At 51.3% G+C, this 70,719-nt stretch overlaps 1 protein-coding gene across 2 annotated transcripts; it reads right to left on the bottom strand.

The window, feature by feature from the left end:
- Positions 1–12,381: 12,381 nt before the first annotated feature.
- Positions 12,382–65,828, bottom strand: SRL (sarcalumenin). 2 transcript variants are annotated; one of them, XM_030925575.1, is made up of 7 exons: positions 65,740–65,828; positions 30,169–31,452; positions 26,671–26,772; positions 25,329–25,424; positions 20,043–20,159; positions 18,582–18,815; positions 12,382–15,976 (listed from the first exon to the last, which is right to left on the bottom strand). In XM_030925575.1, exons 1-7 carry the CDS (start codon positions 65,798–65,800, stop codon positions 15,165–15,167), a joined length of 2,706 nt encoding a protein of 901 aa, XP_030781435.1. In that variant the 5' UTR covers positions 65,801–65,828; the 3' UTR covers positions 12,382–15,164. The 2 variants fall into 2 exon arrangements, with proteins under 2 accessions (XP_030781435.1, XP_030781436.1); XM_030925576.1 differs by lacking the exon at positions 30,169–31,452 and having other exon boundaries at positions 65,740–65,807.
- Between the last annotated feature and the right edge of the window lie 4,891 nt (positions 65,829–70,719).

Below are 70,719 nucleotides of genomic sequence, written 5' to 3'. Positions count from 1 at the left end.
TTACTTAAAGGATGAATGCTCTTAGACCAGGCGTGGTGGCTCACGCCTGTAATCCCAGCACTTTGGGAGGTCAAGGCAGGTGGATCACCTGAGGTTAGGAGTTCGAGACCAGCCTGGCCAACATGGTGAAACCCTGTCTACTAAAAACACAAAAATAAGCCAGGTGTGGTGGCATGCACCTATAATCCCAGCTACTCAGGACTCTGAGGCAGGAGAATCGCTTGGACCCAGAGGGTGCAGGTTGCAGTGAGTCAAGATCGCACGATTGCACTCCAGCCTGGGCAACAAGAGCAAAACTCCATCTCAAAAAAAGAAAAAAAAAATCGAATGATCTTCTTTTATAAACACACAGTGAGCTCCTGAAAGAGCCCAGGTTGAGACCTGGGTCATCTGATAACCAGATCAGGGCACTGCTTTCTGAGGCTGCTGATTCTGCCTGTTCTCCATGGCCATCCAGCTGGATGGCTCCTCACTGACCTGGACTTTGAAACATCAGTACGGTGACAGGTATTTGCAGAAGCAGGAACCCAAACTGCTGTCTCTAAGGAGAGCCTCTGTGCCTGTCCTAGGGAAGTGTTTTGATTCCCAAGGGCTTTGAGCTGCACTGGAGGCAGCCACAGAGCAGGTGAGTCATCCCAGCCCACACCAGTTCTCTGCCGAAGGGCGCTAGCATCTGTCTGTCTTGGGTGTTATGGGAAATAGGTGCTCTGAACTGACTGGGGTCCCAGGGAGGGAGGACTGCCATTATGGCCAAGGTCTCCCTCATCCCCAATGGTGAACACAGGAGGAGCGATGGCCTTTGTTGATCAGAACAAACATAAAGGGACTTGGGAGCACAAGTGGTGGCCTCAGAAAAGCTGCAGCATGTGATAAAAGTCAAAGGACACAGCTCAACATTCTGCTGGGCCCCATCTGGAGAGTCGAATACGTGGGGTCTTGGGGGCCTTTTACCTAAGCAGCCTGTTCTCCACTGCCTGCCCTCAATGGTGTCTCTTCACTTCCCCACATTCGAAGCTCTCTTGCCAGACGCAGTGGCTTATGCCTCTAACCCCAGCACTTTGAGAGGACAAGATGGGTGGATTATCTGAGGTCAGGAGTTCGAGAGCACCCTGGTCAACATGGTGAAACCCTGTTTCCACTAAAAATACAAAAATTAGCTAGGCATGGTGGCGCATGCCTGTGGTCCCAGCTACTCGGGAGGCTGAGGCAGGAGAATCGCTTGAGCCTGGGAGGTGGAGGTTGCGGTGGGCCAAGATCACACCACTGCACTCCAGCCTGGGTGATAGAGTGAGACCCTGTCTCAAAAAAAAAAAAACCCAAAAAACAAATTCGAAGCTCTCAAGGAAAACACAAGGAATTTCTCCCTAGGAGTGCCCTACTATCACCCTAGACTCAACCAGGACATTTATCATACAGCTGAATATTGTTTTTAAGCAAAGTTAACATGTAAAGTAGAGGAAGACATCTTCACTTTACAAACCCTTTTCCCCATAAAGGGCTCCCCTGATGTGTGTATTCGCTGGCGGCTTGCTAGTTTAAGGTCCTGGAGAGATTCAAGTACTAATGCAGAATAATCCCTGCCTCCCACAACAAGGAAAATTAATTACACGCCCAGATTACTGTAACACAGGGAGTAACGTAAGAAATCCTTCAGGGAAGGGTAACAAAGGTAAGTTTGGGAATCCAGAGGCAAATGAGATCCAAGGGAGACAATGGCGGAGGTGGCACTTGAACTGGGCTTCGATGTTGCCATTCAGAAACAGATGAAATGGCCTCCCAGATGGAGGAGCCATCAGCAGCAAAGGAATAGATGGATGGAATGACAGACGATGGATGGAATGAAATGGTGGGCACTCCACATGGAAACCCACAAGAGTGAGCTGAAACAGCACCTTCCACACACCCGAGCCCCAGGGATACAGGTAACGGCACAAGGAAAAGGCTCTGACTCACAAAGGTACAAGATAAACCCAAATACTGCAGCAGCAGGGCTTATTCTTTCTTTTTTTTTCAAGACAGGGTCTCGCTCTGTCACCCAGGCTGGAGTGCAGTGGCGCAGTCTCGGCTCACTGCAAGCTCCGCCTCCCGGGTTCACACCATTCTCCTGCCTCAGCCTCCCGTGTAGCTGGGACTACAGGCGCCCGCCACCGCGCCCAGCTAATTTTTTGTATTTTTAGTAGAGATGGGGTTTCACCGTGTTAGCCAGGATGGTCTCGATCTCCTGACCTCGTGATGCACCCGTCTCAGCCTCCCAAAGTGCTGGGATTATAGGTGTGAGCCACCGTGCCCGGCCAAATTTTTTATTTTTTTATTTTTTTGAGGTGGAGTCTTGCTTTGTCACCCAGGGTGGAATGCAGTGGGGCGATCTCTGCTTACTGCAAGCTCCCCTTCCCGGGTTCAGGCCATTCTCCTGCCTCAGCCTCCCGAGTAGCTGGGACCACAGGCGCCCCCACCACGCCCAGCTAATTTTTTTGTATTTTTAGTAGAGATGGGGTTTCACCGTGTTAGCCAGGAGGGTCTCATCTCCTGACCTCGTGATCCACCCGCCTGAGCCTCCCAAAGTGCGTGAGCCACGGTGCCTGGCTATGCCCAGCTAATTTTGTTTTTAATTTTTTGTAGAGATGGGGATCTCACTGTTGCCCAGGTATAGGGTTTATTCTGAGTATGAAGTGTGTCAGAATGGACTTTGGGATTAGAACAGAGTTCTAATGCCAGCTCCCCTCTTAACAGCTGTGTAATCTTCCACACGTTCCCTAACCAGTCTTAGTTTTCTCAACTGTGAGCTCTCTGCCTTTTTTACCTAATAAATTGCTATGAAATTAAATGAGATCTAGATATGAAGCATCTGGCACAGTGTGTCAGGCACATAGCATGTGATCAATATATATCAGGTTCCTTTTCTATGCTTGAGGGGCTTAGATTATGAACAACAACTGAAAGACTTCATGGGACCCTCTGGGAAAGAAGAGGCCAGTAACAAGGGGAAAAGGCAGTAAAGCAAGAGGAAGGCATGGAAGAAATGGCTCGGCGCTTTACAGTAGAGGTTTCTGCTCCACAGCAGGCCACTTGCAGGGTGCTGGTGAAACACCCACCAAACTGGTTGTTGGTTCATCCCTGAACGCTGTGTTCCAGCAGCAGCACCAGTAATGCAATTAGCAGAACTGAGCTCGTGGGTGGAGCCATGGGGATGAGTTGAGCAGGGAGAGAGGTAGCACCTTGGGCTCCTGCCCAGACTGTGGGGGTATTAGGAATCAAGGCGTGGGTAAAGATGGCTTCAGAGAGACTTTTTTTGTTTGTTTGTTTTGAGACCGAGTCTCACTCTGTTGTCCAGGTGGGAGTGCAGTGGTGCAATCTTGGCTCACTGCAAACTCCATCTCCCAGGCTCAAGCAATTCTCCTGCCTCAGCCTCCCAAGTAGCTGGAATTACAGGTGCCCGCTACCACGCCCGGCTAATTTTTGTATTTTTAGTAGAGACAGGGTTTCGCCATGTTGGCCAGGCTGGTCTCAAACTCCCGACCTCAGGTGATCCGCACACCTCGGGATTACAGGTGTGAGCCACCATGCCCAGCCCAGACTTTTTTAATTCCAAAAGCTAACCTCCACTAGGAAAGTCAAGCACGAGTCCAAGGGTTTTTTTCAGACTTTCATGCCTGCCCTTTTAACCTGAAGAAGCTGGCCTATTACAAGCCGACAGGAGACATAGCAAAAGGCACAGGGCTCATCTCTGCAAAGACCCTCCGAGTCCCATGGAGAAGAGGCCCCACTAAGGCCCCTCAGGGAGGTTTGCCATCTAACCCTATATACGTCTGCTCCTCATTCATTCATTCATTCCACAAACATTCACAGGGGAACTACTATTCACCAGATACGACTCTGGATGGGAAGATGTCAGCTTAGCTGTCCATACCTCCGTCCCTCAAGCTGTTTCACTAGTCAGTTTCTTTATCTGTCCAATGGAGGAAACCGGGTTTATGGGAAGACGCAATGAGATAATGGACATGGCTGACACAGACTAAGTGCTCAAGAAATGTAAACTATTTTTACGGTAGTAGAAGCAAGATTGCCTGTGATGCTGGATATCTTTCATTTGCCTCTTCAGGTACATTCCTCTTTTTCCATCGTGCACTGCACCCTGGAATTGGTCTGTATGCCGTGCATCAAGATGCTCTTGCCCTCTGACTGCCAGCTGGGTTTGGTCCATGTGGAGCCTGGAACCAAAACCAGAGGGAGGGAGAAGGTGGGGACAGGGTTTGGTTTTTATTCCTCCATGTCCCTTTTTGAGTTCCTTGACTTAAAGTCCCAGCTCTAATAAGCCTGCCCTCCACACAGCCTGCCTCCAGGTGCAGAGGTGGTAAGATCCCACTGTCACCAGCCCCAGAATATTCCACGTTCCATAGCAGTTTCCCTATATCCTACCTCGAAGCCCCCACTTTAAATGTCCCCAATTTAATCCGTTTTCTGCTGGATCCTGACTAATACACAGGGTGTAGAACAAGGGGAGGCCTGGGAATCGGGAGACGTGAATTTAAGTCTCATCTTTGCCACCAGCTCCCTCTGTGACCCTGGGTCACATTTTTCCATTTCCAGGCCTCAAGTTTCCTCACCTTTAAAATGAGTGGGTTGGAGCCGGGCACAGTGGCTCATGCTTGTAATCCCAGCCCTTTGGGAGGCTGAGGTAGGAGTATTGCTTGAGGCCAGGAGTTTAAGCCTGGACAACACAGTGAGACCCTGTCTCTAAAAAAAATATATATATATATACACACACACATACATATAAATAGATAGACAGACACAGTTACACACACACACAAATGAGTGGGTTGGACTACATGGCTCTTTCATGATCCAATTCCCTGCCACTTCTGGGTGTTAAGTTACAGGAGGAGGACACAGATGAGAATAAAAGCTCCCTAGTGAAGAGGGCAATGATGGTCAGGTTGGCCACTAAGCAGCTCTCCCCACCCTCCACCCTTGTATCAGCTCATTCTTACCCAGAAGTCACCTAACTCCTTTCCAAGGACTTTCCTTCTCCTCTCAGGTCATCAGGGTACCAGATGCCTAAATGATCTCCACTCCAAAGCAACAGCCAAAAAAACCCAGGAAATTAAAAATAAATTCCTTTTTCTTTCAGTAACTCACTGCCCAGCCCTGGGTTAGCTGCAGAGGTCCCTTCCCAGGTTCCAGTATACCCAGGAGGGCAAACAGGGAAGCCGTTCCACGCTGACACCAAAATACTCTCACAGGGAGTGATCTGTCTCTGCCCTGGGAAACGCTGGGGACACAGCTGGCTTGCAGGGCAGAGGGAGTAACCTAAACCAGCATCCTGTCAGAAGACATGCAATGCCCTGCATTGAGATCCCTGTCACTGGGCAGGTTTCAAAGAGAGGCCAGGCGGGTCCAGTGGCTCATACCTGTAATCCCAGCACAGAGGCTGTGGTGGGAGAATTGCTTGAGATAAGAAGTTTGAGACCAGCCTGGCGACAGAGCGAGAAGCCCAATTTATTGTATTTTTGAGATGGAGTTTCACTCTTGCTGCCCAGGCTGGAGTACAGGGGCATGATCTCGGCTCACTGCAGCCTCCACCTCCTGTTTTTAAGCGATCTTCCTGTCTAATCCTCCTGAGTAGCTGGGACCACAGGTTTGTGCCTCCATACCTGGCTAATTTTGTATTTTAGTAGAGACGGGTTTTACCATGTTGGTCAGGCTGGTCTCGAACTCCCAATCTGAAGTGATCCACCTGCCTTAGCCTCCCAAAGTACTGGGATTACAGGCATGAGCCACCGCACCCAGTCAAGTTTTTTGTTGTTGTTGTTTTTGTGTTTGAGACGGAGTCTCGCCTTGTCGGGCAGGCTGAAATGCAGTGGCTCGATCTCGGCTCACTGCAGCCTCTGCCTCCCGGCTTCAAGCAATTCCCCTGCCTCAGCCTCCCTGAGTAGCTGCGACTACAGGCGCCTGCCACCACGTCCGGCTAATTTTTGTATTTTTAGTAGAGACAGGGTTTCACTATATTGGCCAGGCTGGTCTCGAACTCCCGACTTTGTGATCCGCCCGCCTCGGCGTCTCATAAGAGCTGGGATTACAGGCATGAGCCACCATGCGCGGCGTTAGCAAAAATTCTTTTAAATAAAAAATTAGCCAGGCGTAATGATGCACACCTGTTGTCCCAGTTGCTGGGAAGGCTGGGGCAGGAGGATCCCTCCAGCCTGGGAGTTTGAGGCTGCAGTGAGCTGAGATAGGGCTACTACTGCCTTCCAGCCTGGGCGACAGAGCAAGACTCCGTCTCAAAAAAGATTAAAAAAGTAAAATTAGCCAGGCATGGTGGCGCGCGCCTGTAATTCCAAGTACTCGGGAGGCTGAGGCAGGAGGATTACCTGAGCCCAGGGAGTTCGAGTCTCAAAAAATAAAAGAAAAAAAAAAAGGAAGGAAGGAAGGGAGGGAGGGAGGGGGCGGGCAGGCGGGCGGGCGGGCAGGCAGGCAGGCAGGAAAAGAGAGGCTAATGACTACTTGATCCTCGAGGGTAAGGCCTTTTCGGTTCCTAAAATGACTGATTCAGGGAGGGAGGGAGGGAGGGAGAGGCTAATGACTACTTGATCCTGGAGGGTAAGGCCTTTTCAGTTCCTAAAATGACTGATTCAGGGAACCCCAGGAGCCACAAGAGTCATTCTGTTCAGATGATGACCCTCCTTGACCCTCCTGGTTTGGGGAGTTTTCATTCGCCCTAAGGGCTGCCCTTCGGTTTTCTTTTTTTTTTTTCTTTTTTTTTTTTTTGGAGACGGAGTCTCGCTCTGTCGCCCAGGCTGGAGTGCAGTGGCCGGATCTCAGCTCACTGCAAGCTCCGCTTCCCGGGCTCACGCCGTTCTCCTGCCTCAGCCTCCCGAGTAGCTGGGACTACAGGCGCCTGCCACCTCGCCCGGCTAGTTTTTTGTAGTTTTTAGTAGAGACAGGGTTTCACCGTGTTAGCCAGGATGGTCTTGATCTCCTGACCTTGTGATCCGCCCGTCTCGGCCTCCCAAAGTGCTGGGATTACAGGCTTGAGCCACCGCACCCGGCCAACCCTTCGGTTTTCAATTACAGGAGAAGAGGGCGGTTCGTTTCTGGCGGGGAAGGGAGGTGACATTCCGGTTGGAGAATCTCCTAAAACTCTCATTTCCTGTTTGCCCTGGGCGCTGGCCTCAGGTGGAAACCTCACCCCAATAACTGAGGGCAGCAGTCGGCCTTGGGTGTTCCTTCCGTCTCCCGTGTCTCCAGAACCTCGCGGACTCAATGGGAAGTCACTGCGCAAGTTCAGGGCTTTTTCGGTCCTGATCGAGGATCTGGAGATCTCGGGGCTTCCCGGTCGTCCGCCCCACCGCCCACGAGGCGGACCGACCTGCGGGGTGAGGCACCGGCAGCGCACGGTAGCCCAGGCCTCGGCCTCCTGGCGCGCTCCCAACCGCGCGGTGACGGCCTGAGAGGACAGAGGTTCGCTGCCCTCCCCACCCCACAGGCAGCGCCCGCAAGGCCCGGGAGCTGAGTCCGCGGCGTGAGGCAGAGGAGGCTGGGAACGGCTTCCTCAGCTGAGGGGGCAGGGCTGGCCCTGGCGGCCACGGAGCTTGCGCGCCGCTGGGCTCGGAACCCAGGGACGCGAGCCAGCGCTGGGAGAGGGCGGAGGGGCGGCTCTGCCATCCGGCTCAGGCAGTGGGCGCCTGCCCTGCCCGCCCCGCCCTGTCCCGCCCGGTCCCCAGCGCCGAGGCGCCGCCCGCCCCGAGGCTTTCCCTAGTGCAGCGCTCAGGAAGCGCCGCCGCTACTCGTCTGCGTCTGCGCCTGCGCTGACCTCAGCCCTGGACTCGGTCCGAAGAGCGCGGCCCGGAGGGGGCGGGGCCCAGCCCGGAGGGAAGGCGGTGCGCATGCGCGAAGCGAGCTGGCCGGTGGGCAATGTGTCACTGCTGAGTGGTCGCGGGATCGATCCCTGTCCGCAGCGTCGGGTAATGGCCCCCACGGGGACAGCGTGTGAGGATCTGGGCGCGAAGGACAAGGCCAGGTTCAGCCAGGTGCCCACTTTCCCCACCGTCACGACCCTGGTCCAGAACTGCCCTGCCCCGGGCCTCAGTTTCCCCACTAAGGAGAGGACGCGTGCCGGGGAAATCTGAGGCCCTCCCCAGGCGCGACGTTTTCCCTCAGACGAAGGAAGAGTGGCCGGACCCGGCCGTGGTCACCGAAGCCTCCAGCCCTGTCCCCGCACGGATGCCGGAAGCCCGTCCACGCCGCGCGGGGAGCGGCGGTCCGGGTCCTCCTACGGCCTGGGGGCCCTGTCACCGCGATCTTAATTGATGCCCGAAGGATCCAGAGAAAGGACACATTGGCGCCTGCCTACGGCGGGCGGGGTCCCCCGGCGAGGCCAGGCCGATGGGGTGGATGGGCTTCTGCTCGCGACCGCCTTGTGGGGCGCTGGCATCGGATTGGAGTGGGGCAGCATCGGGGGAGGACAGAGACCCCACGCAGCAGGCCCAGGGGCAGGCGCTCGGTTCCTGTGTGCCACGCTCCGGCCTCCCCAGATCGCCCCAGCACAGCTGCCCGCTGGATCTTCCCTTCTCAGAAACCTGCATTGGCCTCAGACCCAGACTCCCTGGACTTCCCCTTAAGGCCCACTATTCCCTAATTCATCTCGTCTCACCTTGACTGCTCTTCCATTCCCTTATCCCCGCCATACACAGCGATCTTCCCTTGCCTGCGTCTGGGCGCCCTCGATCTTCCCCTGTGCTCCATCCCCCTAATCTGTGACCCACCAAACGTGCCCATCCCTCAAAGTGTAGCTAAAACTCCACTCCTTCTCCAACCAAACTCCATAGCCTCTTAGTGTGTCTCAGTATTCTCAGAAGAGCCCTGAGGTTGTGTCAATTGATTCTTCTCAACAGAAATAATCCATTACATAATTTAACAATTTATATGCATTGATCAGGCTTTGCAAATAATTATATTTGCAAATGAGAAAGAAAGTTCTTTGCCAGACCCATGTATCCTCATTTACAATTGTGCGTTGTATCCTTTACTAGATGGCTGCATCCCCCAGGTGAGAGACTATGCCTTAATATGCAGAATATCTAAATTTTTTTGGAATCCTGGTGAGAAAAAAATTCAGAAGTTTGGAGAAAATGGAAATATAACAAATCTTTTTGCATCCTTCACAATACAAAATCTCATCTTTCAGTGTGTCTGAAAAATCTACAGTGCACAAATTGCTGTCAGCTCCAGATTACCACAAATCAATGCGATGGATAGAGTAGAAAGGATATTGGGATGGGTAGGAAATTGGCCTTTTGGTGTGGTTTATCTTACATTTAGCAGAGTGAATTCAGGCCGAACTCAGGCAAAACTGCACCTCTGTAGATGCAGTTTCCCCATGTTAGATTTGGGTTTAGGAATAGGAAATATCCCTGCCCCCATCTATTTTACAAGATCATGGTAAAGATCAAATATGAAATGGAGATGCAGTTAAGAGTTTTTTTTAAGTATTTTTTGTTCAGGAAAAATCCTCAATTTTCTAACAAAAATTACTATATATATATATATATATATATGTTTTGAGACAAGAGTTTCACTCTGTCACCCAGGCTGGCACTGCATCCTCCACCTCCCAGGCTTAAGCTATTCTCTTGCTTCAGCCTATGAGTAGCTGGGACCACCGGCATGCACCACCACGCCCAGCTAATTTTTGTATTTTTGGCGAGGGGGGGTTTCGCCATGTTGGCCAAGCTGGTCAGCATTCTACAGACAACCTCATGTCACATCATAATACTCTCAGTTTCTATTTGTTTTGTTTTTTAACTGAGACAGGTTCTTGCTCTGTTGCCCAGGCTGGAGTGCAGTGGTGGGATCATGGCTCACTGCAGCCTCTACCTCCCGGGCTCAAGCGATCCTTCAACCGCAGCCACCTGAGTAGCTGGGACTACAGGCGCATGCCACCACACCCAGCTAATTTTTTTGTTGTAGAGAGGTGGTCCCACTATGTTTCCCAGGCCAGTCTTGAACTGCTTCCTAAAGTGTTGGGATTACAGGTATGAACCACCTAGCCCAGCCAGTTTCTGCTATTATAATGCTTTTTTATTGCCTTTACTTTCTTGTAAAGAAAAATTACCTGAGGTGAGAGGATCACTTGAGCCCAGGGGTTTGAGACTAGCCTGGGAAAGATGACAAGACCCCATCTCTCTAAAAAACACTCAGCCTGGAATATAATGGCGCGATCTCAGCTCACTGCAACCTCTGCCTCCTGGGTTCAAGTGATTCTCCTGCCTTGGCCTCCCAAGTAGCTGGGATGACAGGCGCCCTCCAAGATGCCTGGCTAATTTTTATATTTTTAGTAGAGACTGGGTTTCACCATGTTGACCAGGCTGGTCTTGAACTCCTGACCTAAAGTGATCTGCCAGCCTCGGCCTCCCAAAGTGCTAGGACTGCAGACATGAGCCACCGCACCCAGCCAAAAAAAAATTTTTTTAAATTAACTGAGTGTGCTGATGTGCACCTGTAGTCCCAGCTACTTGGGAAGCTGAGCTGAGGCAGGAGGATCATTGGAGGCTGCAGTGAGCTGTGATTGCATCACGTCACCCAGCCTGGGTGACAGAGCGAGACCCTGTCTCAAAAACCCTCACAGACACCTTTACTCCCCCAAACCCCACTTATTCACTCTGATGGCACACAGGTGATGAGCTCCTGCATGTCAGGCACTGTGCTAAGTACCTGGGCACCTGTTTCCCAACATGCATGGGCTTTACATATGTATTTGCACACACCTTACGCATATAACCATGTGTAACCCCCATGGATTCAGATGATACATCCACTTACCCTTAAAAACACTCCATTCGTGCCCCTCACTTCATGTTTATCCTGGTCCCTGATTATCCTTTCTCCATTTTCTGTTTCTGTTTCCCTATCATCTTAATGGCAGGCAACGTGAAGATGGTGAGGCTTGTGAAACAGCACAATTTTGAGGCAGATTCTCGCATATTACTTCACATTTATCTTTAAAACAGACCCCTCTTCCAGGCAAGAGCTCTGGATTTCTCCCGGGAAGGGGTGGAAGAGGGACACAGGGTTGGGTGGGTGATCAGGAGTGGCCTTAGTTGGGTCAGGTTGCTCAGTTGCTCAAAGACCGTGGACTGCAGACTCTCCCTTTCTCCCCAGGGCCCAGTTTTTTCCCTTTCAAAACCTGCTCTCTACCTGCGAGATGGCTCAAATCCCTAATCCCAACACTTTGGGAGGCTGAGGCAGGAGGTTGGAATGACGCCAGGAGTTTGAGACCAGCCTGGGCAACATAATGAAACCTCATCCCTACAAAAAAAATTTTTTTCAATTAGTCAGACATGGTGGCATGTGCTTGTAGTTCCAGCTACTCAAAAGGCTGAGGCGGGAGGATGGCTTGAGCCCAGAAGGCTGCAATGAACTATGATCACGCTACTGCACTTCAGCCTGGGTGCCAGAGTGTCTCAAAAAAAAAAAAAAAAAAAAAAAAAAATTGGGTAGATGTGGTGGCTCACGCCTGTAATCCCAGCACTTTGGGAGGCTGAGGCAGGCAGATCACTTGAGGTGAGGAGTACAAGATCAGCCTGGCCAATATGGTAAAACTCTGTCTCTACCAAAAATACAAAAATGAGCCAAGCATGGTGGTGTGTGCCTGTAGTCCCAGGTACTCAGGAGACTGAGGCAGGAGAATTGCTTGAACCCGAGAGGCAGAGGTTGCAGTGAGCCGAGATGGCACCACTGCACTCCAGCCTGGGCGACAGAGCGAAACTCCATCTCAGAAAAAAAAAAAAAGATCGAAAACAACAAAAAAACCTGTTCTCAAGCAAGATGTGAAACTCCTTCGAAGACCCCAGAAGTAAAACATAAAAATTAAAGGACCTCTGCTCTGAAGAGGACACTAGAAACAGCAAAATGTGGTAGAAAGGGCTCAGGGAGTCGAGGACACGTTCAGGTTTCTCTAAAGACAGGTCCAAGCGGGAGGCTCAAGTCCACACTTCGTGGAGGAGGAAATCACTTTCTAGTGAAGCCAAGAGGAGGTGGCAGCCTTATCATTCAGGAAACCTTTGTGCCCGCCTCCACTGGAGCCCTCAGGTATCTGAGGCAGCCGCGTGGATGCCCAGGGGAAGGAGGCATTGAGGTGCTGAGGAGAGAGCAGTTCTTTAAGTTTCAGAGGACACCACGCTGGCCTGGGCTTCCTGGGTGGCTGAGAGCAACTCAGCCTCAGCCCCAAAGAAGGTCCTGGGGCATCCAGCTAACACACGGGTGGGCAGTTTCTTAATTTCCAGTCTCTCCCCAAGAAACTTACACGAGTTCACTCTACCAGATAAAAGGAGGACGAAGAGACTAACCTAGCTGGAGACCATGAGAAAGCACGCGGTGTTAAAGAGAGATCGGAACTTTATTGAGACTGATGAAATCAGAAACGAAAGAACCCTGGAAAGGTTCAGCCACCGTCCAGGCACAGATCCTTCTAGACACTCCTCTTGGGGAAATCTCTGAATCTTTAAGTTTCCCCCAGTTGCTAATCCCCCACCCCAAAGAGTCAGAATTCTGCTTAAAGCCCCCTCCATGGAGCTGGCCAGACACCAGACACTGAATATCTGTGCGGGACTGATGGGCAGGCCTGTGAGCAGCAGAGACAAGAGAAGTCGGAGAAGGAACACGAAAAGGAAAACAGATACCTGACAAAAGAAAAGCCCGAGGCAGGGAGAGCACGCTGATAACGTAGCCCCCTGAAAATATAAATATTGCATGAATGTATTAGCCTCGTCCCAGCCATTTCCCCCAAAGCAGTGGTGACATCAACAGCTATGACAATGCCCACACAGTTGTGCGTGTTTTTTTTTGTTTTTCCCCTCACTACACAGAAAAACAGATCTGCCAAAGCAGCTCACAGCATGGAGGAACAGGCAGGGGAAAGTGGGAGGGCCCATCCCCCAAGAGGGCAGACGGTACAGAGATGAGGTGAGGGGTTCTGGGGTTTGCAGAGGGTGGTTAATGAGACGCGGGACAGATTCCATCTCATCAGCCCCCATCACAGGCTCCATGGATGCCCCTTGCAGAACTCACTTTTCTTTCCTGGTCGACTTGTTCCTTGGAAACACTGTCCTGAGTGCCCTGGAACCTTGGGTGTTCTTGTGGAAGGTTCCAGGCCCTTCACAAAGCCAAACGCAATGGCCCCTGTGACAGCATGCACCAGACTGATAACGATTCTGAGAACCAGGAATTCCTAACTCAAGGTTCTCTGCGTAGACCTAATCTGACTGCGAACTGCCTTACCCTGCCTGACCTCGGAGTGCCTCTCCCTCTGCCTGCCTTTCCACTGTCCTTCTGGTCCAGGATGACTTCCTGGTGCTGAGCTGGTGCATCCTGACTCCTGCCTTATGGGTAAGGCCCCCAGGACAGCTTGTTCCCAAGAGAAGCGGCTGGCTGTGCACAAAGAAGTCCCTCGAGGCAGCCCGGGCTGGGTCTCCTGGGCGTGCACAGACCGTGCACCATGCACATTTCACCATCCAAAGGCTGCTTCTTCCCTGCAGGGCCTGCTCCTCTGCTCCCCACCACCTGCTGCAGAGCCGTGCATGCTATAGCCTTGCAAGACTGTTACAAGCTCTCTACTCCCTCAAGTCTATGTGATCTCCCTAATCTCTCTTGGCCAACATACACACATATTCACACTCATCGGTATTGAAGGCCCTGGTTTTCCTGCGGTGTGTTCAGTGGACATCTGCGTCAAGGTCAGGCGGGAAGGTCAGTGTTAAGCCTTGGTGGCCGCCGACACTGAGTGGCTGGTGCTGGTTCTGACTCTTAGGAAATTGCTCCGAGTTTTAAGTGTTGATGCATCAGGGAATGGAGAAGAAAGGAAAGGAAAAGCCATGATGTGGAAACTGCGAAGGAGCAACTCCGCTGCTGAGTGTTTCCACAGGGGAGTTGTGGAAACAGCCTGCTCTGAAATTTGAGAGAGACTGGCGGCCTAAGGAAAAGGAGCAAGGTCTCCACTGTCCTCTCTGAAACCCAGCGCCTTTGGGATCTGAGTTTTCCAAGACATGCAATAGACAAAGACACACTGCAAACCAATTAACCCTCTGAGCCCTTCCACGACCTTCACTAAAGTGACTTCCAAGAGTAAATTGCCTGGACACACCAAACAGTCCCCTCCTCCTGGGTCCGATAAAGGGATCGTGCCCCTGAGCCGAGCTGGCTTTGAGGAACACATCAGAGAAGTGGCAGTGGGGGAGGCAGATCCTCGTCCTTCCTGGGAACTCCTGTTCTTACTTGTCTAGTGTCCTAAACCACTGCCCCACCCCTTGAGGAAACCAGGAGCAAGTCCTGGGGATTGGCTCAAAACCCAGTTGGAGGCCCAGTGCGGCAGCTCATGCCTGTAATCCCAGCACTTTGGAAGGCCGAGGCATGTGGATCACTTGAGGTCAGGAGTTTGAGGCCAGCCTGGGCAACATGGTGAAGCCCCATTTCTACTAAAAGTACAAAAATTAGCTGGGCGTGGTGGTAGGCCTATAATCTCAGCTACTCGGGAGCCCGAGGCAGGAGAATCGCTTGAACCCAGGAGGCGGAGGTTGCAGTGAGCTGAGATTGCACCACTACGCTCCAGCTTGGACGACAGAGTGAGACTCTGTCTCAAAAAAAATAAAAACAAACCCAGGTATATTCAGACCCAAGAGATGTTCACTGTTGAAAGTCAGCCCAAAGTTAAGAGGCAGCCAAGGGAACAAACGTGAGACTGTGGGTGTGGAAAGAAGCCAAAAGGGACCTGACAATCTCTACGACTCAGGCCTTCGCTGTTTTCCCAGCTCCCAGGGGACAAGGAATTTCAGCTGCTTTTAGCTTTTTTGACCCTCACTGAAGATACACTACAATGTAGCTGCTCTCTGTCCTTCCAAGACAGGACCCAGGAAAAGCAGGTGGAGGCTGACTTGCCTCAGCCAGGCCTCCTCATTGAAACGATAAGACAAGCACGTTAGAATTCACAGTTTCCACTCTCCTCCCTAGACCCACGCACCTGCCCCGACCCCTGGCCTCAATGAACTCCCAAATCTCCACTACGTAATAATTCCTGCCACTGTGGCTCAAAGGGTTAATAGACCGGGACTTCTCAGACAGTTAGGACACAAGCTCATTCACCAACAGGAACCCAAGAACCGCTATACCACCTAGTGCTTCCTGTAGCGATTTTTTGGGGTTTCGCTACACCCTGTTTTGTCACAGTTGAGAGCACCTGGATTCTTCCCTAGCCCAAGGCTACCCAGGAGGCCCGGAAGCTCCTGAGTGATGGCCCGCTCGATCTTCTCCAGAAAGCAACCTCCCATGTAGGAGCACTGCTGGGAGAGCAGTTTGAAACTGGAAATGGGATTGATGCCAAAGAAGTCCTTATAGGCCTCACGGTTGGGAAGGTCAAATTTGCTGACATTGGTCTTTGCCAGGATGGTCTTGAAGATGTAGAATTTATCAGGATCTTCCACAATGTCCTTAAAGACCAGTTCTCCATCACTGAAGAAGGTCATTTTGTCCTTGTAAGTCTGCAGGTAGCGGTCAACCAGGAGGGCGTGGATGCGGACCCGGATGGCGTGCTGGCGGATGAAGGCAATCTTGTTCTCCAATCTGTTCTCGATCACCTGATTCAGGTCTTCCAGGAGGGAGATCTCTTCTTGGAGGAACAGTTCCTGATGGGTGTCTGGCTTATACTCTTGTGGCCAGAAGGAGCTGACGTAAACCCTTGGGGGCTCTGTGACATTGATGAGAGGGGCCAAGCTCCAGAAGAGGGCCCCGTAAACCCGCATGAGCATTTGGGTGGCCAGATTGTCAGCCTTGTTCAGGATGATCCTTATCTGGGATTCACGCCCCTTCAACTGGCGGAAGAGCATCTCCAGCTCCAGACCCACATCCAGCTTGGTTGGGTCAAAGACGACAAAGATGAGATCAGCTCTGTCGATGAACCACTGGCACACATCGTTGAAGGGATACCCTTTGGGAGACAGAAGCGAGAAGTCAAACTGAGTAGACCTCCCTCAAAGCCCGCACACCTCCTTTCAGGACTGAACCATTCTGGGGGTTGAAAGAAGGAACAGCACTATGGATTTTCTGCGTGTCTATAAGACTATTAAAAAATCAATGACATAACCTGTCCCTTGCCAACCTTCAACCAAGAACGGCCTGATCCTTGTTTTTCTTGTTGGTTTGTTTTTTTTGAGACAGGGTCTCACTCTGTCACCCAGGTTGGAGTGCAGTGGCATGATTACAGCTCACTGCAGCCTCAACCTCCCAGGTTTAAGAATCCTCCCACCTCAGCCTTCCAAAGTGCTGGGGTTATAGGCATGAGCCACCACACCCCACCTGATCATTGTTTTAATCTACTGTGAAATCCAAGTTTCCGGGAAAGCGAAATACCTGTTCAAAATGGAGATTGTCCTATTGTCTAAAAGGACCTGGGGCAATGGAAAAGATGCTGAGGGAGAGAAATGAGGAATTAGAAGAACATGAAAGAATGAATGCATTATTTAGGGGGAAGGAGTGTGGGCTTGGCATTGAGACCTGGACTAGAATTTGAGCTTTGCCCCTGGCCAGCTGTATATTAAATGCCTCTAAGCTCTACTTTTTTAGCTCCAAAATGACAAGAACAATATCAACATCTGAGTTGATATAAAGATTACCATGTTGCTGTAAATATAGGAGAGCACCTAAAATTCCAGTCATACAGCTGGTGCAGAATACATTTTAATTCCATTAGCTTCTTATTTCCTAGTTTTCTTTGCAAATAAGAAAACTGAGGAGATGAGGACTAACTGTCTTAAAAACACTGAAATCTTTTTTTTTTACAATAATGTATAAAATTATCCAATGTGTAGTAGGGTACAATTTACTATTATAATTATTAACATTATTAATATTACTAATACTACTACGAATGTTGTTATACCATAATAATATAATTAAATATACTATAATATTACTAATATTACTACTATTATTAATTGCTTCTAATATTACTGCTAATATCATTACTACAGGATCTATTTATAACCACAATGGGAGTTGTATCCATAAACTGAGATCCACCGTCTGGTCACATACTCCCACACTGCTCTGTTCAGGACTCTCTGCAGATAGCCTTGCCTCATGGCAGGACTCAGTGGTCTACTCCATAGCCGCATGTCTGGTAGCATCTGGCTTCTAGTCTTGTGGCCTGGTTGTCAGCCTTGTTCATTAAATACATTCACATTGTTGTACAACCATCACCGCCATCCCTCTTTGGAACTTATTCATCTTCCCAAATTGAAAATTCTGTACCCATTTAACAGTAATAGCCCATCTCCCCTTCCCCCGAGCCCCTGGTTAAAACCACTCTGGTTTCTGTCTTTCTGATTTTGCCTACTCTCATGTAAGTGAAGTCAGACAGGCCCAAAGTAGCGTTCCCCTGCTACCTGAGGGCAAGGAGGGCTTTGAAGAAGCCTCCTAAATGCTTATGGGGAAGCAAGCCTGGAAAAGCAGAAACCGGGAATGGGAAGAGTTGAAGGTCAGGTTCAACCTACATCAGGCCCAGGAGCACCAGACCCAATTTAGCCAGAAGTCAAATATACTGTTACTGCGATCCAATCAGTCCAGGCCCTTGGCTACACAGGACAGACGGGGCCTCCCAAAGACAACTGAACCCCAGCTTGAACCTCTCAGAGCTGCTTGCAGAGAGGACTAGGCCCCCACTTTGGAAAATATTGCCGTCTCCAAACCAAATCAGTCCTCGGGGAGGTAGGAGGACCAGGCACTCCAAAACCCAAGTGGCATCGCAGTGACGACAAGAAGGGGTGGAAGTTAAGAATGCCTCTCCTGGTTTTGGGCAACACTGGGCACACTTCCTCTCCCTGCCTGCCTACCCCCCTGTCAAAAGTCGTTTTCTTTTCTTTCTTTCTTTCTTCTTTTTTTTTTTTTTTTTTGAGATAGAGTCTTGCTGTGTTACCAAGGCTGAAGTGCAGTGGCATGACCACAGCTCACTGCAGCCTTGACCTCCTGGGCTCAAACAATCCTCCCAACTCAGCCTCCCAAGTAGCTGGCACTACAGACATGTGCCACCATGCCAATCTAATTTTTGTATTGTTTGTAGAGGCAGGGTTTTACCATGTTGTCCAAGCTGGTCTAGAACACCTGGGCTCAAGTGATCCACCAGCCTTGGCCTTCCGGAGTGCTGGGATTACAGATGTGAGCCACTGTGCCCAGCCCTATTTATTGATTTATTTATATGAGATAGGGTCTCACTCTTGCCCAGGCTGGAGTGCAGTGACACGATTACGGCTCACTGCAGCCTCAACCTCCTTGGCTCAAGCAATCTTCCCATCTCAGCCTCCCGGGTAGCTAGGATCATAGGCACATGCCACCATGCCTGACTGATCTTTTAAATTTTTTTATAGAGATGGGGGTCTCACTATGTTGCTCAGGCTGGTCTTGAACCCCTGGCCTCAAGGGATCCTCCTGTATTGGCCTCCCAAAGAGCCGAGATCACAGGCATGAGCCACCATGCCTGGCCAAAAATTATTTTTTGAAACAGAGCTTACACTGTTCAGAAATGAGGGCTAAATTACCTCTTTCTTGCTGCTTGCGGTTCTCGATGATGCCTGGTGTATCCACAAAAGTGACCCTCTCCAGAAGTTTGTGGGGAACCTCAATGCCAATCAGCTTCTCTAGGAAATTCTGGCCAAACTTCTCAAGGGGTGAGAAGGAGCGGGCGCTGTCAGCAGCCATGACGATGCCCTCGATGGTTTTCAGCTTGGGCCCGTGCATGAGGACCGTGAACTCAGAGGTGGTGGGTTCGGCGCCTGGCACACGGGGTGAGAGGTGAAGGAATAGGTGATCTCTGTGAAACAGACCTACTGAGGAGCATGTGTATATGCCGGGTGTCACAGGGAGCCTTTTGCAACAGAATTGGATATGTTTGCTAAGCTATTGGGGCCTTCTTTTAATTGTGGTAAAACATATATAACATAACAGTTACCTTTTTTTTTTGAGATGGAGTCTTGCTCTGTCACCCAGGCTGTAATCTCAGCTCACTGCAGCCTCTATCTCCTGGGTTCAAGCGATTCTCCCAGTGGTCTGGAACTTCTGACCTCAAATGATCTGCCCACCTTGGCCTCCCAAAGTACTGAGATTACAGGTGGGGACCACTACACCCAGCTAATTTTTTGTATTTTTAGTAGAGATAGGGTTTCACGATGTTGGCCAGGCTGGTCTCGAACTCCTGACCTCAGGTGATCCTCCTGCCTCGGCTTCCCAACATGCTGGGATTACAGGCATAGAGCCACCGTGCCCAGCCTTTTTCTTTTTCTTTTTCTTTTTTTTTTTTTTGTGAGACAGAGTCTCGCTGTGTCGCCCAGCCTGAAGTGCAATGGCGCGATCTCAGCTCACTGCAAGTTCCACCTCCCAGGTTCATGTCATTCTCCTGCCTCAGCTTCCCCAGTAGCTGGGACTACAGGCGCCCACCACCACGCCCAGCTAATTTTTTTGTATTTTTAGTACAGATGGGATTTCACTGTGTTCGCCAGGATGGTCTCCATCTGACCTCGTGATCCACCTGCCTTGGCCTCCCAAAGTGCTGGGATTACAGGCATGAACCACTGCACCCGACCCTCAAATTTTGTAGTGGCATAACTTTCCTTTTTTCTCTCTTTTTTTTTTTTTTTGAGATAGAGTCTTGCTCTGTCACCCAGGCTGGAGTGCAGTAGCGCAATCTCAGCTCACTACAATCTCTGCCTCCTAGGTTCAAGCAATTCTCATGTCTCAGCCTCCCGAGTAGCTGGGATTACAGGCATGTGTCACCACACTTGGCTAATTTTCGTATTTTTTTAGTAGAGGTGGGGTTTTTGCCATGTTGGCCAGGCTGGTCTCAAACTGATGGCCTCAAGTGATCCACTGCCTTGGCCTCCCAAAGTGCTGGGATCACAGGCATTAGTCTTCATGCCCGGCCAGTGATTTAACTTTTCATGGTGCTTTTACACCATGAAAATGTAGCATTCAAATCCCAACAATCACACAAGAAGATTGATTACCTGTATAGAGCTGATAGCGAGTATTTTCCAGCCCAAGGAGGTAGTTTATCATGGTAGATTTACCAACACTCCACGGTCCCAGGAACAGCACCATGGGCTTGGAGGTAATCTCTCCATCTGTGGGCAACAGGAGGTAGAAATGGAATAAATCTAACAGAAGTTCAGACATGGGGTATGGCACCGTACTCCAAAGCATCTCACCGTCCATCCAATTGAGTTGTGGAATTCTCCATGAATCAGATGTGTGTAGCCCCCAGTGGCACTTGTCTTGCTACATAAGTGCAATCACCCAGTAAAAAGACACAGAAGTCACTTTTGGGACTTGCTCAGATCCTTCGCACATCTGCCCCCACCAGAAGAAGTATCTCCGTGAATTCAACGAACCCTGACTTGGAACTCACTCAGGGTTAGGTCTCCTCATTAAATCTGAAGGAGAAAAGCTTATAGAAAAAGGAGGACAGAGCTTCCACATGGAGAGAATCTGGGTTGAGAATGGAGGATGGATGTGGAGCAGCTTGTATAATCTTGGGTGATCTGGACTCAGACCCTACCTGTCTCCAGCCTCTGCAGCTTTCCTCTCCTCCAACCTGGGGATCCCCAAACTCCCAATACAGCCTAATCCTGGGCTCTAGGGCCAGTCTCTCTTTCTCTCCTCTTTTGCTTATAATGAGGGTCTCCGTTGCCCAGGCTGAAATGCAGTGGTGCAATTGTACCCCACTATGATGACTGGGCTCAAGCAATCCTCCCATTTCAGCCTCCCAAGTAGTAGCTGGGACTACAGGCATGTGCCACTATGCCCAGCTACTTTTTACATTTTTTTGTAGAGATGGGGTCTTGCAGCATTGCTCAGGCTGGTCTCAAACTTCTGGGCTCAAGCAATCCTCCGACCTTGGCTTCTCAAAGTGCTGGGATTACAGGTGTGAGCCATTGCACTCACCCTCTTCTAGGGCCACGCTCAAACACTAGCCTCTAAAGTCCATGACAAATTTGCCAGTGCCCAAAACCAACCAATGAACTGGCAATTCTTGGGTCCTGCATCCAATGTCCTTCCGAAGGCCATGTTGGGGAGATGACCCAGCCAAGGGCCACTCCAGGTGGGTCCCTAAGAGGAAAAATAGAATGCTCTAGTGCTTTCAAATCCAGTGAACAGGGAGGGAAGGGGAGAGGCTTTCAGCGTGGGGTGTGGTCAATCTTATTGCAGATTTTCAGGCCTCAGCTCTTTCAGCTCTTCTCTGGACTACAGCCCAGAGGGTCAGCCCTGCATAATTCAGCACTGAAGTTCTCCAGACTTGTCTCCCTGAGGCCAGCAGGTCGCCCGAAAAACACTAGGCACTCCCCTTTTGTTTCATTTATTTGTTATGATTTTAATTTATTTAATCTCTTGGGTCAAAGATCAGGAATATAAAATGGTAAACAGTGAAAAGTTTCCCATCTCTGTCCCAGTCTGCCTCAGCTCAGCCCTAACACCCCCTGGAATAGGTAACCACTGCTGATTTTTTACATGTTATTTTAGACATTTCAATGCATATGTAAGCAATATTAGTAGCTATCACATTCCCCATCTTTTCTTTTTTTTTTTTGAGACAGGGTCTCACTCTGTTGCCCAGGCCAGAGTGCAGTGGTGTGATCATAGCTCATGTAGCCTCGACCTCCTAGGCTCAAGCGATCCCCCCACCTCAGCCTCCTGAGTAGCTGAGACTACAGGCATGTACCAACAAGCCCAGCTCATTTTTGTATTTAGAGTAGAGATGGGGTCTTGCCATGTTGCCTAGGCTGGTCTCCAACTCCTGGGCTCAAGAGATCCACCCACCTCGGCCTCCCAAAGTGCTACTGTTACAGGCATGAGCCCAGCACCCAGCACGTCCCCATTTTTTTTTTTTTTTTTTGAGACACAGTCTTGCTCTGTTACCCAGGCTAGAGTGCAGTGGCACAATCTCAGCTCACTGCAGCCTCCGCCTGCTGGGTTTAAGCCATTCTTCTGCCTCAGCCTCCCAAGCAGCTGCAACTACAGGTGCATGACACCATGCCTGGCTAATTTTTGTATTTTTAGTAGACAGGGGGTTTTACCATGTTGGCCAGGCTGGTCTCGAACTCTTGACCTCAAGTGATCCACCTGCCTTGGCCTCCCAAAGTGCTGGGATTACAGGGGCCCTACACCCGGCCCCTATCTTTTTACAGAGAGTGGTGCCATATGCTTCCTCTTCTGTATCTTGCTTTCGGATGCTCTGGTCTTCCTTCTCCGAGGCTAAAGCTCAGTCCTAACCAGGTGCTGTCTTATACAGGGCAGACACATGTACATTGCCTGAAAGCAACACCATGGCCCTGCCCCATCCCTTCCTGCCTGTGAATACACAGGAGACACTTACATCTCTGTGGAAGTCAAGCCCTGGCTGAGGGCCAGGAAGGGATAAGGAGGCTGAGAGGGTGGCAGGAGTCCCAAGTTACAGCCACAGAGATGTCACAGTCTCTTAACACGGGCCCAGGCAACGACAAGGAGAGCGCTAGATGTTCCCATTCTCTGAGACAAGCCACAAACAGGGCCCTTTCCTGGTGCTGTGGTTTCAGCTCCTCACAGCAGGGGGCACCGCTGGCCTACGCAGGAGGTGGGAGGTGAGCCTGGGAGAGGTTACAAGGAAGCTGGCCAGAGACTAGGAGTTAAGAGCCAAGCCCAGAAGGCGAGCGCAGGGGCCAGGAAGCAGGCCCTCCCTGCAAAGCGCCATGCCCTGGGGACACCGGAGCTCCTGGCCCCTGCTGCTGTCCACACAAGTTTCCTGGGAGGGCCAAGCCTCTGGGTCTTAGGGCCAAGAGAGAAAGAGAAAGTCTCTGGGAGGCCCTGTAAGCTCACACCAATGGCTGTGCGTCTGCTACAAAGGGGGCGATAACTGGCTCCTAGACTATGAAAAACGGTGTAGGTAGCTGTGGAACGGGGTATTCCCTGCTTCCAGCTGTGTGATCCTGGGTAACCCAGCACATCTCTGGGCCTCAGGTTCCCCTCTGTACACAGGAAGAACACAAACCCTATTATACCCTGGCCACTTACAGCCATCCGGAGCATCAAACAAGATCATATAGAAACAGCCAGATTAACACAGGGAAAGACTTGTAATCTCATTCACAAAACAATAAGATACGATTGCTAAATTTTTTAAAGATGAGTAACTTTTTTTTTTTTTGAGACGGAATCTTGCTCTGTCACCAGGCTGGAGTGCAGTGGTGCAGTCTTGGCTCACTGCAACCTCCACCTCCTGGGTTGAAGCGATTCTCCTGCCTCAGCCTCCCAAGTAGCTGGGATCATGCCTGGCTAATTTCTGTATTTTTAGTAGAGATGGGGTTTCACCACGTTGGCCAGGCTGGTCTTGAACTCCTGACCTCGTGATCTGCCTGCCTCGGCCTCCCAAAGTGCTGGGATTATAGGCATGAGCCACCGCGCCTGGACAAAAGATGAGTAACATTTTTAAATGGCATTGCTGTTGGGAAGCAAGGACTCTCATCTACTATTATTGTGATTACAAATTGTTATCATGGGAGACAATATGGTAACAACGAGCAAAATGTTTAATTGCAGTGTTCCAATTTTTTTTTTTTTTGGGGGGGGGACAGGGTCTCACTCTGTCGCCCAGGCTGGAGTGCACTGGTGCAATCTCAGCTTATTGCAATCTGCAATCTCTGCCTCCCAGGCTCAAACGATCCTCCTGCCTCAGCCTCCCAAGTAGCTGGGACCACAGGCACATGCCACGATGTCCAGCTATTTTTTATTTTTTTGAGACAGAGTCTCGCTCTGTCACCCAGGCTGGAGTGCAGTGGCACAATCTCAGCTCACTGCAACCTCTGCCTCCCCAGTTCAAGTGATTCTTGTGCCTCAGTCTCCCCAGTAGCTGGGATTATAGGCACCCACCACCAGATCCAGCCAATTTTTGTATTTTTAGTAGAGACAGGGTTTTGCCATGTTGGCCAGGCTGGTCTCAAACTCCTGGCCTCAAGTGATCTGCTTGCCTCAGCCTCCCAAAGTGCTGGGACTATAGATGTGAGCCACCGTGCCTGGCCATAGGATTGTTTTTAAAAGTCCTATGAGCCATCACGCTGTGCCCCAATTTGTGTGTGTGTGTTTTGTTTGTTTGTTTTGAGATGGAGTCTTGCTCTGCTGCCCAGGCTGGAGTGCAGTGGCACGGTCTTGGCTCACTGCAACCTCTGCCTCCTGGGTTCAAGCAATTCTCCTGCCTCACCCTCCTAAGTAGCTGGGATTATAGCCGCCCGCCACCATGCCCGGCTAATTTTTGTATTTTTGGTTTCATTGGTCAGGCTGTTCTTGAACTCCTGACCTCATGATCTGCCCACCTCAGCCTCCCAAAGTGCGGGGATTACAGGCGTGAGCCACCATGCCCGCCCCTAATTTTTGTATTTTTTGTAGAGACGGGGTCTCACTATGTTGCCCAGGTTGATCTCAAACTCCTGGGCCCAAGCCATCCTCCCATCTCTGCCTCCCAAAGCACTGGGATTACAGGCGTGAACCACCAGGAAGGTGCTGGTTTTCCAGAGGATGGCGTGGTCACGCAGTGGAAGAGCACACAGCCGTCAGAGGGAGGTCTCTACACACACAGCTCATGTAACAGGATCCCATGTTGGTAAAAACAAAAAATGACATCCATCTATGCGTTCACACATGAAGAGGAAATGCCTGGAAGTCTTCACTATAACAATGGGTTTCTCTGGGAGTCGAGTTAAAGAAGTTGGAGGTCAAGAATAGAATTTTTATTTTTTGACATACACTATTCTGCACTATTTGAATTTTTTGCAACAAGTGTGTCTTGTTTTTATTATTTTGAAAACCAATTTTGTAAAGAATCCAGGGCCAAAGGAAGCAGAGAGGAAGGAGGAGGGGAAGGAATGGAGTGATCAGAGGACTCAGGCACCACCTGTGAGTAGACAGGGGGCATCTGTGGGCTCTGGAGCACAGGAAGGATCGGAATTGGCATCACTGCCCTTGAAAACTCAAATGTGCATGACTGGAGCATAAAGGCTTAAAACCAAAATGCATCTGTAATACCCTGGGAAAGCATCGCACTCTGCTGGTGAAAGGGTAGTTCCATGACGGAGGTGTCGTCCTTTCCAACTCCCAGGGGGAGCCCAGACCCAGACCCAGACCCGTGAGTCCTCGCACACGTCATGAATGAGCTCCTGAACCTGTGTGGGCACCGGGGGAGTATGGGCTGGTCAGTGGTGCGACCCCGCCAACAGGCCTGTGCCCTACCTGTGATCTCGTGCCCTACCTACGAGCTCATGTCCTACCTGTGATCTCATGCTGCCGGAGCTCATTGTACTTGTAGGACTGCTCCAGGGGCTTGATGGATGAGTGGTAGATCTTCCGAAGCCGCTGAAGCACCGCTGGAGACAGAGAGGGCCGGGGGAAGAGCATCAGGTAGGTGCGATCCAGGCAGCTCCTCCATCGTGGAGGGGTCTCACCACCCAGGGCAGCTCCACCCCTGCCTGGTGGGGAGCAAGCGCTATTTGCAGCCCAGCCACTGTGCAATGTATTTGCATTTGGGGAGCTGGCCCACATCTCAACCCACAGAAATCTCCCACCCACCCCTAAAGCCTCCTGAGCTGTTTGATTATTTTATTTTATTTATTTATTTTTTTAGAGACAGGATCTTGCTCTGTCGCCCAGGCTGGAGTGCAGTGGTACAGTCATAGATGACTGCAGGCTTTAACTCCTGGGCTCAAGCGATCCACCCACCTCAGCCTCCCAAAGTGCTGGAATTACAGACATAAGCCACTATGCCGATGTTTTTTTTTAAAACCTCTCTCCTCCTTCCTCACCTCAATAGGTGTCTGAAACCTTGTCTCGGTCTGCAGCCTCACTGCAAGCCCTTTCTTTGGTGGATGAGAATTCCATCTCTGTCGCCCACCTCTGTGTGTGCTCCCTGAGGCTTAGAAGGCAAGGAGGCCCAGCACCCAGCAGTCCTGTAGAATGGCACCCTGGCCCAGGCCTTGGCCTGTCACTGTACTTCCAGACACTCCCGGGGGTGGGTCAGATAACCCAGGTGGCCTCTTTCTAAGAGGAAGCTCCCTGCTGGGAGCCCACAGTAGCGGGGAGGCACCAATAGGAAGGCCCATGGGGTGGCGAGTCAGGCTAGCGAGACTCTATCCCTCGATCCGCCACCCTCTAGCTGTGTGCCAGGAGCAAATCGCTGCTAGCCTGAGCTCCAGTTAGGTGGTTCATTGATTAAGAGGAGACAAGCCCTCCTGCAATCCTTGGGTTTCAAAGGTAAAAAGAAATACCACACCGAAACGGCTTTATAAACTAAAAATCACAGCGAAGGAGATGGGTGTGTGTGAAGCATCCTCCCCGCACAGCATGGGGCCACACTGGATTCGCCCACACTGGGCCGTCTGCTTGGACGGCCCTTCCTCCTCTGTGCCCACCTGGAACCCCAAGGCTTGGGCCCCGCTCACTGAGCCTCCTCCACGAAACCTCCCACCTTCAGGGCTCTCCTCTTCCCCAACGTCCCCTCCGGCCTCCAAGATACAGCCCCAGCGTGCCCTGGCTCTCAGGAGCCTCCAGGAGTCTGCCTGGGCCCTGGCGGGCTGGGCTCTCCCAGCCCTGGGCACATCTCCCTCCCCTGGTTACCAGAGTAGTCATCAGATGGCTTGTCCTCATTCAGCATGAGGGTCTTCTCGATGTGGGAGCGGTCTCTCAGTGGGGCTTCTTCATTTGCATCCTCCGTCTCTTCTGTGGAGAGAAGCAGGCAGCCAGGTGAGGGCAAAGCGAACAGCCAGCTGAACTCTGCACCCCAGCAAGGCAGACGAAGGCTGGACCTCGAGCAGGGGCTCAGCGGGGTCTTGCCAAGTTACACTGGACTGAGTTCTGCCTTTAGGAAGGAATTTGATCATCCAAACTCTATGAAGCTCCATGTGCAATGTATTCACATTCGGGGAGCTGGTCCACATCTCAACCTGCAGAAACCTTCTTATCTATTTCTTTCATACATTCAACAAATATGCATTGAACACCTTCGCCACGCCAGGCACTGAGCATCATGCTAGGAATACGGTGGTGCCCAAAACAGGCACAACTCCTGCCCTTAGGCAGTTGCTCTTAGTCCAGTGGAGTCAGAGATGATAGTCTTTAAAGTAATGTTGGGGCCGAGTGCAGTGGCTTACACCTGTAATCCCAGCACTTTAGGAGGCCGAGATGGAAGGATCACTTGAGCCCAAAAGTTTGAGACCAGCCTAGGCAACATAGCAAGACCCCATCTCTACTGAAAAAAATTTTCCAAGCAGTGGTGCACACCCATAGTCTCAGCTCAAGAAGCTGAGACAGGAGGATTCTCTCAACTCAGGAGGTCAAGGCTGCAGTGAGCCATGATCACCCCACGGCACTCCAGCCTAGGTCACAGAACAAGACCCTGTCTCAAAAAATTAAAACATCACACATCTCTGGAGGCTTTGGGGGTGTGTAGGAGAATGCCTTTTGGCTTGAACTCCAGCCTGGGCAAAAGAGGGAGACCCTGTCTCAAAAATAATTAAAAAATAATAATAAAATGTAATAATTACAGATGATGAGGTGGCCACAGAAGGAAACATTCTGAAAGCGAAGTGGGGCTCAGGAGTGTGCCTGCACCAGTGATCTCAGCAGCAGGGTCAGAGAAAGCCTCCCCAGGTCTCTGCTGAGGGAGGGAGTTAGGTGAAGGGTGGAGAGAAGCGTTCTGCGAAAGCCCCAGACGAGCCTTGTTTAGCAAGAAGCAGGAGAAGGGGAGTCCGGCTGCAGTCAGGGAGGCCAAAGTGCTGGGGAGCTGCTGAGGTCCTCAGGGCTGACCGGGCAGGACCTTCCACAGGGCTTTGGGTCTCATCCCAAGCGCAATGGGAGCCAGTGAGGGGCTCTAGGCAGGCAGCCGCCGCGGCCACATGAGCGTTTCATCAGGATCACACTGGCCGTGTGGGAAGGACGGCTGGGAGGGCCACTGCAGGGTGTGTGTGTGTCTGTGTGTGTGTTGTGTCTGTCTCGGTGTCTGTGTTTCTGTGTGTCTCTGTGTATATCTCTGTGTCTGTGTGTCTCTGTGTCTGTGTATGCCTGTGCATGTCTGTGTTGCATATGTGTGTCTGTTTCTGTGTGTATGTTTCTGTATCTCTGTATCTGTGTGAATCTCTGTGTGTATGTATGTGTGTGTGTCTCTCTGTGTTTCTGTGTGTCTGTATCTCTGTATCTGTGTGTATATTTGTGTCTGTGTGTCTCTCTGTTGTCTGTATCTGTGTATCTGTGTGTGTGTCTGTGTATCTGTGTCTGACTCTGTGTGAGTCTCTGTATCTATGTGTGTGCCTCTGTGTGTCTGTATCTCTGTATCTGTGTGTATATTTCTGTCTGTGTCTCTCTGTTGTCTGTATCTGTGTCTGTCTCTGTGTGAGTCTCTGCATCTATGTGTGTGCCTCTGTGTGTCTGTATCTCTGTATGTGTGTGTATTTCTGTCTGTGTCTCTCTGTTGTCTGTATCTGTGTATCTGTGTGTCCGTGTGTCTGTGGATCTGTGTCTGTCTGTGTGTGTGTGTGTGTTGAGGGGATCAACTGTTGCTTCTCACCCAGAGAGCAAGTGATGTGGGTGCCTGCTGCAGGCTCCCGGGGAGAGGGAGGCTGCCGTTCCTGAGCCTATGATATCACAGCCGCTTCTTTCCAGGCTGCCTGCACAGAGGATTTTAGGCGAGTAGAAGAAGGGTGGACTTGGGCCTTACGGGGCAGAAGGAGGCCAGCTTCACTAGGGGTGAGAACCAAAAAAGAGTCCATGTGCCTCTTGTAGCATCTCATGACAGTGACTCTTTAAACCAGTCCCAGGCAGCCCCAACCCCAGACCCAGAATAGGGAGCTGACTGACCACAGCACACACCCGCCCTTATGGAGTACAATTCCTGACAGGTAGTATATAAATAGTATGTAGATAGTATATAAATTGACTAGGAGTGGTGGCTCAAGCCTGTAATCCCAGCACTTTGGGAGGCCAAGGTGGGCGGATCATGAGGTCAGATCAAAACCATCCTGGCTAATACAGTGAAACCCCGTCTCTAATAAAAATACAAAAAAAAATTAGCTGGGCATGGTTAGCTACTCAGGAGGCTGAGGCAGGAGAATGGCGTGAACCTGGGAGGCAGAGCTTGCAGTGAGTTGAGATCGCGCCACTGCACTACAGCCTGGGTGACAGAGCGAGACTCTGTCTCAAAAAAAAAAAAAAAAAAAAAAAAAATAGCCAAGCGTGACAGTGCATGCCTGTAGTCCCAGCTACTCAGGAGGCTGAGGTGGGAGGATCGCTTGAGCACTTGAGCCCAGGAGTTAGAAGCTGCAGTGAGCTATGATTGCATGACTGCACCCCAGCCTGGGTGACAGAGCAAGACCCTGTCAAAAAAAAAAAAAAAGAAAAAAGGATGTAAATTAATTCTGCAACAAAGCCTGTGGGGAAGCCAACTTGGAGAGTGAAGACTTGACCTTGACCTCTACCCTGAAAGCCCCACTCCTGGTCTAAGTCCATGTACTAAGCAGATGCAGCCATGAAGGTGCCTGACCCACCCTCGTATCGGCTGCAATTCTCACACTGCCCGAGAGCTTCGGCCCTGCCCTTCCCCCTCTGCTCCTGGCCTCCAGCCCTTTGAGGGCAGCCAATGGTGGTCGCAGCCTGAGTTCTCATCTCATGATCCTGACCCCTCGGTCCTGGTTCTGCAATGCTTCCTACAGCCGAGTCTTCAAGGGGAGACCCCAGTCCTAGCCCACTAAGGGAATCATCAGGGAAGTTCCCGAACCACCCCCATCCACTCCCTGCACTTCCCTCCACCCGCCGATCACAGGGCACCGATCACGCCATTGGCTCCCTCCTCCTGTAGGATGAGGCAATGGCATGGGCTACGGCGCATCAGGGACCCTAAGGGGAGGTTCTGGGGGCCCCTCTGACCCCTCTCACTGCCCCTCTCAAACTGGAGGCCAGCAGCCAATGCAGAGCCTGAAGGCACCTCCCTGGGCCAGGACCCTGAAAAGGACCTGCCACCCTCTGCCACCTTCTTCAGTCCCTGCCTGTCCCCTACACACAAGACTTCCAGGGAGAATGCAGCTGCCCAAGGGATGGGGTTGCTGCTAGGGAATTAATTCCTACCCTGGGCAGCAATGATGGGACTCTCCCTCCCCTGATGTCCCTCCTCGGGCTCCTCTGCCTTCATGTCCAGGGTCTCACTGCCCATGGACTCCGCATTCAATTCCTCCGAGCCAGGCTGGGCCCCTCTGTCCCTGTGGCTTGTGGTTCCTGTGGCTTCCTGAAGCTCCCCGCCTTCCTGGGGCTCCCCGCTTTCCTGTGGTGCTCCACCTTCCTGGGGCTCCTTGGCTTCCTGGAGATCCCTGCCTTCCTGGGGTTCCCTGGCTTCCCGGGGCTCCTGGGCCTCCTGGTCCTGTGTGGCCTCTTCGAAGGTGCCCTCTGCTTCTTCTGAGCTAGCCCCATCGCCACTGTCCTCTTCGGACTCCTCTTCGGAGGGAACTCCTCCTTCTTCCTCGCTTTCACCTCCATCGCCACTTTCCTCTTCAGAGGAGGCCTCATCTGCGTCCTCCTCGGTCATCTCTGGGGCCTGGTTCTCCTCAGTGTCCCCTGCCTTGGTGCTCTGGGCGCCCCCAGGTTCTGCACTGGCCTCTGCAGCTGGGCCGGGCTCCCCCTGGTCCTTGGTGCCCTCACCGGCTTCTGTGTCAATATCTGGCTCCGACTCTCCCACAACAGACGCGATGTCAGGGGCTCCCTCTGGCACTGTAGGCTCCTGGCCAGGCCCAGGGCCGCCCTCGGCCTCTGTGTTCAGTGAGTGGAACCCATCACCCTCTGAGCGAGGAGAGGCCCCCTCTGCCTCCGGCTCTGCTGTCCCTGCCACTGCTCCCTGCACCGGGCTGTCCCCTGGGACCTCCTGGACTTCCTCAGGGAGTTCATGGCCCCCCGCCTGTTCTGCCTCTCCACTGGCAGCTCCCTCCGTCGGGAGCCCAAGCCCAGTCTCCTCCTCTCCTACTCCATGTCCAGAACTGGGCTCCGGCCACTCCTCTTCCACAGGCCCCTCGGCCCCTCCTGGAGGGAGGGCGCTTGCCACTGGTGGGCCATTCTTTTCCTCCCCAGGCCCCGCAGAGTCCCTGTTGTCCTTTTCCCCAGGTGGAGGTGACTCTGTAGCTGAGGCATTGGAAAGGCTGGCTTCAGGATCGGAGCCCGGGCCGGGGGCTGACACAGGGGTCTTCTCGGGGCTCTCGGCCTCCCTGCCATCTGGGCAGTGAAGGAGCAGTTTCTTCTCTTGAGGGGCTGTGTCTGCATAAAGCGCCCTTTCTTTCTCCTCTAGACTTGTGTCTCCAGCAGAGAAATGATTCTCCAACAAATTGCCAACATCTTCTGTGCCACCCGACGCGGAGACTTGCAGTTCTAAATGATTAGAACATGATTGGTCAGTTTCACAGGGTTGGCACTGGCTCTGTTTCTCACAAGAGTCTACATCAACCCAGCTCCCATCTTCCGGGATGTGGTGTTGGCCTGGTGTGCAGTGTTACGCCTATCAACCTAGGTCTTCAGGACTACCTCGTACGTAGAGAGCAGAATACGTGTTATCCTGTCTCCCTCCCAAGATGTGGAAACTGTGGATCAGGGAGTTAAAGGACTGACCCGCTGTCCATCACTAAGAAGTGAGCAGCTGTGCTAACCCGAGAACCCCCAAGACCCTGGCCCTGACCTTCAAGCTTCCCAGCTTGGTCCTGATGACTGTATAGGGAGGGAAACTTGGATGAGCCCTTCCAGTCCTTCCTCAACCTTGCTCACGGGCATGTTCAGCTGGGCTCAACCTTGGAAATGCTTCCAAGATGGGACAAATGCTTGTGCATCCCACCTCGTGGCAGTTCCTACCATCATTAACCAGCAGGCTTTTAATACTGCTCTCAGCAAAGGAGTGAAAACAGGTGTTTGCAGGCCAGATAATCTCAGGTTACACAGCGCAGTGCTTAGGGGATTACTTGTGGCTCTCAACCTTATTAAGTCACACATCTAACCCTGTCCCAGGAAGGGCAGGCATTTGCTAGCCTCCCTACCTTAGATTAGAGGGCACATGGCCTGAGGAGGAGATATCCAAAACAGGCCGGGCCTGGCTTCCCAAAGGCTCTGGCCAACCCCTTCCAAGGGGATCCCCTTGTACGGGACTGCAGCTTAACCCAGAGAGTGGAGGGCCCAGGAAGAGAGAAGAGTAAGGGTCTTGTCTGTGCCAGAGACCTCTGTCAAGGATCAAGTTTAATATGTTTGGAAAATGGGGTCAGAAAAGGCCAAGTGTGGTGGCTCATGCCTGTAATCCCAGCACTTTGGGAGATCAAGATAGGCAGATCACCTGAGATTGGGAGTTTGAGACCAGCCTGGCCAACATGGTGAAACCCCATCTCTACTAAAAATACAAAAAAAGTAACCAGGTGTGGTGACACACACCTGTTATCCCAACTGCTCGGGAGGCTGAGGCTGGAGAATCACTTGAACCCGGGAGGTGGAGGTTGCAGTGAGCCGAGATCATGCCACTACACTCCAGACTGGGCAACATAGCAAGACTCCATCTCAAAAAAAAAAAAAAAGAAAGAAAATGGGGCCCATTAGGCCCACCCCTCTGCCCCCTGTCCCCAGGCTAGGGTCTGTTTATGGGGGACATTGCAGGTTCATGGAGATGAGGGGACCACAGGCTCATGCCTTGGGGCAGCTGAGGTGGTCTCTGTTCTCCCTTGACTCTCAAGGCCCCTCTCTGAGGAAGAACACCCCACCTATCTGCTGTATGCAGACAACCCCCCCTCTCTCAGGCCACCACTTGCTACTCCCATCTCTCCTTCCCACAAAGGAAAGTCACTTCTTGGGGTACCCCTTCTACCTTAGGGTGCCCACCCTTGTTCCCCAAAATCTGGGGCGGTCTCCAGGGATCAGAAGCAAATATTTTCTCATTCGTTCCCATAGACAGCCAGCCTGCTGTCAAACTCAGAAAGATGTGAAGCTTGGTGCCTTTTATTACAGAGGAGCTCCGTGGATTGAAATATACAACTTTTCCCCCAGCACTTTCATATGCACGGCCATTTAACTTGCTTTATGACTGTCAGAAAGATTTTAAAGCTGAATTAGTAAAAGTCCAGAGATCTTTGCCCTGCCCCAGATACATCACTACTAGATAGCTAATGGGTGACCAGAACCCAGAACTGCCCAGTGCCTGTCCAGGCTTCCATGCCATGCTGTGCTTAGCGGGGCACAGGGGAACCCTTCCTGCCGGTACCTCTGCTCCTGCCTGCACGTGCCTTCTCTCCAGGCTCATGCTCCGTACTGGTCCTAGCTCCTGATTTGCAGGAATCCAATTTAATTCTGTGTTCCCAGGGCCTGGGACCCTGCCTGACCCACAGAAAGTGCTGGAAGAGGTCCGCAGTTAGATTTGGGTACTGATAAGAATTCCTGGTCTCTTTGTGGGGGACAGGACAGGGAGCTGAGTGTTGCTCATTTTAATCTTTCGTCACCACCTACATACCTATAAGTCCTGACTCCTTCACCTACATCTCTATCTCTCCGCCTTCCACCCCTGCAGAAAAATCTATGGTGGGAACTTGGTTTAATCAGAGGAGAATGACTATCCTCTGAGCAGCAAGATACATATAATGTATATGACATACATCTGTATGTACATATCTGAGATACAGCCTGCCAGGCAATGCTTAAGCACTTTATATATAAAACAGTATCTTCATCATACTGAATTTTCTTAATCTTACTTGTTTTGGTAAAATGAGTATTACTCATATTCCTTTTTTTTTTTTTTTTTTTTTGAGACAAGGTCTCACTCTGTCACCCAGGCTGGAGTGCAGTGACACGATCTCGGTTCACTGTAACCTCCACCTCCCAGGTTCAAGCGATTCTCCTGCCTCAGCCTCCCGAGTTGCTGGGATTACAGGCGCATGCCAGGTTAATTTTTATATTTTTAGTAGAGACGGGGTTTCACTATGTTGGCCAGGCTGGTCTTGAACTCCTGACCTCAAGGGATCCACCCACCTCAGCCTCTCAAAGTGCTGGGATTACAGGCGTGAGCCACCACACCCAGTCTCATATCCCTATTTTTACAGATGAGAAGACTGGAACCAGAGACACTGAGGCCCTTGTTGAATGTCACACAGCTAATAATTGGCTTGGGCCATATGACTTCAGAGCCACAGTATCCCCTGGGAGCCTGTTAGAGATGCAGACTTTTAAGCTCCAGCCCGGACCCATTGAATCAGAATCTGCATTTTAACAAAATGGCCAGGCGAGTCCTGTGCACATTATAGTCTGAGAAGTGCTGGGCTACACCACCTCACAAACTACCCCTCAGCCAGCGATTCTCAGCATTGGCTGCATGTTGAAATCACCTGCTTCTTTGTCCCATACTTCCCTTTCTTTGCAGTTTTGATTTAAATAATCCAGAGTATAGTACCAGCATCAAGATTAAATTTAAAAAAAAGTTCTTAGATAACACACAAAGTTGCAAACCACTGCAACTACCAAATCAAATAATCTTGACCGCCAGGCTTCAGTTTCCAGAACCTCCCCACTCGCAGGCCCACCCCACTGAGGATCCCCATTGTGGCCTCCCACGTTGGGGTGGGTCTCCTAGGGCCTGGCGTTTGCCTTTGGAACAGCAGTGGTTAAGGCTTCTCCTCTGGGAATCCAGCCCTTTCCATGGGCTCCTGTTGCCCTTCAATGATAGTGATGACTGTGCTGACGAAGAGGATCGTGATGATGATGGTGGTGATGATGATGATGGTAATGACCATGCTGATGTTGAAGGTTGTGACGATGATGGTGATGATGATGATAGTGATGATGATGATGATGATGACGATGGTGATGATCATGATGATGATGAGGAGGATGATAGTGGTGATAATGATACTGAGCTGAATGAACTCTAGGTCTGATGTCCTATAACATTTCTGACAGTCTCAAAAGCCCTTTTCCCTGGTAAAGGTGAGAGGGACACATAGTCCCAAGGGGGATGAAGACTCCAGACTTTGGGGGCTCACCGTGACCATGACCTTCACACTGCTGTGTGTTTCCACTCCTGGGCCCTGGGCAGGAAGCGAGGCATGTGCATGCGTGTATGCACATTTATATTCAAGCTCTTCCCTGGTTTTCACAACTTAGGGCCGAGCTTCCCCTGAACTTCAGCTAAACAATTTGGAGTAAAAAGGACTGAGGATAATGGCTGCTTACACTGTGACCTTTCTTCCCAGGCTAAAAATAACTGCTCCAACAGAAAGTCTCTCAATGAAACAAGCTGTCCCATTAGGCCCCAGAGCTCAGTCCCCAGGAAGGAGCTATGCCACTGGACCTGGTTCTCCTCTTGAAGGCGCACACAGAGGTGTGGGAGCCTCTGATTACACTCATTTCCATCCCAGGACATCTCACTTGAATCCTGGGAAATCAAGGCTGGTGTCTTTCCTGCCTCCCTTGCTTCTTGCCGAAGCACCCTATTGGCCCTGGAACAGGGAGGCCACAGAGGACCCAGGACACCCTGGAGAGGTGAATCCCCAGTAAGATGAGTCTTGGTCTATCCCGGGACGTGAAGTGCCGCACTGTATGTGCTGCTGCCAGGGTAGCCGCCCTGGCTCCGGCCAGGCCAGGCCCAGGACTGATGTCAGGGCACAGGAATAGCAGGCCCCAACTCTGCCCAGAGACCATGGGAAGGCCCCAGCCCCAGTCACACCCAGGCCAAGCACGACACACACCAATCCTGCTTCTCCCACCAGCCCCTCTGCCACCAGCCTTTCTCGGGGGGCCAGCTTTCCAGCAGCTCCCACCAGCCCTACAGCCTCATGGAGCCCCGGGCTCAGTCCCTCTCTCCTCTCTCCACCACCAACCAAACGCCCTGATTTTGTTTCTTCAGCCCTGTCTCATTCCAAAGCACTTTTACATGAACTCAGAGGACTGTGGAGTTGCCAAGAGCCCTCGTGAGTCCAACTGTAAAGGAGGAAGCTCTGGCCAGAGACCTTCAGAGACTCGCCCAAGATCGGGGCAGGGGTGGGACAGAGCCCAAGGCTGTGACCCTTAGTCTGGAGTTCTTTCTGCCCCCACGGAGTTCACCATGAGGTGAACTTCACCATGAAGTGCTAGGGTTCCATAAAAGTGACTCATGGGGTGAGGAAAGATCAAACAGCAGAGACAGCCACCCACTTTGTACTCCCTACTCTCGCTGAATTTGTGTGCCCAGTGCCTACAGGGAAATATTGGAGGGAGACTGGCAAGTCCTGCTCCTTTACTCTCCTTGCTTCTTCCCTCAAAATGTTAGTATCCGTCTCGAGCCTCCTATCCATTATTTTCTCCAACACCCCAAGACATCCGGCTTACAGCATCTTTTTTTTTTTTCCTTTTTTTTTGACAGGTCTTGCTGTCGCCCAGGCTGGAGTTCAGCGGCACAATGAGAGTTCACTGCAGCCTCCACCTCCTGGGCTCAAGGGATCGTCCCACCTCAGCCCCCCAAATAGCTGGAACTCCAGGTGTGTGCCACCACATCTAGCTGATTTTTTTCATTTTTGTAGAGATGAGGTCTCACTATGTTGCCCAGGCTGCTCTCGAACTCCTGGCCTCAAGCGATCCTCCCACCTCAGCCTTCCAAAGTGCTGGGATTACAGGTGTGAGCCACCCTTACAGCATATTTTCACTTTGCCAGTCCAAATCTGCCAGGCTCTGAGCTGGGTCATCTCCTTCCCTCACGTAGGACTCCATCTTACCAAGGTAGTTTCCTGTGCTTATTCTTCTCTGATGCTCCTAGCAGCCCTCTGAGGCAGAAAAAGCAAGCGTTGTTACCCTCTCTTGAAATGAGGAAACAGACACACGGAAGTCAGGTCGTTTGCCTCACAAGTCATTCCAGGGAAGGGCTGGAACTCAGGCCAAGAGACGGAGCACAGCTCCCTGGGAGTGACCATGACCTGCTGAGCTGTTCAAGCCCAGATACCCAGCTTCTGGGGCTGGGTCAACGTGTATCTGTGTTTCACAAGGGGATTCTACAGAACACCAGCATTTCAGACCCTCTGCACTAGATATCCTTAGTATCAAGGGCCAGGAAGCTCTGTCTTGAAGTTGAAACTAGATATGGAGAGAATAGAGGTCAGGACCTTGTTTTGAGCCCACCTCTGGGTGTTGAATGTATTCAGTGCCTTCGTGGAATCGAATGTTGATTCTATTCCAGCCCATCCAAGTCTCCTTAGCACATGTTTCTAACAAGTACCTGCCAAAGTTATTCTTCCGCATGACTTCTCATCCATTTGAACTAGAGCTAGCAAGTTCAAAGTCACGCGTAAGTAAAATACCTCTGGCCATTACTCATACACAGTTATGCAAATGAGTCATTAGTAATAAAATCCCCACGGAGGCGGGGCGGGGGGTGGGGGGGCAGGAATCACTCTCCAAATCTCTGCCTGGTCCATCTGTCCCAGAGAGGGAGGAGCACCAGCTATGGCATATACATGAGCCCCATGTCTTGCCCCCATCCGCCCCCTGCCCCACGCTTTGGCTCCCATTGGCTGTATCTCATTGTAGCAGGGAGCGATTCAGAAAACAAAATTCACACCGTAGAGCAGGCAGCCTGCCCCCTTCCTTGTTCTAGATCTTGTCTCTGAACACTCGTGGACCAGGCAGACGTGGGCCAGCAGCCTCTTCTGGTGTCCTGTCTTTCCTTGACTTTATCCTACTGGGTAAACATTCACTACTCAGGACCTCTTGCTCTTCCACCTTTTGTTTTTTGTTTTTTTTTTTTGAGACAAAGTCTCACTCTGTCGCTCAGGGTGGTGTGCAGTGGTGTGATCTTGGCTCACTGCAACCTCTGCCTCCTGGGTTCAAGCGATTCTCCTGCCTCAGCCTCCCGAGTAGCTGGGATTACAGATGCCCGCCATCACTCCCAACTAATTCTTGTATTTTTAGCAGAGACGCGGTTTCACCATGTTGGCCAGGCTGGTCTCGAACTCTTGACCTCAGGTGATCCACCCACCTCGGCCTCCCAAAGTGCTGGGATTATAGGCATTAGCCACCGCACCCGGCCTCTTCCACTTCTTAGATGAAGTCTTAGGACAACTTTGCTGAAGGCCATCACCCATAAGGACCCGAGAAGAGAAATTCTGGCTGGAGGAAGGCTTGTCTGCATCCTCCCAGGACCCCTGAGGTCCTCTTCTGCCATTCTCTCAGCCTTTCCCTCTTCTCCCAACATGGGTGACCAGAGTACAGGGTCTGAGGCAGCCATTCTTGGAAGGTTTCTTTGGCTTCCTGGCCATGCTCCTAAAGTCAAGGCTAATCCCACTGGGACAGCTTGTCCCTGGCTGGACTCTAGCCCTTAAAATGAGTCATCCAGGGAATAGGATACAACGACAAAAGTATGACAGGGCACAATGACCAAGGCAGCAATCGGAAAGAACCTTGGGATTTGGGAGTCCAGAGAGATCTTCTCGTAGACTAACTGGTTTGATTTCACTCATGAACAAAACCCTAAAACCCTGATAAGTGCTTGTCCCAAGGCCACGGGGCTAGTTAAGGTAGTTGGCAGCAGTCTACTTCTAGAACTCAGCTCTCTATGGACGCACTCCCAGCAGTGGGCCAACCAATGTCTAAGTCTACCCTAGGGCAGTGATTTCTTAGCCCACCCTCTTCCACTCTTTAAAAAGAATTGTTTTAGGCTGGGCGCAGTGGCTCGGAGAGCCGTGGCTCACGCCTGTAATCCCAGCACTTTGGGAGACCGAGGTGAGAGGATCCCTAGAGCCCAGGAGTTTGAAATCAGTCTGGGTAACAAAGCAAGACCTCATCTTTACAAAAAATTTTAAAATTAGCTCGGCACGGTGGCATGTGCCTGTGGTCCCAGCTACTGGCAAGGCTGTGGTTGATGGAGCCCTTGAGCCTAGGAGTTTGAAGTTGCAATGAGCTTTGACCAAACCACTACACTCCAGCCTAGGCAACAGAGGGAGACCCTGTCTCAACAAAAAAAAAAGGATTAAGACTTCAACACAATTGTTTTTAGTCCATAGAGTCCTGAGAAATTGACAGAATAACTTCACTCCCCACTCCACCTCCAATGCCTGGAAATTCTTGGTTTGGGAGGTAGGAAGAAATTACCAGAAATTCCACAACCATCATATATATACATACTTGTCACTGATGCCTGGAGGAGACATGAGTATAAATGACTATTCACTTTTATTTTATTTTTATTTTATGTGTTTATTTATTTTTTGAGACAGCATCTCTGTCGCTCAGGCTGGAGTACAGTGGTGCAATCTCGGCTCAATGCAACCTCCGCCTCCCAGATTCAAGCAATTCTCCTGCCTCAGCCTCCTGAGCAGCTGGGACTGCAAGTGCATGCAACCACACTCAGCTAATTTTTGTATTTTTTGTAGAGATGGGGTTTCACCATGTTTGCCAGGCTGGTCTCAAACTCCGGACCTCAAGTGATCCACCCGCCTCAACCTCCCAAAGTGCTGGGATTATAGGCATGAGCCACGATGCCTGCCCACTATTCACTTTTAAAAGACAAATACCTCAGAAAGAACAAAGCATGATATCCTAACCCCTCAGTGTGAGTCAATTACTAGCAGGGATGCTCTATAGAGCACTCAATTTTTCCAGAGATCAGCTGTGCCTGCAGTGAACAGAAATCCTTGCAGGAGGCCTTGGGCCTGCTGCCTCCCTTCAGAGGGGCCTAGCTGGGGAGGAAAGGGAAAGGAAAGAGAAAGGGATGCAGACTGGGTTCTGAGACAGACCGAGGCAGGTGGCTGGCTTCCCCCTACCTCCCAGTCCGAAGAAATCGAATCTCCCTGGGATCTGTGGGGAGGAGGTGCTGGTCTAACTTTTGGGCCCCAGACAGGAAAAGACTCACTGGAAGCCAAGGGAGCCTGGCTCCCCCAGGTCTCAGTCTAAGAGCTATCCTGGGTGAAGGTCAGAGCCATCTCCAGCTTGGCAGGTGAAGGGGTCAAGGAATCTAGGCCCACCCCATCCCCAATCCAGGGAAGCTGGAAGGAATCTTCTTGAGAAACGTGGGAGCTTGGGAAGTGGGTGTGACACCTTCCCTAGCCTGAGCCAGGCCCACAGCTATGTCTTTTCTTTCTTCCTGGGGCTGAGGCTCTGGCCTCCTGGATAGTGGCTGGTCTCTCTGAATGCACCTGGAAGTCAGGAGAGCTGGGTTCTGCCCCTTACTCTTTTTCTTTTTTTATAGACCCTGTCCCTTAGAGACAGGGTCTTGCTCTGTCACCCGGACTGGAGTGCAGCAGTGCGATGAAGGCTCACTGCAGCCTTCCTACTTGTCATGCTTGTCATACTTCAGCCTCCAGAGTAGCTGGGACTAGAGGCACGCGCCAACACGCCTGGCTAATTGTTTTATTTTTTGTAAAGACAAGGTCTCACTATGTTGCCCCGGTTGGTCTCAAACTTCTGGGCTCAAGCGAGCCTCCATTTATTCACCCATAAAATGCAGACAACAATACCTGCTTTGCCAGCCCCGTCAGAGTGTTTTAGACATCAGGTGGTGCTCAAAAGCATTTCAACAAATGTCAGCTATGAACATCATTCTTTCCTAGAAGAGCAAAGACACCAGGCCAAATCCCAAATTCGCTGAGTGGGCCAAAGCAGAGCCAGCTTCAGACAAGAGCCGAGCCAGCTGGCCCTTCACACAGTTCCTTTAGCCCTCCGGGTCTGGGGGCTCAGTCAGGGGACCCAGAGCCATCCTTCTGCCTGGGACTCCTCCTCCCTGGCTGGCAGCCAGAGGCAGCTTAGGCCAGGAGCTGCAGGGTGCCTCGGGGGTGAGCCCTGCCCTCTTGGTGAAGTTCTGGCTGGTCTGGGAACGGAGCAGGCGGAGCTGTCAACACTCCTAGGGGCCAGGAGCTCGTTCTGCTGATCCCAAAGTTAACCACTGCAGTCCCTGACTCCAGCCTCAGTCAGCCCTGATTCACCAGCAACATCTGAGGCCACATGTGGCCTCCCCTCTCCCCACCATGTCCCATCTCTTCTGTCCAGTCACTGAAGTGAGGTGACCCCGCACTTCACCCCAACGCAAATGCGCACTCAGGAAGTTTAAACACCCATTCTAAGGGCCATGTCTTTCTGAGAATGGGAGGGAGGCCCTTTCTGAAGGCAGCGGGCTGGTAAGAGCCCTTCAAAGCTCTCTGAGAGAGCAACACAGTCGGAGGGAGATCATTAGCAGTGCTGTGTAGCCTCCTCATCCTCATGGTAAGGGAGCACTGAGAGTGAGACAATTAGCCCTTCAGAAACAACTCAGGCCTGGAGAACGCAGCCAGGGCTGAGCTGCAGAGACGGGACAGGAGCAGTTCTGGCCTCCAGTACAGTGGCACTTTGCTCCTCCCGCACAAGTGAAATCACAGCTGATATCTCCATGGCTTACAAGAGCCTCGCACGCGGGCCCGCTGGACCACACAGGGCCCCACTCCTCTGTCACCAGCAGCTCTGTCCCCATTAGCAGAGCAGGTGAGAGGAAATGCCACACCCAGAGTGCCAGACAATGGGGCACACAGCCCCCGACCTGCTCAGCCAGGGAGGTGTCCTCAGCTGTCTCTCCTACAACTGCCAGGAAGACCAGAGCAGCCAGTGGTTCCCAAGTCTACACGGAGTTGATGGAGGAGGAAGGCCGGGCCTCCGGCAGAGCTGGGCAGCAAGAATATACAAATGTCCTGCCCCGTGTTCCCCAGCTCATAGACCCTTCTGGAAAAACTGCTGCCTAGACATCAAAAGACCAGATTTTTCCACTTTCTTTCCCAGAGGGTGTCACCAAATCCATGAGAGATGGGCCCCACTGCTGGGTCCTGACATTCACAGCCCCAGGTCTCATCTTATTTATCCTTATGGTTATTTTTGCATTCAAGGCTCTAGAACTAGAAAGAAACTTAGAAAGTAACTAGTCCAGGCCGGGCGCGGTGGCTCAAGCCTGTAATCCCAGCACTTTGGGAGGCCGAGACGGGCGGATCACGAGGTCAGGAGATCAAGACCATTCTGGCTAACACGGTGAAACCCCATCTCTACTAAAAAAAACTACAAAAAACTAGCCGGGCGAGGTGGCGGTGCCTGTAGTCCCAGCTACCCGGGAGGCTGAGGCAGGAGAATGGCGTGAACCTGGGAGGCGGAGCTTGCAGTGAGCTGAGATCCAGCCACAGCACTCCAGCCCGGGTGACAGAGCGAGACTCCGTCTCAAAAAAAAAAAAAAAAAGAAAGTAACTAGCCCAACTCTTTAACCCAACTCTTTCTTTTCACAGATGAGGAAACAATGCCCAGAGAGGAAAAAGGAGCTTGCAGAAGTCACCAAGCGCACTGGGACAACGCGAGGACTAAACACAAGGCCTCGTGACCCCACAGCCGCAGTCTTCCCATGGGGGGCCCAGACAAATACAACTTGCTCTTCTCCCCGACGTTTCTAAGCTTTGGATGCCCACATCCTGCCCTGTCCCTGGGAGCTGGGGTCCCTGGCTTGCTCATCTGTCCCCCTATTGTTTCTACAAAGGACAGCCCCTTGGTGAGTCTCTGAGGGCTGTGTCGGGGAGGCCACAGTGTCAGGCTGGTGCCCAGAGCAGAGCTTTTTTTTTGTTTTTTTTTGAGACAGAGTCTCTCTCTGTCGCCCAGGCTGGAGTGCAGTGGTGTGATCTCGGCTCACTGCAACATCCACCTCCTGGGTTTAAGCGATTCTCCTGCCTCAGCCTCCCGAGTAGCTGGGACTACAGGTGCGTGCCACCATGCCCAGCTAATTTTTTGTATTTTCAGTAGAGACAGGTTCACCACGTTAGCCAGGATGGTCTCGATCTCCTGACTTCATGATCTGCCTGCCTCAGCCTCCCAAAATGCTGGAATTACAGCCACAGTGCCTGGCCTATTCCATTCTTTTCTTTTCCCTCGGCAGCCTCATGGCCACACAGCAGGCCTGGCTGCCTACTCCCTAGTTCCCACGGGACTCCCCTGAAGACAGGAAGGTTGAAGCCATGGCAGGGCTAGAGCAAGTGTACATTCCACACTCGCTGTCCCCGGGCTGACCCTCCCTGGTCAACACTGAGAGCCACATGTGGCCACCTCCAGCCCATGTCTGAGGAGCTCAGTGGGCCGGCCTGCCCAAAGGGTCCTGCTCAGCCCTACCCAAAAATGGCCCAGATCCCTGCACTGACGCCTGAATGTGGTTTTGTATTTGTTCTATGGGGCTGCTGTGACAAAGCACTACAAACTCAGTGGCGTAAAACAATGGAAATGTGTTCACTCACAGTCCTGAAGGCCAGAAGTCTCAAATCAAGGTGCCAAGAGGGCCACCTCCTCTGAAACCCACAGGAGAGACTCCTTCGTTGCCTCTCTAGCTTCTGGTGTTTGCCAGCAACTCTTGGCTTGTGGCTGCGTCACTCCAGTCTCTGCCTCCATCGACAGAAGGCCTTCTCTGTATGTCTGTATCTTTTCTCCTCCCATAAGGACACCTTCATATTGGATTTACCACCAGCCCCACTCCAGCATGACCTCATCTTAACTAACTACATCTGCAACCACCCTACTTCCAAATAAGGTCACATTCTGAGGTTCTGGGGTTAGGACTTCAACGCATCCTTTTGGGGGATGCATTCCAACCCACAACAGGTCTCCCAACAGCCCACACCACCACCTGCCTAACCCACTGTCACCCCCTTCCCCCGGCCTGGCCCCTCACTAATCCCGGCTCACATTTCAGATCTCAGCTTTGAGGCCCATCCCTTGGGAGGCCTTCCCGACCCCTCCTCTGCTCTGTGTCCCTGCAGCACCTGTCACCTATGTGACATCACCCTATGTGATGGCTTTTTAAAAAAAACAGGGTCTCACTCTTGTAACCCAGGATAGAGTGCAGTGGCGCGATCTCAGCTCACTGCAACCTCTACCTCCTGGGTTCAAGTGATTCTCCTGCCTCAGCCTCCTGAGTAGCTGGGACTACAGGTGTGCACCACCATGCTCGGCTAATATTTGTATTTTTGGTAGAGATGGGGTTTTGCCATGTTGCCCAGGCTGGTCTTGGACTCCTGACCTCAGGTGATCCACCCACCTTGGCCTCCCAAAGTGCTGAGATTACAGGTGTGAGCCACTGCGCCTGGCCCTTTTTTTTTTTTTTTTTTCTTTTAACCTGTGTCCCTCCATAGATGAGCAGCTTCTGGAGGCTGGTGCCTGTGGTTTATCCCCAGGATAGTTGCAGGTGTCCAGCTGGGGCTTGGCAGATATCCCCCTACCATAAGTACCTGCTGGCTGCACTGAGAGCACCTGACAGTAATGAGCCTTGCTCCTTGCCAGCACTTCTCAAGGTATGGCTTGGGGGCTGTTTGCAAAAGGACCACAGAGGAACTTGGTTAAAAGTACAATCCCTGGTGGGATGCGGTGACTCACGCCTGTAATCCCAGCACTTTGGGAAGCTGAGGCAGATGGATCACCAGAGGTCTGGAGTTTGAGACCAGCCTGGCCAACATGATGAAACCTCGTCTCTACTTAAAATATAAAAATTAGGCTGAGTGCGGTGGCTCCTGCCTGTAATCTCAGCACTTTGGGAGGCTGAGGTGGGCAGATCACTTGAGGTCAGGAGTTCAAGACCAGCCTGGCCAACATGGTAAAACCCCATCTCTACTAAAAATACATAAAATATTAGCCAGGCATGGTGCTGTGCACCTGTAATCCCAGCTACTCGTGAGGCTGAGGCAGGAGAATGGCGTGAACCCAGGAGGCGGAGCTTGCATTGAGCTGAGACTGTGCCACTGTACTCCAGCCTGGATGACAGAGCAAGACTCTGTCTCAAAAAAAAAAGAGGCCTATTCTAAGGCCTCTGCAACAAACTCACAGTGGTCAGGGGGCCTCAGGAATCCACCCTTTTTTTTTTTTTAAGAGACAGAATCTTGCTCTGTCACTCAAGCTGGAGTGCAGTGGTGCAATCATGGCTCACCGCAGCCTCAAATTCCAAGGCTCAAATGATCCTCCCACCTCAGCCTCCCGAGTAGTGGGACTACAGGTGCATGCCATCATATCTGGCTATGTTTCTAAATGTTTTTTGTAAAGACAGGGTCTTACTCTGTTATTCAGGCTGGGCTCAAGTGATCCTCCCACCTGGGCCTCCCATAGGTCTGAGATTACAGAAAGATGAGCCACCATATCCAGGTGGCCATATCCATATTTAAAAGGAATCTGCCTTTTAAATAAGTTCCTAGAAGATTCTCACACACAAGAGAGAACCACCATCCTTGGACCTTGATTATGGGAGTCAATCTAAGCTCATCTTCCCAGAGACCTACAGGTTACAAAGGGTGGAGGAACCTGCCTGTATGAGGCTGCACCAGTCCTACCCCTGGGACCCTCTTCCTAGCTATGATCCATTTCCACGGCCACAGGCGGCCAACAAACGCTGATGCCCATCAGCTCCAGGCCCATCATGGGTGGGGGCATAGCTGGCCCTGCTCTCTGCCAGATGATATTCCTGGGAGGAGAATGCAGAGAGAGGAGCACCTGGTGGTCGGGGGCCCTCACAGCAACTACCATGGATGGAACTCTGGTGGCCAGGCAGAGCTGCCCAAGGAGCACAGTGATGGAACAGCCCTGGGACCCCGGGCCTCTGGAGGAGGGAGAGGAGAGGAGGAGGGAGAGAGAGAGGAGTGGAAAATCAGCATTAGGAGCCCAAGTGTTCTCCCCTAATCAGCAGTGAGACCTCAAGCAAGTATTTAAACATTTCTGGGCATGTTTCATTAGTAATAAAACAGAAGAGAAAAACACCCACCCTGCCCACCCCTCAGGCTTGCGGGGCCTTCATTCCACTACTATTGATGGACTGCCTATGTACTGTCACACAGTGGGAGGAATTCTGAAAGCTGGAGAGTACTAGAATGTACAAGATATTTCTAATATTAAGATAAAGTGAGTCCGGGCATGGTGGTTCATGCCTATAATCCCAGGACTTTGGGAGGCCTAGACGGGAGGATTGCTTGAGCTCAGGAGTTCGAGACCAACCTGGGCAACAGGGTGAAACCTCATCTCTGTAAAAAATTTTTAAAATTAAAAAAAATAAGTGTAATGGCTCACACCTGTGGTCCTAGGTACTCAGGAGGCTGAGGTGGGAGGATGGCTTGAGCCCATGAGATGGAGGTTGCAGTGAGCCGAGATTGCGCCACTGCACTCACTGCACTCTCACCTGGGCAACAGAGCAAGATCCTGTCTCAAAAAAAAAAAAAAAAAGAAATAAAGTGTCCCCAAAATGTATATCCACACAAAAACCTGTACACTGATGTTTATGAGCAGTGTGATTCACAACAGCCAAAAAGTGGAAACAGCCCGATCACACAATGGAAGTGATCTACACAATGGAATATTTCCCAGCCATGGAAAGGAGTGGAGCCTGCCACCTGCTACAACATGGCTGAAACTGGAAGACATGGTGGTAAGTGAAAGAAGCTGGACACAAAAGACCACATATTGTGTGATTCCATTTATATGAAAGTCCAGAATAGGCAAATCCATAGAGACAGAAAACAGACTGGTGGTTGCTGGGGGAGCAGGGAGGAATGGATGCTGGAGGAGAACTGGGGAGCGAGTGCTAAAGGGCCCAGAGCTTCTTTTCAAGGTGATAAAAAATGTTCTAAAATTGACTGTGTTGATGGCTGCATGTATCTGTGAATATATTAAAAACGACTGAATTGTACGCTTTAAATGAGAAAATTACATGACGTATGAATTATATCTCAGTAAACCTGTTTTCAAAAATAATAAAGAGCCGGGTGTGGTGACTCACCCCTGTAATCCCAGCACTCGGTGAGGCTGACGTGAGAGGATCTCTTGAGGCCAGGAGTTCAAGATCAGCCTGGGCAACATAGGGAGACCTCATCTCTACCAAAAATACAAAAAATGAACTGGGTGTGGTGGTGTGCACCCGTAGTGCCAGCTGCTCAGGAGGCTGACGTGGGAGGATCGCCTGAGCCCAGGAGGTTGAGGCTTCAGTGAGCCCTGATTGTACCACTGCACTCCAGCCTAGGTGACAAAGTGAGACCCTGTCTCAAAGTAATAATAATAATAATAATAATAATAATAATAATAATAATGTGTCTGATTCTTTTCTTTCTCCAAAACCTTAATTAAACCTGTCATTGACCTTCAAAATATACCCTCAATCCAACCATTTCTTAACACCCTGCCCCCGCTGGCTCTCTGGCCCAGCCACTATCATCTCCCACCTGGATTGTTGATGTCACCCCTTCCTGAGCTGCCTGCTTCTGTCCCCCATCCCCTGTGTGTTTCCCACAAAGCAGCAGAGCAACAGGAGACCCCAACTCCACACACCCCCTCCAATGGCTCCCACCTCATGCAAAGAAGAGGCCAACATCCTATGGTGACTCAGAGGCCCGCGCCCTCTAGCCCTGCTTCGCCTGTGACCCCATCTCTCCCATGTTCCCCATCATCCACTGTGTCCAACCAACGTGGATTTGCTCTTCAGGGCCCCTCCTGCCCCCTGTGCTTGCTTTGCTTTCTGCTGAGAATGTTCATGCTTCCCAGACAACCATCTGACTCACTCCTTCCTCTTCTAAGTCTGCTCCAATGTCACCAGCTCCATAAGGTCTTCCCTGGCCACCTACTGAATTACTGAATATTGTCTCCTAGTCGGTCTTCCCCATTTTCCATCCCTGGTTTTTCTCCATTGCATCTACCACCTTCTAATAATCTACATAACTTACTCAGTTTCCTGTCTGTCAGGGATTTTGTAGCCCCAGCACCTAGGGCAGCCATTGGATGGATGGATGAATGGAAGAATGGACAGCTAGATGGATGAATGAATGGAAGGATGGATGGATGAACAGATGAATGGATGGATGGGTAGATGGATGAATGGAAAGATGGATGGATAAACAGATGAATGGATGGATGGGTGGATGGATGAATGGATGGATGGGTGGATGGATGGGTGGATGGATGAATGGATGGATGGATGGAAGGATAGATAGATGGATGAATGGGTAGGTGGGTGGGTGGAAGTATGGATGGATGGATGGATGGGTGGATGGATGAATGAATGGAGGGACAGATGGATGGACAGATATATGGATGGATGGATGGATGGATGGGTGGATGGATGGATGAATGGATGGACAGATATATGGAAGGATGGATGGATGGGCAGAAGAATGGGTGAATGGACAGATGGATGGACAAATACATGAATGGATGAATAAATGGGTGGATGGATGGATGGATGGAAGGAAGGGTGAATGGAAGGATGATGGATGGGTTAACATGTGGATGAAGGAATGGAAGGATGAATGAAAGGAAATATGGATGAACAGATGAATGGAAGGATGGATGAGTGGGTGGATGGATGCGTAATAGATAAATGGATGGGTGGATGGATGGGTGAATGGATGGATGGAAGGACGGATGGATGGATGGATGGAAAGATGAATGGAAGGATGGATGAATGGATGAATGGATGGAAGGATGAATGGATGGGTGGATGGATGAGTAGACAGATGGATGAGTGGATGAATAGGTGTGTGGGTGGATGAGTGGGTGGATGGATGGATGAAAAGATGGAAGAATGGACTGATGGATGGATGGATGATGGATGGATGGACGGATGAACGGACAAATGGATGGATGGATAAATGGGTGGACTGATGAATGGAAGGATGGATAAAAGGAAGGATGGATGGCGAATGAATGGAAGAGTGGATAGATGAATGGATGGACAGACAGATGGATAGATGGGTGTGTTGTGGGAAGTCAGGTACCCCGAACAGAGGGACCGGCTGAAGCCATGGCAGAAGAACATACATTGTGAAGATTTCATGGACATTTATCACTTCCCTAATCAATACCCTTGTGATTTCCTATGCCTGTCTTTACTTTAATCTCTTAATCCCATCATCTTCATAAGCTGAAGAGGATGTATGTCACCTCAGGACCCTGTGATGATGCTTTAACTGCATAAATTGTTTGTAGAGCATGTGTGTTTGAACCATATGAAATCTGGGCACCTTGAAAAAAGAACAGGATAATAGCAATGTTCAGGGAACAAGGAAGATAACCTTAAACTCTGACTGCCAGTGAGCCAGCTGGAACAGAGCCATATTTCTCTTCTTTCAAAAGCAAATAGAAGAAATATCGCCGGGCGCGGTGGCTCAAGCCTGTAATCCCAGCACTTTGGGAGGCCGAGACGGGCGGATCACGAGGTCAGGAGATCGAGACCATCCTGGCTAACACGGTGAAACCCCGTCTCTACTAAAAACTACAAAAAACTAGCCGGGCGACGTGGCGGCGCCTGTAGTCCCAGCTACCCGGGAGGCTGAGACAGGAGAATGGCGTGAACCCGGGAGGCGGAGCTTGCAGTGAGCTGAGATCCGGTCACTGCACTCCAGCCTGGGTGACAGAGCGAGACTCCGTCTCAAAAAAAAAAAAAAAAAAAAAAAGAAATATCGCTGAATTCTTTTTCTCAGCAAGGAACATCCCTGAGAAAGAGAAAGGCCCCTGAGGTTAGGCCCCTGAAATGGCCCCTTTGGGGGCGGCTGTCTTTCATGGTTGAAAGCGAAGGGATGAAATAAGCCTTGGTCTCCTGTAGTGCTCCCAGGCTTCTTAGGACAAGGAAATTCCCGCCTAATAAATTTTGATCAGACAGGTTGTCTGCTCTCAAACCCTGTCTCCTGATGTCATCAATGACAAAGTGTGCCTGAAACTTCATTAGCAATTTTAATTTCGCCCCATCCTGTGGTCCTGTGATCTCGCCCTGCCTCCATTTGCTTTGTGATATTTTATTACCTTGTGAAGCATGTGATCTCTGAGACCCACACCCTATTCATACACTCCTGCCCTTTTGAAAATCGCTAACAAAAACTTGCTGGTTTTATAGCTCAGGGAGCATCACGGAAACTGCCGACATGTGATGTCTCCCCCGGACACCCAGCTTTAAAATTTCTTTCTTTTGTACTCTTTATTTCTCAGACCAGCTGATGCTTAGGGAAATAGAAAAGAACCCACGTTGAATATCGGGGGTGGGGTTTCCCCTGATATGGGTGGATGGGTGGGTGGGTGGATGGATGGATGAATGGATGGGTGGATGGATGGGTAGGTGGATGGATGATGGATGGATGGGTGGATGCATGGATAGATGGGTGGATGGACGGATGGATGGGTGGATGCACAGATAGATGGGTGGATGGATGGAAGGGTGGGTGGATGAATGGATGGATAGATGGATGGATGGATGGATGGATGGATGGATGGATGGATGGATAGGTGGATGGATGGATAGATGGATAGGTAGATGGATGGATGGACAGATGGGTGGAAAGAAGAATGGGTGGATGGATAGATGAATGGAGAGATGGATGGATGAGTAGACTAATGGATGGAAGGATGGATGTGTGGATGGGTGGATGAGTGAATGGATGATGGGTGGATGAATGGATAGATGAGTGGATGGGATGAATGGGTGAGTAGATGAGTAGATGGATGATGGGTAGATGATGGATGGGTGGACAGATGGGTGGATGGAAGGATGGATGAATGGATGGATCGATGGTGGTGGTGGCAAAATGGAAGACCTTCCCTCAACCCCACTTGGGTTCCAAGAGACAGGAGAGGACCCAGATTCAGAACCAGAGAAGTGCTTGCCTAGGAATAGGCTGTGTCCTCAGGCCATGTCACCTAACCTCTCCAGGCCTGCTTCTCATTATTAAAAGGCACCAGAGGAGCTGCTTTCCACACCTTTCAAAAATGTGACAGCCACACAAACTGAACTGCTGAGTTGCAGGGCCTCCTCTTAAAGCCTTAAGATCTTATTGGAGGGAAAGGTAAGCAGGCAGAAAGATGGAACTAACTTCAGGGCAGCTCCTGAGCAGGAATGTGAACCCAAAGGGCTTAGTGGAGGAGCCCATGAGGAAGTGAAGTCATTTGGGGTGGGACACTGCAGGAGCCCAGCCAGGTGTGTGGGGACAGTGGCTGTGGTTAGGATAGTGGGACATAGTCAAAGGAGAGCCTGGGATGCTGGTCTAAGGAGGGCCTGGGATACTGGTCTAAGGAGGGCCTGGGATGCTGGTCTAACGAGGGCAGTCTGGGCTTCCTGGACCAGGCCTCCTGATCATTGGTGGCCACTTCTGAAAAGGGCTGAAGGCCGGGAACGGTGACTCACACTTGTAATCCCAGCACTTTGGAAGGCTGAGGCAGGTGGATCACAACGTCAGGAGTTCAAGACCAGCCTGGCCAAGATGGTGAAACCCTATCTCTACCAAAAATACAAAAATTAGCTGGATATGGTGGCATGCGCCTATAATCCCAGTTACCCAGGAGGCTGAGGCAGAGAACTGCTCGATCCCAGGAGGTGGAGGTTGCAGTGAGCTGAGATCACACCACTGTACTCCAGCCTGGGCAACAGAGTGAGACTCTGTCTAAAAAAAAAACAAAAACAAAAACAAAAAAGGCCGGGCACAGTGGCTCATGCCTATAATCCCAGCACTTTGGGAGGCCAAGGTGGGCGGATCACGAGGTAAGGAGATCAAGATCATCCTGGCTAACACACTGAAACCCCATCTCCACTAAAAATACAAAAAAATTAGCCGGGTGTGGTGGCGGGTGCCTGTAATCCTAGCTATTCGGGAGGCTGAGGCAGGAGAATGGCATGAACCCGGGAGGTGGAGCTTGCAGTGAGCCGAGATCACACCACTGTACTCCAGCCTGGGTGACAGAGCGAGACTCTGTCTCAAAAAAAAGGAAAGAAAGAAAGAAAGAAAAGAAAAGGAAAGAAAGAAAGAAAGAAAAGAAAAGAAAAGAAAAGAAAAGAAAAGAAAAGAAAAGAAAGAAAGAAAGAAAGAAAGAAAGAAAGAAAGAAAGAAAGAAGAAAGAAAGAAAGAAAGAGAAAAAAAAGAAAGGCCTGAAGACTCTGGGGCTGGGTAGAGATGGGGACCAGTCTCCTCACTCCTGTTCCCCTCCAGAACTGGACCGAGCCACAGCCACCAGCTTCAATGGCTGTTCAAACACCCCAGCCTCTGGGTTTAGGACCCCTGCCACCCACAGTGAGAAGACACAGCCTTCTAGTGGGGGACCCCTCCCTCTAGAGAGGGAGAAGTCATAAGAAAGTGAACTTCTCAGCAACACTCAAGAAGGTTCCACACACACGCTCACATGTTCACTGCAGCATTACTCACAACAGCGAAGACACAGAATCAACCCAGGTGCCCATCAACGGTGGACTGAATCAAGAAGATGTGGTACATCTACACCATGGAATACCACACAGCCATTAAAAAAAATAATCATGGCCAGGCGCAGTGGCTCACAATTGTAATTCCAGGACTTTGGCAGGCTGAGGTGGGTGGATCACGAGGTCAGGAGATCGAGACCATCCTCGCTAACATGGTGAAACCCCGACTCTACTAAAAATACAAAAAAATTAGAAAGGCATCGTGGCGGATACCTGTAGCCCCAGCTACTCGGGAGGCTGAGGCAGGAGAATGGCGTGAACCCAGGAGGCGGAGCTTGCAGTGAGCTAAGATGGCACCACTGCACTCCAGCCTGGGTGACAGAGCAAGACTCTGTCTCAAAAAAAAAAAAAAAAATTCATGTTGTTTGCAGAAACATGGATGCAGCTGGAGGCCATTATCCCAAGCAAATTAAGGCAGAAACAAAAAACCAAAGACTGCGTATTCTCACTTATAAGTGAAAGCTAAGCATTGGACACATGGACATAAAGAGGGGTGCAACAGACACTGGGAACTACTAGACAGGAGAGTGAGAAAGAGGACAAGGGTTGACAAACTACCTACTGGGTACTATGTTCACTATTTGGCTGACAAGATCAACAAAAGCCCAAACCTCAGCATCACGCACTACATCCATGTAAAAAACCTGCCCATGTACCCCCTGAATCTAAAATAAAGTTCACTCACAAGTTCTTCCTCTGAGGAGCTTCTGCAGATGAGGAAGTGCTTTCGCATCCTGCACCATCTCCTGCTTAGCTGCTGTGCCCAGGGCCAAGACTTTGAGGGGACTGCGTGCTGGGGCCTCGTGCAGAAGAAGAGCTGGGCCTCACGTCACAGAGCAAGCCAGTCCTGGGCTTTCGGCTTCTTGGTCCCTTACTCTTTTCATCACACAGGCAGCCAGGACCCAGACCTCCATCCCTTTCCCCTATCTACCTCACCCTGTGTCAGAGGCACACCCCCTAGGAGCTGGGCAATTCTGGTCAATTCTCCCCACCTGGGCAGCCACCCTCCTACCTAGCACCACTGCTAGGCTGGGCTGCCTCCTGAGAATCTATGCCCGAGCCAGCTGTCCATCCGTTCATTCAACACACTTGCCTGGATGTGTCTGCAGAGCTCCAGATCAGCCAGGGGGGCAACACATGAGCTGTGGAACAAAGAGGACCAAGGAAACAGGTACTCCCTCTACCCAGTGGAAGACTGTACCCTAGGAGAAAGCTCCCCCAAATTAGTGTCTCCCTAAAATTCATATCCACCTAGAACCTCAGAATGTGATTTTTTCTTTTCTTTTCTTTTTTTTTTTTTTTTTTTGAGACAGAGTCTCACTCTGTCGCCCAGGCTGGTGTGCGGTGGTGCAATCTCGGCTCACTGCAACCTCCGCCTCCTGGGTTCAAGTGATTCTCCTGCCTCAGCCTCCCAAGTGGATGGGATTACAGGCAGGCACCACCATGCCTGGTTATTTATTTATTTATTTTTGTATCTTTAGTAGAGACAGGGTTTCACCATGTTGGTCAGGCTGGTCTTGAACTCCTGACCTCGTGATCCGTCCCCACCTTGGCCTCCCAAAGTGCTGGGATTACAGGTGTGAGCTATCACAACCAGGAAGAATGTGACCTCCTATGGAAATAGGGTCTTTGCAAATGTAATTGGTTAAGATGAGATCATACTGGATTAGGTGGGCCCTAAACCCAACGTCTTCAATGTCCTTAGGTGATGAGGAGAGGACACAGAGACACACAGACAGGGGAGAAGGCCACATGATGACAGAGGCAGAGAGTGCAGTGATGAAGCTGCCACTCAAAGAACGCCAGGAATTGCTGGCCACCACTGGATGCTGGAAGAGGCAAGGAAGGATCCCCCTTAGACCTTTCAAAGGGAATGTGGCCCTGCCAACACCTTGATTTCAGACATTTGGGCTTCAGAATTGTGAAAGAATAAATTTCTGTGGTTTTGGCCAGGCACAGTGGCTCACACCTGTAATCCCAGCACTTTGGGAGGCCGAGGTAGGATCACTTGAGCCCAGAAGTTCAAGACCAGCCCAGGCAACATGGTGAGAGCCCCGTCTCTGCAAAAAATACAAAAATTAGCTAGCGTGGTGGTGCATGCCTATAGTCTCAGCTACTTGGGAGGCTGTGGTGGGAGGATCACTTGAGCCTGGGAGGCAGAGATTGCAGAGAGCAGAGATCGCACCACTGTACTCCAGGCTGGGCAACAGAGTAAGACCCTGCCTCAAAAAAAAAAAAAAAAAATTGCTGTGGTTTTAAGCCATTGAGTTTGTGGCAATTTGTTACCGTTGTCCCAGGAAGATCACATAGGAACCAACACCTAAGCCTGGTGCTGTGAAATCTTCCCAACACCATTTAACACTGAGCCGATCGTTTTCACCATTCCCATGGCCCCAGACCCTGTCGTCACCATCCTGGGGCCCACATGCTCTGAAACCCAGCTCGAGCCCCCCTTCCAGGAAGCATTCCCCGACAACCGCTCCCCCTTTCTCTGCACCCTCAGGCTGCTTATTTTTAGCTGCGGATTACGTCTACCTTATATGGTTCTCTATTCATGTCATGAGCAGGGGCTGTCTCCCCTCCTAGTCTGTAAGCTCTTTGAGGACAGAGAATCCCAAGGATATTAACAGTCCTGAGCAGGGGCGGCGTGTTGATGGATTCCCCTGGTTGGTCAAGTTTCATGATATTTCAGGAAACTGGAGGCAAATATCAAGTTGCCTCACACTCACAAGAGTGATAACCTGCCATTCTTGTCATAGTCCTTTTAACCTCAAAAAGTATCTGGTATCAAAAAATATTTTAAGCATCCGATAACCGTTTTCTTATTATAGTCACGAAACAGCCTATATAGGGCAAGGATCATTATCCCCACTTTATGGGTGAAGAAACAGACGCAGAGATAGTCAGGGACTTGGCAGCTGATTTGTGATAAAACCAGCATTTGCTCTGCCCCCAGGTTCCGGTGCTCCCACTGTGTCCCACCCCAGGCCAGCTGCTCTGCCTCTGTGTGGGCAGCCCCAGGTGAGGAGGGACTTGGTGGGGTACCCACCGGCTTAACTACCAATTCAGAAAGGAAACAAAGGCAGGAAAGGAGGTGGGCTGGTGTCTTCGGAGCCCAAGGCCAGGGTGGTCTCCCCAGGACAAGGCGAGTACTTGACACTTCTCCAGTTCTTTTCCAGATTCTTCCCAAGTCCTAGAGAGCACTCCTGATCTCTTGATCTCCTTGGGTAAGGTCAAGAAAGACAAGTAATCATCTACGACTTGACACTAAGTAACCAACAAATCGGCTACAGGCTCTCTGGTGGACACGGGCACAGGCGGTCACATCAGGCCCTAAATGCTGTGTAAACTGGATGCCCATCAGAGGCATGGCTTCCAAAAGAATGGCTTGGTCAAGCCTTTACCTATTGTCATCTAGCGGAATTTTTTTTTTTTTTTTTTTTTTTTGCTACAGAGTCTTGCTCTGACACCCAGACTGGAGTGTGGTGGCACAATCACAGTTTACCGCAGCCATGACCTCCTGGGCGCAAGAGATCCACCTGCTCCAGCCTCCCAAGCAGCTGGGACCACACGCATATGCCATTACGCCTGGCTAACTGTTGTATTTTTTATAGATATGGGGTTTCTCCATGTTGCCCAAGCTACTCTCGAACTCCTGGGGTCAAGCGATCTACCCGCTTCAATCTCCCAAAGTGCTGTGATTGCAGGCAAGAGCCACCATGCCCAGCCTAGAGGAAATTCTATGGGAGAAAACTGAGCTGGCCTAGGTCCTAGCCAAATGACTACCTGAAGGAGGACCGGGGGCTGCAGTTTTGGCAGCAATCCAGTGGTGGGGGGCGGCGGGGGCTCCCAAACCCAGGGACTCTCCCCTGAGCTTCTAGCACAAGCCACTTCCTACAGGCCCAGAACTCCAGGCCAGACTTTGCCTGCACCTGTTTGAGCTCAGAGTACAGTCCCTGTTCTAGAGGCATCCAAAAATATCTGAGAGAGAGGGGAACAGGGAGGGGCTATCTGGAAGAAAACAGGCTAGAATCTTCAGAGGGCTGAGAGAAATAACCACTTGGCTCAGCATTCAAGGCTCTTCCCAACTGGCCCCAACTCATCAGGGTGGCCTAATCTCCCCTGAACATGAGCCCCACATTCTAGCCAGAGTTAGTGTCATCCTGTCCCTGACAGTGCGGTGCTCTGAGCTTCCTCACCTCCTGGCTTTTGTCACCATCTTCAGATGTCTCTGCCTGCACAAATCATCTGTCATTCATTAGACATTGTTGACTGCCTTGAATGAGCCAAGCGTCGTGCTACACTGTTAGTGACGAAACACGGGCAAATTAAACAAAGGCACAGCTTCCACCCTCCCCAAGCTGACCATCCAGCGATCGTCCCCTCCCTGGAAGTTGGGCTGAAACCCTGTCCCTCTGCACAGCCAACTTTCCCAACCATCTTCTGAACTTCAACCAGAGTGAGCAGAGGCTGCCGGCTGGGGGTGTTAGTTACATTTTTTTTTCAGTGTGTGTCATCTCCCCAAATAGAAGGTCGGCTCCTGAGGGCAGAGACACAACTCGTTCCCGCCTGCACAGCGCAGCTGGCCAGGACCTCACAGGGCTGACAGGGGGCTGAGAGCTGGGCCTCGCAGGGAGGGACCCACAGCTGCCTTCCACCTCTCCCTGCTCTCATCAAATGCCCCACTCTCTCTGCTCCCTGCAGTCCCTGAGGCATCTGAGTCTGAGATCGTGCCATACCCTCATGCTTCTATTTGATCCTTTTGTGCCCTCATCCCTAACCCGAGTCCATCCTGCTTTTCTAACCTAAAGGGGGACTCCCTTTAGGAAGCATCTCTCACTTCTTCAGGACTTGGCACCCAACCTATCCTCTCCTGCCAGAGTTGGCCACAGCCTGCACTCATTCTGTGCTCTCTTTTTTTTTTAAATGTGGGGTCTTGCTCTGTTGCCCAGGCTAAAGTACAGTGGTATAATCTTGGCTCACTGCAACCTCAACCTCCCAGGCTCAAGCCATCCTTCCACCTTAGCCTCCCGAGTAGCTGAGACCACAGGTATACCCAGTACATCCAGTTATTTTTAAAATTTTTTGTAGAGACAAGATCTCATTGTGTTGCCCAAGCTGGTCTGGAACTTCTGGGCTCAAGCAATCCTGCTACCTTAGCCTCCCAAAGTGCCAGGATTACAGGTGTGAGCCACTGTGCCTAGCCTATTAATTAAATGTAATAAATTACACTGGCTGCTCCGGGAGTCCCTCTGTGAGGGACGATGAGGAAGTGACAGGCAACAGGCATGTCCCCAAAGTAGGGAGGCAGCTGGGACCTTGACTCCAAGTAAAACCACCTTCAGGGTTGCAGAGGGATGAGGGAGGCTGAAATCAGGTGGAACAGGACTTCTCTGATCTTAGAGAAGGATGACAGCACAGGCTGCCACCATCGAGGAAACGGATCAGTTTCCAGAAATGCAGTTAAATCCATCCCATTTGCTAAACTGCACCCACCCTGGCCACGTCCTGCTGAGGATACCCAGCTGGGGATGAGCACAGGGGACTGGGACCTCTCGAGCACTGGGCAGATCCTACTTAGCAGCCGTGCTCATCAGGACTCCAGTTCATTCATTCATTATTTCACCCATTCAGGACCTGGAAGAGAAATGCCTGCTATGTAGCTCAGTCCCTCTGCACTCAGAACCGGTGAACTACTTACCACCTCTGTGTTGAGATTTAGGAACTTTGGGTAAGACCTTGCCTGCCAAATGGGAAATTCAGTCTTAGAGACATCTTCCTTGAGCTAAAATCTTCTGAATGCTCTGAAACAACAGACAGACTTCAGCAAAGTGCCCGTCTGTGCTGCGAGTCACTGGTCTCCATTGCAATGAGCTGCAGCTCCTCCCCTGACCAGGGTCTTGGTGCAGGGACAGGGGTCGGAGTAGGGGCCCAGTGTGGGTAGGGAAGGGAGACCCAGGAGGGAATGGAGGAGCCAAATAGGGTGAAGGTAGAGTCTGAAGATCAACTTTTAGCTCTAAGAAGACAGATGAAGTCAGGGGTGAGGTCCCTGAGGAGCCAGGACTCCCAGAGCAAACTCGGGAGAGAACAGAAGCCAGCCCACCACCTTGAGCCAAAGTGAGTCCTCACGCCAAAGTGAGTCCCACCAATGCACCACGAGAAGGCACAGGCCTCACAGCCAGAAACACATCATGAAGGGGACCTGAAGCTGGACTCCCATCCCCAGTCCACAAGAAAGAATGAAAACCAAAGTCAGCTGCGTGCAGTGGCTCACACCTGTAACCCCAGCACTTTGGGAGGCCAAGGCAGGAGAATCACTTGAGCCCAGGAGTTTGAGACCAGTCTGAGCAACATAGTGACATAGTGAGACAATGTATCTACAAAAAGTAAAACTAGCTGGGCGTGGTGACACGTCCCTGTAGTCCCAGCTACTCTGAAGGCTGAAATGGGAAGATCACTTGAACCCAGGAAGTTGAGGCTGCAGTGAGCTATGATTGCACTACTGCACTCCAGCCTGGGAGACTAAGTGAGACCTTATCTCACTTATAAAAATAAAAAAGAGAGAGAGGACTACGGTCATCATCTGGGTAACTCAGGCCACACGTCTACCGCGTCAATTTCCACTTAAAAAAGCTAACCCAGCTGGGCCCGGTGGTTCATGCCTGTAATCTCAGCACTTTGGGAGGTCGAGACGGGCGGATCACGAGGTCAGGAGATCAAGACCATCCTGGCTGACATGGTGAAACCTCATCTCCACTAAAAATACAAAAAAAATTAGCCGGGCATGGTGGCAGGCACCTGTAGTCCCAGCTACTTGGGAGGCTGAGGCAGGAGAATGATGTGAACCCAGGAGGCGGAGCTTGCAGTGAGCCAAGATCGCGCCACTGCACTCCAGCCTGGGTGACAGAGCGAGACTCCTTCTTAAAAAAAAAAAAAAAAAAAAAAAAAAAAAAATTGCTAAACGGTCCGGGCACAGTGGCTCATGCCTGTAATCCCAGCACTCGGGAGGCAGAGGTGAGCGGATCATGAGGTCAGGAGATCGAGACCAGCCTGACCAACATGGAGAAACCCCATCTCTACTAAAAATACAAAATTAGCCGGGCTTGGTGGTGCATGCCTGTAATCCCATCTACTCAGGAGGCTAAGGCTGGAGAATCACTTGAACCCGGGAGGCGGAGGTTGCGGTGAGCCAAGATCGTGCCACTGCACTCCAGCCTGGGCAACAAGAGCAAAACTCCATCTCAAAACAAATAAATAAAAGTTAAAAAAAAGAAAAAACTTTTCTCAGCCAGGTGCACTGGTTCACGCCCATGGGAAATCAAGGCAGGTGGATCACTTAAGCCCAGGGATTTGAGACCATCCTGAGCAACACAGTGAATCCTGCGTCTCCCATAAAAAACAAAATTAGTCGGACATAGGGTAGTCCTAGCTACTCGAGAGGCTGAGGTGGGAGGATTGCTTGAGCCCAGGAGGTGGAGACTGCAGTGAGCCTTGATCAACCGCTGCACTCCAGCCTGCACAACAGAGTGAGTCCCTGTCTCACAAAAATAAATAAAAAGGGAAAGAAAAAAATTTTCTCTTCCTCTGTAAACCCATCTGCTTTTAAGTTACTGTTGCTGGCCTTTATTTCTTCCAAACTTAATTTTTAAAAGTTTCTATGTCTAAAGATGTTGCCTCCTCATCCTCACTAAATACCCTCAAACCCTCCTCATCGGCCAGTGACCTGCTGGTTGTCAGAAGCGACAGCTCCTCTCCCTCAGCATCTCTGTGATATTTAATCCTGCTGGCCACCCGCCTTCTTCTAGAAGACCTGGGCGTGCAGGTCACTGTTTCTTCTTGGGTCCCTTCCTATCTACCTATCTTTCTGATAAATTCATTTATCGTCTTTCTCTTCCTACTCTTCAAACTCAGTGTTCATCAAGGATCGGTCCTTGAATCTTTGTGTCTTCCTGGTACAGCTCCCTGGGTGACCTCAGAGCCTCCCTCTCATCTTTATGTAAATGAATCTCACTCCTAAATGCCCTGACCTGACATCCCTCCTGAGCTGCAGTCCTGCCTTTCTAGCCCCTGCCACCTCCATCCAGATGCCCCACGAGTAGCCAATCTTCATAATGACCCAAACTGAACTTTTTTTTTTTTTTTGAGACAGAGTCTTGCTCTGTCACCCAGGCTGGAGTGCAGTGGTGTGATCTCAGTTCGCTGCAACCTCTGCCTCCCAGGTTCAAGCAATTCTCCTGCCTCAGCCTCCCGAGTAGCTGGGATTACAGGCTCATGCCACTATGCGTGGCTAATTTTTTTGTATTTTTAGTAGAGATGGGGTCTCATCCTATTAGTCAGGCTGGTCTCAAACTCCTGACCTCATGGTCTGCCCTCCTCAGCCTCCCAAAGTGCTGGGATTACAGGTATAAGCCACCGCATCCAGCCCTGAACTATTTTTTTTTTTTTTTTGAGGGAGGGTCTCACTCTGTTGCCCAGGTTGGAGTACAATGGTGCAATCACAGCTCACTACAGTCTCAGCCTACCGAGCTCAAGCGATCCTCCTGCCTCAACCTCCCAAGTAGCTGGGACTACAGGCACCTGCCACCATGCTCAGTTCATTTTTTCTATTTTTTTGTTTTTTTAAATTTTCTATGTTGTCCAAGCTGGTCTAAAACCCCTGGGCTCAGGCATCCTCCCGCCTCTGCCTCCCAAAGTTCTGGGATTACAGGTGTGAGCCACTTCACCCAGGCCCAAACTGAACTCTTAACATCTATTCCTCTCTCTCATGTTCCCAGTCTATTTTTCTGGAAAGATCATTCTCCCAGCGACCTCGACAGAACCTTTAAGGGCCCCCTCCCTGGGCCTGGCTCCCAAGCTGGGAAGGCCAGGGATTCTACACCAGCTATCAACTGGGTCCACCCCTTCTCTCCACTCCCAACCTCTCGCCCAGGTCCACACTCCCTCACCTACCTCTCTGGTGTGGCTGACTAATCAGTCTCCCCTCGCCCTACTCTTCCTACAGACAACTGCCAGATAGATCTTCCCTGAGCCCTTGGTGGTGACCCACTACCCACCAAGCAAAGCCCTGCTTGGCCTAACAAGGCCCTTCACACTTCAGCCCCAACCTTGCCTTCCAAACACGTCCCACCACCCCACTTCCATCTGCCCACCTTCATGCAAGACAGAACAACGTTCCCCTTTCCTGGGTCTCACCAGAGCCCAGTTGCTCTGGCACCTGAGTTTGCTCCTCTTGTTCCCTCATCTCAGAATTCCTTTCCTGCCATCTTTCTGTTCTGAATCCTGCTTTCCTCAAGGCCCAGCTCAAATATTCCCTCATCCGGAAAACCTTTTCTGATCTGATCCACTCAGCTCAAGATGGTCTCCTCCCTGCCTTCAACCCACCTTGCTTTTCTCATGCCTCCCCAATGACACTGATGTGTATCCCGTTTGACCAGGTTCAGCTACGTGCAAGGCGGAAGACACCTCCTCTCCCCTACTGGACTATAAACATTGAACATAAAATGCCTGTCTCAATTCCCCTAGCACCATACCTTAAAGACAACAGGGACGCAGTAAACGCCGGATGGGCTCACGAATGATGAAGCCTGGTGAAGTGTTTGAATGAGTGATGTTTATAGGGAAGGGGTTGCGCTGCCATGAGGCCTGGATTTGGGTTTGGAGCAGGGCATATGCCCAGGAGACAGAGCTAAGCCCAGGCGCTCCATCCCACAGCCATGGCCCTCCCGGCTCCCCACTCCGCCAGCTGCCTTGTTCCAGCTAGGATGTACAGGGCCTAGCCCTGTCCTTAGCCCTGCAGGCCAGGTCAGAGAACGGAAGCAGCTGTCCTCCTCCTATGTCCATAGGCTGACTCTCCCCAGCCCACCATACCCAAGTAGGCACCAAACAGCCAGCTGGATGCTACCGGCCTCATCTGGACCTCCCTCTGGGGGATAAGTGGGTAAAAGCACCGGCCAAGGAGTGGAAAGGACTGAATTCCAGCTCTGGCCTGCAATGAATTCACTGTTTGACCTTCACCGTAATACCCGGATGTGGGACAAAACCAGCAGTTCCTAAACAGCAGTTCCACAGGCCACCATGCCAGGTGCCACTTTTTTTTTTTTTTTTTTTCTTGAGACAAGGTCTCGCTCTGTCACCCAGGCTTGAGTGCAGTGGTGCAATCACAACTCACTGTAGCCTTGACCTCCTGGGTTCATGTGATCCTCCCATCTCAGCCTCTCCCATAGCTGGGACCACAGGTATGCACCCCTACACCCAGCTAATTTTTTGTGTTTTATTTGAGAGACAGGGTGTCACTATGTTGTCTAGACTAGTCTCAAATTCTTAGCTTCAAGTGATGCTCCCACCTTGGCTACCCAAAGCGCTGGGATTACAGGTGTGAGCCACTGTGTCCGACCAAGGTGTCACTTTTTTGAGGGATGTGTTCATTACCACGGCCCAGTCTAGTGCATTCCAGGCTCACTGTGGGACCAGATGTCCCCTACAGGCTTGCCCAGCAGCACCAAATGAGGAGTCAGGGAACCAGCTGTGGGGAAAAGGCTTCTGGGGTCTGTTCTCTGCCCAAGACCCCTGAGCTTGCTGCATTTTCTCAGCAGCCCTCCCACGGCGGATCCTAGCATCTGGGCTGCCCTGTTGAGGAAACTGGAGTGCTGGCCTCTTTCCAGAAATAACCAGCGAGGAGTGGGAGAGAAAGGGGCAGGGAAAGGGCTTCCTGATCGTCACTGTGCACCCTTGTCTCACATGGCAGGCACTGAGCCGTGGGCACTCACAGAGGGGCAGCCCCAGCATGCACCAGCCCTTCGCCACTGGGGTGGCCGAGTGGGGCCAGGGCAGATGGGCAAGTCTGAAACTATGGCTGGAGCTGGAGGAAGGATGAGGGATGGACAGGAATCCCCAGATCCCCAATCTCTGTATCAAGCAACAGGAAGGACAACAGGAAGCAAAGAAGTCCCAAATTCTGCCTTTAGCAATAAACACCAATGGCTTAAACCCCAAGAAATGCTTTCTCGGCAGATCCCACTCTCCAGGGAAACAAAAAGCATAGCTCTTCACCCTGCAAACGAAGGAAGCTCCCCCAGGATGGTCTTATCCACTGCACCCTTTCTCCTCCTTTCACACTCACCCTACAGGGAGAGAGGGGCTTGGGAGTGCAGGCAGGGTCTGTCACAGAGAGACAGGCTGAGGAAAGGAGAGGACCCTGGACCGGGTGTGCCTGTCCCTGACTCGCTGTCTGGCCTCGGAAAAGTCTTCCTGTTCCTCTGGGTTTCCCTCCCTCCCCTGGATGGTGGGGAGACTGATCAAATCATTGCTAGGGGCCTTTCCCACTGCTTTAGGGAGGAATAGCCCCAAACCAGGACTCCCAAAGAGGAGGGCCCCGTGGGTACAAGGGCCTGAGTGCAGCACATCGGGAGGTGGAGACCAGGAATGCCCCACCTGGCTGCTCCTTCCCTGTCCTGGCATGGGCATGGGCGATGGGTGGTCGGTGACGGAGGGGCGCTTGTCTCCTCACAGGGAGGCAAGAAGGAGGGCTGCAGAGCCCACCACCCCAGTCCAGAGCAGCACAGGAGCAACAAGGGGAAAAAGCCAGAGGAGAAGCTCTGCGGGGTCCCGGGCCTAAGAAGCAGGTGGAAGTGGTGAGCGAGAATATCTGCCGCCACCCGGCCGAGGAGCAAGCAAAATAGCGAGGGAAGTTAGCACACAGCAGAGAGATGACGGAAAGAGGTCAGGAGCCAAGATACGACCTTTGGGTGGAGTGGTATTTACCGGGGTGGCCCAATTCTAGAGGGGGAATCGCCCACTAGGAAAGACTGTCACGATGGGGGTGTGAGGAAGCCACCTTGTGGGTTAGAACCTGCTGGTGGATACAGGAGGAAGCCTCTTCTGGGGTACACAGTCCACAGAGGGGCAGAGTCCTGATAAAATCCACCACTGTGGATGAAACCCATAGCCCAATACTGAGCAGGAGCAGGGACAAAGGGAAGCTTTACGCAGGAGGTTGGGGCGGGGCAGACGCACGCTGTGGGACCCAGGAAGGAGAGACAGCAGAGAGAAGAGACCTTTGCACAAGCACCTGCCTGCCTCCTTTCCCCACAGCAAGAGCCCCCAGCAAGGCCTGCAGAACATTCCAGATGGCCAGTTCCCTCGGTGGGAGGAAAGATAAAGGATGTCCCTAAAAGGCCAAAAATTCCTGGGGCCCAGTGTGTAGAAGCCCAGCAGCTGGGGCTGGGCTGCAGCAGAGGAGGGGCCACGAAGGCAGAGGGTGGCAGCGGCTTGGGGCTCCGGATCCAATTACGCAGCTGTTTCCATACTTAGCCGCCTGACAGCCGCCTGGAATACTCAGCACTCAGCCGCTGCAGCCCTGCAAAGCCCAAATTAACTCAAGGACAGACAAGGGCAGGGCCCAGCAGCACTTGCAGCGGCCAGAGCCCCCCACCTTACATCTTGAATCCCCAAGACATAGCTTTTGTTCCCACTCGCTGCCTGCTCTCCTTGCTGGGCCTGTGCCCCTGCAACCCCCTATTCAACCTCAAAGACCTGAAAGGCTGGACCCTGGGCCTCTCCAGACCCAGGTACGAACCTAGGCTCAAAGCCCCGCTGGGGGAAGACTGCCAAGTCATGAAAAGACATGGTGGGAAGTCTGGATCCTAGGGGGATCCCCAGAGCACCTCCCTAAAAGCATTCCCCAGGGGAACCTGGCCTCAGGAACCTTAGGAACAAGAGAGGTGGCAAAACAATCTGGCATCTCCTCCACAGCCTACAGATAACCCCCATGCTGCAACCCAAGCCACCTTCTGCTACCCGAAGGGCTGAGACACCAAAGGGAAGCGTCAGCACGCAGAGACAAGCCCCTTTTCTGACGGAAGCCCCCACCCTGAGCAGAGGCTCCACTCCAGAACGGGCCCCGTTCCTCTTCTGAATTGCATCCAATTCTCTTTCCAGCCCAACCGCCAGCTCTATTTCCGATCTTATCCCAAACCAACTCCAATTCTATCTCACTGCTCCCAAAACGGTCCTCACCTTTGCCCAGTGTATCCCCCCTGTCCTCAATCACACAAACCCAGGTCTCTTGCTGGAGTAGGGCCTCCGCCTTATCTCCCACCAGGTGGGAGGGTCACCTCAACGACCTCCAGCTCCCAGACTGTGCTATTTCGTCCATCTCAGAGGCTCCCCTGTCTTGCCTTTCAGGGCCCTCTTTCCCATATCTACTGGCCAGACTCCTCTCTGACCCGGTTCACAGCTCAGTTCTGTTTGCTGTTCCCACTTCCTCTGGCCTCCCTGAGAGCCCCACAACTGCGCTCCTTCTCTCCAGCACCCAACTCTTTCTCCAAGGCCCCAGGCCTGGGGAAAAGAGAAGGGTAAGAAGACAACAGCCAACAGCCAGGGTTTGCCATCAGCCCCGACCCCGTACCCCACCCATGGTAGACAGAAAACCTTGCAGGAAGTGTGGGGGCGCAGTCTGGGCTGGGTCATGCTGGGAGGGGCCCTACCTGCTTGTCCTGAGAACAGGAGCGAGGCCAGGAGGCAGCCGAGCAGGACCAGCGCCCTCATGGTGACTGCCAAGAGAGCCCAGCTGCTCCTCGCCTCTATTTATACGGCCGGCCGTGGCAGCAGGCGGTGGAGGGGGGAGAGGGGTCACACAGTCACTAGGGCAACTAGGAGGGCGTGATAGGGAAGAAGCCCAGACCCCGGAAGGCTGTGCGGAGGCTGAGGCTGCACCACTGCTGTCCCAGCTGCTGGGCCCCAGAAGGCAGGGTCATGGCTGGATTCTCTTCCCCCGAACCCCTGCGGCCCTGGGATCACATGACATGGGCCACAGGGCATAGGTGACAGGCATAAAATGGAGCATCCCTTGGGCTCAGGCCATGGAGCTAGGAATCTGAGTCTTCCCAGAACCTGCAATAACTTGACCTGAAGTTGGGGCAGGTTAAGGACCTTGACACGCCTGCACTGGAATAAGGAAGTTGTAGGGCAACGCAAAAGAAATCCTATTCGACAGCCACTGACCCACATGCTAGAGAGTAGTCAGCTACGGCAAACCTGCAACATGTGACCTCTGAGGTCCAGGCTGCAGCCCTGGAACAACCTTCCCAGCCTCTGGAAGAGAGAGAGCACAGACCAGAGGGAGAGGGGCACTCTGAGACACAAGCTGAGGCTGCGGTGTAAATTGGAGGATGGAGCAACAGATATCCACTTCCAATGGCCCAGGGGTTCCAGAACATTCAGTCACCTCTGCAAAGTGCTTTTTTGTCTGTCTGTTTGTCTGTTTGACAGAGGATCTCACTCCGTCATCCAGGCTGGAGTGCAGTGGCACAGTCATCGCTCACTGCACTCTACCTCCCAGGCTCCATCAATCCTCCCAACTCAGTCTCCCAAGTAGCTAGGACAATAGTGCCACCAGGCTCTACTAACTTTTTAAAATTTTTGGTAGATGGCCCAGAGAGCCAGTTGTAAGAAGCCAAGGGAAAGCAGGCACTTGCTTGTCTGGTCGGGGGAATGGTGTCACTGTGTGAGGAAGAGGTAGAAGCCAGCCTTGGAGAAAGGAACTAAATCAGGGCCGGGCACACTGGCTCACACCTGTAATCCAGCACTTTGGGAGGCCGAGGCAGCTGGATCACCTGAGGTCAGGAGATCGAGACCAGCCTGGCCAACATGGTGAAACCCCATCTCTACTAAAAATACAAAATTACTGGGTGTGTTGGCGGGTGCCTGTAGTCCCAGCTCCTCAGGAGGCTGAGGCAGGAGAATCACTTGATCCCAAGAGGCGAAGGTTTCCATGAGCCAAGATTGCACCAGTGACTCTAGCCTGGGCAACAGGGCGAGATTCGGTCTCAAAGAAAACAAACAAACAAACAAAAAACAATTAGGCATCTGGTAGGTGCCTGACTTTTTTTTTTTTTTTAATCTTTTTTAAGAGACAGGGTCTCTGTCACCCCAGCTGGAGTACAGTGACACAATCACAGCTCACTGCAGCCTTGAACTCCTGGGCTCCAGCCACCCTCTCACCTCAACCTCCGAGTGGCTGGCAATATAGGTGTGTACCACATCTGGCTAATTTTTTTGTTTTGTAGAAACAGGGTCTTCCTATGTCACCCAGGCTGGTCTCCAACTCCTGGGCTCAAGCGATGTTCCTATCTCGACCTCCCAAAGCACTAGGATTACAGGCATGAGCTACTGCTTTTTCAAAGACGAGGTCTTGGGCCTTTTCCTCTCAGAAGTCCCCTCTCTCTCACTAAGGAAGGAGCTGTTTTCCTTTCTCTTTCTTTTGCCTATTAAACCTCTGCTCCTAAACTGTTCATGTATGCCTGTGTCCTAAATTTTCTTGGTGTGAGACAATGAACCCCAGGTATTTACCCCAAACAATGTAGCTGCTTCATGTCAGGGACCTCATCTGGTATCCCAAGGTACAACACTCATTAAAATAAGTCAAGAAAACTTACTGTGAACTATGTACGGCCTTTCATAATTGAATAAGGTATATTCCTGTGAAGAAAATTTGGGGCATGTTTGTTTCTCTCTGCCTGGTTTCTCTGGAATGTGGAAACTATCTCAACATCTGGTGGAGGCAAACCAGTGTTACAGCCCATCAGAATGGCTGACAGTAATCAAACTCTAAATGGTGCCGCAGACAGAACCACCCATGGACATGCCTTTTTTCCGAGGACCCTTAGCTCGACCCCAGGAGGAGCCCTAGCTTCTGTTCCCCACACAACGCCCCTTTTAAGCATGAAGTAGCCAGAAGGAGTCATTGTCAAACAACCCCTAAGAGCAGTTAGGGTTACCACTCCAGAGTGGGGAATGATACAGGAGTTAAGAAGAAATTACTGGCCGGGCACGGTGGCTCAAGCCTGTAATCCCAGCACTTTGGAAGGCCGAGACGGGCGGATCACGAGGTCAGGAGATCGAGACCATCCTGGCTAACATGGGAAAACCCCGTCTCTACTAAAAAATATAAAAAATTAGCCGGGCGAGGTGGCGGGCGCCTGTAGTCCCTCTCGGGAGGCTGAGGCAGGAGAATGGCGTGAACCCGGGAGGCGGAGCTTGCAGTGAGCTGAGATCCGGCCACAGCACTCCAGCCTGGGCGACAAAGCGAGACTCTGTCTCAAAAAAAAAAAAAAAAAAAAAAAAAAAAGAAGAAATTACTTAGATAGTGAGGGTATAGAAGTCCTCAGAAAGGTTTTCCTTTTACTGAAAAGCAGCCCCAAATCATTTTCCTTTCTAACAACGAGTAGTCTGTAAAAAAAAAAAAAAAAAAAAATCGAGCTGCAGACACAGATGCAAGCAGTTGTGCCAATCATGTTCAAAATGGCGGCTCCATCTTCCCTTCTCTGCCAGCCACATGCACAGTAAGGAGCAGACAAGATGGCCTGGCCAAGGGGAAAGTTCATTTGCACAATAAGATTAGAGTGGAGAGGTCAGCCTTCCCTCCACCCCGCCACCCCCACGATATGTAAACATCATACCTGACTGAACCAATCTGTGAGCCCTGTGTAAATCAGACACCACCTCCTCAAGCCTGACTATAAAATGCGGTGCATCCGCTGCCGGCGGCCTTTTCCTTTCAAAAGTCCCCTCTCTCTCACTGGAGAGAGCTGCTTTCCGCTCTCTCTTTCTTTCTCTTTCTTTTTCCTATTAACCCTCTGCTCCTAAAAATAAAAAATAAAATAAAAATAAAAAATGTTTTAAAATAAAGATGAGGTCTCACTCTGTTGCCCAGGCTCCTCTCAACCTCCCGCCTCAAGTGATTCTCCCACCTCAGCCTCCTGAGTAGCCGGAACTACAGGCGTGAGCCACCATGCCCAGCTCAGCTCAGCTCAGTCTTCAGACAAGCTGCCAGAGGCCTCAGCCTAAAAGTCCCCAGCCCCATTTTCAGAAGCCATGCATCCCTAGGCACACCTGCTCCTGACTGTCTCAGACTGACATTCCTCAGATGACTGGGGAGGAAGTGTGTTTGAGAACAAGAGGTGGTGCAGGAGAAAAACCATGTAGCCCAGCTACTCCATTCCAATGGTTCCATTTCTGATGCCCTGGAGCCAGGGTCGGCCAGCTGCTTCTGTAAGGGGCCAGGCAGTAAACAGTTGAGGTTTTGTTGGCCATCTGCAACTCCTCCACTCTGCCTGTGTCGCTAGAGCAGTTCGCACCACAGAGATGAATGGATGTGGATGGATCCTGATAAAACTTTATTATAAAAGAGAGGCAGCAGGCTGGCTCCAAGCTGTAGTTTGCAGATCTCTGCCCATACTCGAGGGAAATTATTTGGTGAATTACTTTGTAAAGCAGAAAATCGTTCGGTAAAGGATCACCCATATCAGCACTTTATGAATCTGGGTTTTCCTACATCTGGTTGCTTCACGTGGGAGTTAAGAGCTAGAAAGGGGAAGGTGGTGCACTATCTTGGGGCCAGGGGATGACGTGTGTGTAACGAGGCTGCTGTGGATTTGAGTCTGGGAGCATATGTTCCAGGGAGAAATATGTGAGGAGTTTCTTAACCTTTTTTTTTTCTTTCTTTCTCTTTTTCTTTTTCGAGACAGGGCCTCATTCTGTCGCCCAGGCTAGAATGCAGTGGTACAATCATAGCTCACTGCAGACTCAGCCTCCTGGGCTCAAGCAAACCTCCTACCTCAGCCTCCAAACAGCTGGGACTACTACACCTGGCCATTTTTTTCTTTTTCTTTTTGTAGCAACACAGTCTACCTATATTGCCCAGGCTGGTCTCAAACAATCCTCCTGCCTTGGCCTCCCAAAGTGCCAGGATTATAGGCGTGAGCCTGAGAAGAAGAGTTTCTGGGTGGAAAGAAGTAGGTTTAACCCTGAAAAACTTTCTCTGATCAAATGAGAAGAGGTCCCCAGAAGCAGCAAGTCAACGTCACAGTCACGAATGTTTATCTGGGAGACCTGACAGCCAGGTCTCAATTGCTAAAGTGTTGCCACAAGAAGGAAGTATTAGGCTTGTCCTGTGTGGTTCCTGAGGGCAAGGCCAGGTTTGATGGGCAAGGGTGACAGGAGACCCATTTTAGCTCAAGGTAAAGGAGAATGTTCAGGTTGAAGCTACCCAGGAGAGGAACAGGATTGCTGATAAAGGAGTGTCCTGTCCCTGCATGAGTTCCAGCAGAGGCCAGGTATGCAGGGAGGGGCACTGCTCAAGTGCTTTCCCTCCCTGCTTGTGCTTAAACTCTGAGTCTAGGGAAGACTCTGGGGCTGGTGCCTCCTGGAGGCCCTCCGCCTCCATCCCTACATCATTTCCTCTGGAACTCTGGCCTCACTGGTTTCTACAGGAGGTGCTTACCTGCATCGAGCCTGGCCCACATCCTTGTCTCAGGACTGTGGGCTGTCTCTAGGGTGATGAGGGATTTACCCGCAAGCAGTGTCCTTGAGAAGAGGCTGCATCTGCCAGCAGGCCTCTGCGTGGGCAGGCACTCTTGGAAAGCCAGGAGCTGTGAAGGAAAGGAGGGCTTTTGCACACCGCATCC

Source organism: Rhinopithecus roxellana, chromosome 20, assembly GCF_007565055.1.
Source record: "Rhinopithecus roxellana isolate Shanxi Qingling chromosome 20, ASM756505v1, whole genome shotgun sequence".
NCBI lineage: Eukaryota > Metazoa > Chordata > Mammalia > Primates > Cercopithecidae > Rhinopithecus > Rhinopithecus roxellana.
Note: the sequence above shows the minus strand (reverse complement) of the source record. Positions and strands in the feature narration are given on the sequence as shown.

Excerpts from the sequence above, each read along its gene's own strand:
- SRL (XM_030925575.1), bottom strand. The coding sequence starts at position 65,800 with ATGAGGGCGCTGGTCCTGCTCGGCTGCCTCCTGGCCTCGCTCCTGTTC. Across the intron at positions 31,453-65,739 it reads CCTGTTCTCAGGACAAGCAG|AACTGCAAGTCTCCGCGTCG; the intron begins GTAGGGCCCCTC and ends CTAATCATTTAG. Across the intron at positions 18,816-20,042 it reads TCGCTATCAGCTCTATACAG|GCGCCGAACCCACCACCTCT; the intron begins GTAATCAATCTT and ends CCCGTGTGCCAG.